The sequence below is a fragment of the Schistocerca gregaria genome, chromosome 1, assembly GCF_023897955.1.
Source record: "Schistocerca gregaria isolate iqSchGreg1 chromosome 1, iqSchGreg1.2, whole genome shotgun sequence".
In the NCBI taxonomy this organism is placed as follows: domain Eukaryota; kingdom Metazoa; phylum Arthropoda; class Insecta; order Orthoptera; family Acrididae; genus Schistocerca; species Schistocerca gregaria.
This window is the reverse complement of record NC_064920.1, coordinates 444,636,393-444,708,481: the sequence shown is the minus strand read 5'-3', so window position 1 is coordinate 444,708,481 and position 72,089 is coordinate 444,636,393.

The window sequence follows — 72,089 nt, the reverse complement described above, 5'->3', positions numbered from 1 at the left end:
CAGACATTCAAAGAGAAATGAGTTGAAGTTCCTCGAAAAACAAAATTAAGGATTGGACCTTGCATTCTGCGGGCAACTGTGTGATCGATAAGAGTGTTGCAGGCGAAGGGCTACAATATGGACTCGAATAAATGTCCGCTATACAGTTCTAACCTGTCATTATGATTTACAGTTTGGTGTAAACTAACAGGTTTAATATGATAAGGATGATCTGCTTTGGCACCCTGGCTGTCGTTTCAGCGTAGCGTCGGTGTCAGTTTGTGGTGCGGCGCTTCCCTCTGACGCTGTGTTAGGGGAGAAGTAACACCCAGTGCTGCAGTATTTTTAAAGCACACTGCGAGCTGTGGCAGCCCTGATTTTCCAGGGCAGCTCTCTTATCTGATCCTATTTGCGCCACAGCAGAGAAGCTGCGCCTCTTGCAGAAAGAACGGCTCGGCAAAGTAGGTCAGGACCGCGGAAAGCGAGAAACGGGCGGGCGTCGGAGGACCGCAGGAATCCCCCAGGCCCGCTGACAGCCGCCAGAGGAATGCAAATGCCGGCAATAAAGGCGGCGACCGCGGCGGCGTCTAGGCAGAGGCTGGCAGGGCCGCGCGGACTACTGTGCGCAGCGGGTCGCCGCTGCTCGCCGCGAAATTGGATCCCGGATGACGAACAGCCGGCGAGGCGCGCCGCTGCCGGCCTCTTCGGACCTCGGCAGCTGTGCCCAGAGTCCGGAATAGCCGTCTCGAGCCGGCCGCCACGAGATGGGGATCTCCCCACTCCTTCTGCTGCAACTGCTCTGCGTGGCAGTGGAGGTGCAATTCCGACAAGTTGTACAGACACTCTTCATCACGAGCTGTGATTTCAAATACTACAGAAATGAACGATAGCATTTTTATCAATAATGTGTATTCCAGGATACCCTTAAATATAGGTACTTTGTGACAAATTTACTGTTCGAGCACACTGACACACAGAAAAGCATTGTACCAAACGGTTTTTTCACTGGTGGTGACAGCCACGGGATAGCGACCCATACATATGTGGATAGCCGAAGTATCGAGTACACGAGGTATAAAAGGGCAGGGCATTGGCGAAGCTGTCAATTGTATTCAGGTTATTCATGTGAACTGGTTTCCGACATGATTATGGCCGCACGATGAGAACTAACAGACTTTGGATGTGAAGTGGTTGTTGGAGCTAGATGCAAAGGACATTCCATTTCGGTAATTAGGGAATTCAGTATTCTGAGATCCACAGTGTCTAGTGTGTGCGGAGAATACCAAATTTCACGCTTTATCTCTCACCACGGACAACGCAGTGGCCAAAGGCCTTTCCTTAACGACCGAGAGCAGCGGCAATCCCGTAGAGTCGTCAGGTTAACAGAGGAGCAGTACGGCATGATATAACCTCAGAAATCTAAGTGCGACGTATGACGAACGTATCCGTCAGAACAGTGTGGCGAAATCTGGCATCAGTGGGCTACAGCCGGCGACGACCCACGCGAGTGTCTTGGCTAATAGCATGACATCGCCTGCAGAGCCTCTCCCATGGTCAAGACCATTTCGGTTGTACCCTAGACAGCTGGAAGATGAGTTTCGATTTCAGTTGGTAAGAGCTGATGATATTTTCGAATGTGGCGGATGACAATGCGCCGTATCACAGGTCACATTTGTTTGACGATTGGTTTGAAGAACATTGTGGACAATTCGAGCGAATGATTTAGCCACGCAGATTATACGACATGAATCCCTCCGAACATGATTGGGACATGAAACTTCCTAACAGATAAAAACCGTGTGCCAGACCGGGAATCGAAATCGAGACCTTTGCCTTTCGCGGGCAAGTGCTCTATCGACTGAGCTACCCAAGCACGACTCACGCCCCGTCCTCACAGCTTTACTTTTGCCAGTACCTCGTTTCCTACCTTCCAAACTTTACAGAAGCTCTCCTGCGAACCTTGCAAAACTAGCACTCCTGCAAGAAAGAATATTGCGGAGACATGGCTTAGCCACACCCTTATGGATGTTTCAGAATGAGATTTTCACTCTGCAGCGGAGTGTGCGCTGATATGAAACTTCCTGGCAGATTAAAACTGTGTGCCAGACCGTGACTCGAACTCGGGACCTTGGCAGAGCACTTGCCCGCAAAAGGCAAAGGTCCGGAGTTCGAGTCCCGGTCCGGCACACAGTTTTAATCTGCCAGGTAGTTTCATTTCAGCGCACACTCTGCTGCACAGTGAAAATCTCATTCTGGCATGATTGGGACATAATCGATCATTGGCAACATGGCTCAGTATTTGTACACGGGACGTCCCACGACTTGTTGAGACGGGACTCGTCGAGTTGCTGCACTACGCCAGACAAAACGAGGTCCATTATCAGAAAATATCCCATGACGTCCGTCATCTCATTGTAGGTTATATGAACTACGAAGACAATACTACAATCTGAAAATATCCATTGCAAAACTTAAAGTTGCGACTCACTAGCTAAAACAGCCACTCAAATCAGAATTTGTTATTGAAGACAAGGCACTGGAGCAAATAGCTAGTTTAAAAATTTATGTCTGCTGAAGCAATAATATGAAAGCCTCGTATCAGTTCTTTTGGACATTTCCTAACGAAGAGACATCAGTCGTATAACTGGTTCACCTTGATGGGCAATGAATCCACCACCTTCAGTGCGCATGCACAACTACATCCGACCTCCTGCGGGAAACACAAAGTAGCGGGCGTGGAGGACGTGAATAGGACCTGCGGATAGATGCGTTGTGTTGGAATGTGGGTCGGCCGAGAAGCGTACCGAGATGGTCCACGCAATTGCGGTTAGCACCGCGTGCGTGTGGTGCAGTGGTTAACGCAATGTTGTTGTTGTTGTTGTCTTCTGTACTGAGACTGGTTTGATGCAGCTCTCCATGCTACTCTATCCTGTACAAGCTTCTTCATCTCCCAGTACCTACTGCAACCCACATCCTTCTCAATCTGCTTAGTGTATTCATCTCTTGGTCTCCCTCAACGATTTTTACCCTCCACGCTGCCCTCCAATGCTAAATTTGTGATCCCTTGATGCCTCAAAACATGTCCTACCAACCGATCCCTTCTTCTAGTCAAGTTGTGCCACAAACTTCTCTTCTCCCTAATCCTACTCAATACCTCCTCATTAGTTACGTGATCTATCCACCTTATCTTCAGCATTCTTCTGTAGCACCACATTTCGAAAGCTTCTATTCTCTTCTTGTCCAAACTAGTTATCGTCCATGTTTCACTTCCATAAATGGCTGCACTCCAAAAAAAAAAAAATACTTTCAGAAACGACTTCGTGATACATAAATCTATATTCGATGTTAACAAATTTCTCTTCTTCAGAAACATACGTTTTTCATATTAACTGCATTGTCTGCCGCCTACTTGCCATTGCCATTGCCAGTCTACAGATTAAATCCTCTCTACTTCGACCATCATCAGTTACTTTACTCCCTAAACAGTAAAACTTCTTTACTACTTTAAGTGTCTCATTTCCTAATCTAATTACCTCAGCATCACCCGATTTAATTTGACTACATTCCATTATCCTCGTTTAGCTTTTGTTGATGTTCATCTTATATCCTCCTTTCAAGACACTGTCCATTCCGTTCAACTGCCCTTCCAAGTCCTTTGCCGTCTCTGACAGAATTACAATATCATCGGCGAACGTCAAAGTTTTTACTTCTTCTCCATGAATTTTAATACCCACTCCAAATTTTTCTTTTGTTTCCTTTACTGCTTGCTCAATATACAGATTGAATAACATCGGGGAGAGGCTACAACCCTGTCTCACTCCTTTCCCAACCACTGCTACCCTTTCATGCCCCTCGATTCTTATGACTGCCATCTGGTTTCTGTACAAATTGTAAATAGCCTTTCGCTCCCTCTATTTTACCCCTGCCACCTTTAGAATTTGAAAGAGAGTATTCCAGTCAACATTGTCAAAAGCTTTCACTAAGTCTACAAATGCTAGAAACGTAGGTTTGCCCTTCCTTAATCTAGCTTCGAAGATAAGTCGGAAGGTCGGTATTGCCTCACGTGTTCCAACATTTCTACGGAATCCAAACTGATCCTCCCCGAGGTCCACATCTACCAGTTTTTCCATTCGTCTGTAAAGAATTCGCGTTAGTATTTTGCAGCTATGACTTATTAAACTGATAGTTCGGTAATTTTCACATCTGTCAGCATCTGCTTTCTTTGGGATTGGAATTATTATATTCTTCTTGAAGTCTGAGGGTATTTCGCCTGTATCATACATCTTGCTCACCAGTTGGTAGAGTTTTGTCATGACTGGCTCTCCCAAGGCCGTCAGTAGTTCTAATGGAATGTTGTCTACTCCGGGGGCCTTGTTTCGACCCAGGTCTTTCAGTGCTCTGTAAAACTCTTCACGCAGTATCGTATCTCCCATTTCGTCTTCGTCTACATCCTCTTCCATTTCCATAATATTGTCCTCAAGTACATCGCCCTTGTATAAACCTTCTATATACTCCTTCCACCTTTCTGCCTTCCCTTCTTTGCTTAGAACTGGGTTGCCATCTGAGCTCTTGATATTCATACACGTGGTTCTCTTCTCTCCAAAGGTCTCTTTAATTTTCCTGTAGGCAGTATCTATCTTACCCCTAGTGAGATAACTTCTACATCCTTACATTTGTCCTCTAGCCATCCCTGCTTAGCCATTTTGCACTTCCTGTCGATCTCATTTTTGAGACGTTTGTATTCCTTTTTGCCTGCTTCATTTACTGCATTTTTATATTTTCTCCTTTGATCAATTAAATTCAATAACGCAATAAAACGCAATAAAAAAATAATAAGCAGGAGATCCTGGTTTCGAAACCCTGTGTGGCGCACATTTTCACTCGTCGCCGCTGATTCTACATAAAGTCACGATGTAGCAGACTTGAATAGCCCCTTCCTTTTCTTTCATTTCCTCTCTCTTCGGCCTTCCTTTTACATAAAATAATGATTTACGGTGTACACAATAAAATCAATACATTTTACCACATATGTGGAATTATAAATAAAACTTTAAAGAACAATCGGTGAGAAGACACAAAATTAAACATTTACAAAAAAAAAAAGCTTTGTCTGTCTTGCTCCATTCGAATGAATCTTCAATTTATAAAAGGAAGACAAAATCTGCATACGGTTGGACGAAATAAGATTTTTAATATCTGCCAAAGGTCTCTCAACGAGGGATCTTATTAGAAATAAGAATGTGCGAGAAGAATAAGATGTACTTAAGTATAAAGTATAAGAATAAAGGAAGAACTGGACGCAACATCTTAAACATGCAGAAGAAGACTAAATTCCATTCATTTTCAAGCTCGCAGAAAAAGGAGAAGTAGTAAGACGGACAAAAAGATGGTCTGAAGAATGTAAGGTTGGAACACACATATTGCCTAACCTGTGAAGTGAAATGTATGACGGAGATAAAGTGAAACTGTAATCTAGTTGCTACTCAGGTTTGTTCCCAAACCATCTGGAGAAAACTCATCGTGAATAAACTACCCTGTATTCGGCCTGACTGTCGCGTGTAAGCGGCGGCAACTGTCCACGCGCAGAGACAAGGACTCACTTTGCAGCGACTCTCTGATAGAGCTCTCCCACAGGGCGGCCAGACGGTCCCTCTAGTGGCGGGGCGAGTGGGTGCCGCCACCACCTGACAAGCTGCTCCGGCCGCCCTCGCCTCGCCCCCACCCGGCAGGCTCGAGGGCGCGGCCGCAGGTCGACAACCGCGGCGTGTCAGCTGCCACGCGCCGCCGGATCATCCGTGTTGCGGCATTCCTCCCTCTCTCCACCCTGCAGTGTCGCATTACTCCGCACCACTACCCCCATGTTGCAGCTGAGACCTTTGGTCGTCTCAATGTGTAACGTAGAGTGTCGATTTTGCTCAGGAAAAGCACCTCTGTGTGCTTGTCCACGTCACCTATGATAAGTGTCGTGACCTAAAATTTTCAAGAGTGCTAATGTCTTACATTGTTTTTTCGTATTTCTTATTGCGTAAGTCTAGAAATTTATGCTTTACGACTTTTTCTTAGTCATTGATCAGTAATTTTTTTGGCATGCCAACAAGAGAAGCGCACCAAATTCCTCTTAGTGGTTTGATTCACGTTGACAGTGCGTGTAGGGCACGAATAGAACTGGGACTTTTGTAACAGAAGGACGCAACTCTTAATCGTTTGGTGGAAATAGAATTGAAAAAAATTATGCGCGCTTGTTTGGTCGCTAACGCTCAAAGAGTCCGCAGCTGGCGAGTAAACGCTTAGTCTCATAAACGCTCGGTCTCTCTATCAAGTCTCTCTGCCACCTATTTTTTCTTCATTTCCATGTATTTCTAATAACAGATTTCTTATGATTGTGAAAATTATTTAAGGATTCATTTATTATTTTCGTAATCTTTATCCTTAAAAGAAGAGAGCTACAAAATGTTGTCGTAATGAGACTGTAAATGAGGAAAAAAAGATATAAAACAACTAATAGTCGTGTTAGTGTAGCAATATTATTTGTATTATTGTATCTACATTTCTGACAAGAATTACGTATAACCTACGGAGCACTTCACCAATCAGTATAATCATCTTAGGAACATGGGAGGCAACAATTATTGCGGCTTACAGTGTACGTAAAGAACGCCGAATTTCTGAATATGCGTGGATTTTTCAGTGTGACTCTTCCAAAACAAACTTGGTTTACATTAATAAACCCGAGCCATTAGAAGTGACATTCTGTTGCGCTGAGCACTCAGCTGCTGGGAGCGGAAATGTAGTTTGTTGAGATCATCAGTTAGTTTTCTGCACTCTTGAACTGCTGGTGCTGAACTGCAACATGGTCTCTTCCGTAGGTGTAACCTTAAAGTAATCTATACGTGGATTCTGGGTGGCGCTAAACGAGTAACAGTGATATGGCAGCGAGACGTTTCTTGCCAGGCTATAGTGCACGTGAAAAAATTAATAGGTAAGAAAATTAAGGAAATAATTAGACACCGACACCGCCGTTTGATTGAAGATTTCATCGAAAAAGTTTAGCTCTAATACCTTTCTCTCTTCAATATTTACTGACAGTTGTAATCTTCATAACGTTTGATGAAGAACATTATTATAAATTCGTGTCTCGCAGCTTCGCTAAACGCCCCGCTCTACCTGCGTCCCCTGCTACTGTGCCGGCGGCGCCTTTGAGCAGCGGTGCAGCGGCATGCCAGCCCGCCCCAGCCACTGTGCGCCAGAAAACCCGGCGCTCGGAATGGGCTGAGGTAGGGGAGCGCCTGCCTGTGACGCGGTGACTCAGGCATTCCAGATACACTGCTCTGCGCTGCGAGGGGGAGCGGAGCAGAGTAGGCCCGCCGTCTGCAACGCTTGCCGTGGCACACGGGAGTACTAGTCTTAGCGCGGGGAGAACTGTACGGCGAGTGGGAAAGTCTACGTATTGAGAGGAAACCGATGATAGACGAGAGTAATGAGGAGAAGCAGGAAAGAGATTAGCAATAAACTGAACATCAAAATCGGGGACCACGAAATCGAAGCAATTGTGTTTGTCAGCCATGCAACATTCGATGAAGGAAGAGAGACAGAAGAAGCGGACTAGCACAGGCTAAAGGGCGTTCCTGGCCAAAGGAAGTCTACTAGCATCAGACAATGGCCTTAAGTTGAGGACGAAACTTCACAGCATTCTCTGGAAGTGAAACATGGGCTGTGGGAAAATTGCACGAAAAGAGATTCGAAGTGTGTAGGGTGTGATCCTATAGAAGAATCTTGAAAATTAGGTAGATTGATAAGGTGAGAACAGAAGAAATACACCGCAGAATCGACGAGGAAAAGAACTTGAGGAAACGTAGACGAGAAGAATGGACAGGATGATAGGACATGTGTTAAGACATTAAAAAATAACTTCCTTGTTTCTTGAGGGAAGTGTAAGGGGGAAAAACTGTAGGGGAAGCCAGAGATTGGAATATATCCTACAAATAATTGTGGATCTTCAGTAAGAGTGCTGCTCTGAAATGCAGAGACTGAGGCAGAAAAGGAATTCGTGGTGGGCCGCATCAAACCAGTCAAAAGACTCATAAGCCCAAACGAAATAAAAAATTGATAAATACAAAGGAACTAGAACATGCAGGCCGTAAACAGTATAGGGTAACCTGAATAAAACATAAGTGCTATTATAAGGTTGAGTTAAAAGGCACAAGCAATATAGGTTGAAATGGTTCAAATAGCTCTGAGCACTATGGGATTTAACATATATGGTCATCAGTCCCCTAGAACTTAGAACTACTTAAACCTAACTAACCTAAGGACATCACACAACACCCAGTCATCGCGATACAGCGTACACTTTTCGTATTATTTAGAAGAACTTTTAGTGGACACTGTAACAATATGGTTCTCTTACAATTCTGTTTCTCATATAGTAAACATTTCTCATGCTTTACATTACTACTATTAAAGAACACAAAATTACACGTACGAATAACGATTTTTTCCTTCCTATGTCATTTCTGGTGTTCTTACACACATAGGTGCTCGATTTCTAGGACATTGCACTTCGCTGACACAGGATATACCACTGTTTGCTTGTTTGCTGACACACTTGCACCCCGTGAGCGAAAAATCGAGAGTGATAATTGCAATCTAGTGCTGCTTTATAGTAATACTGTAAAACACGAGACCTCTTTTCCGATTATGACAATCAGGTTTGTAAGGAAACCAAGTTTTTCTAGTGACAACTGAAGGCGGCTTGAATTAAAGCGAAAGGCGTATGGTCTAAATAGTTCTTTTATTTCACTTTCAAAAGACGGCATATAAACCTACAATATTTGTATAACTCCTACAACGGAAAAAAGGCAAAAAAATGTAGCGAGAATTGTAAAACAGCAATCTACTACTAAATTTATGAAATAGTTTGAAATCATTGTATTAGTTCTTGTGGTCACCATTTTGTCCATCTTCATATGGCTGCGTTATATTTATAGGACGAACTATTAACCAGATATTGTGTGGTCTGTGTGCCATGGTGCCAAAGAGTGCAAAACAATTTAAATTTAGAAGTATTCGGAAAGGAAAAGAAATTCATTGATAACCTCAAATTGGACACCACTGGGCAAATAAATGGCACAAACGCATACAATGGCGGAGTGGGTGCGTCATTTGAGGCGTCATGTCACGCACTACGAGGCCCCATCCCGCCGGAGGTTCGAGTCCTCCTTCGGGCATGTGTGTGTGTGTGTGTGTGTGTGTGTGTGTGTGTGTGTGTGTGTGTGTTTTGTTCTTAGCATATGCTTAAGTTAGTTTAAGTAGTAGGGACCGATGACCTAAGCAGTTTGGTCCATTAGGAATTCACACACATTTTAACAAATATTTCGAGCTAAAATATAGAACAAATGACTGTTTAAATTTAGAACCTGAACAGGTTGATCTCACAGTAACGCCACGTGTTTTAAGATACACTGCTTTTGCACAAGGACACTAAGAGGCAAACGTCAACCGGAAGACACATGTTTACGAAGATGACAATGAAGTGGGGCCGGCCACTGTGGCCGAGCGGTTCTAGGCGCTTCAGTCCGGAACCGCGCTGCTCCTACTGTCGCAGATTCGAATCCTGCCTCGGGAATGGATGTTTGTGATGTCCTTAGGTTAGGTTAGGTTTAAGTAGTTCTAGGTCTAGGGGACTGATGACTCAGATGTTAAGTTCCATAGTGCTTAGAGCCATTTGAACCATTTGAACAAAGAAGTGAATTTTCACTGTGTAAGATGCAACGGCAGCGTTGTTCCTGTTTCATGTTTCTTTTTTCAGATTGAGACACCAAGCCGTGATCGGCTGTTTTCCTGGAATAATAGCCTGTGGAGGGAAAATGGATGATATACAGTTATTTACTCTTTCGCACATCCTGTCAAAATTGTAGTATATCCACAAACTCCTTTTTAGATATGTTTTGTATGTTGTATAATTTTCTGGTGTTTCAGTTGACTGTGATAATCTGTGTGTCTGTCTCCTAGAGTATGTCGTCTGATGCATGTTGGGGCGGGTGTCAAGGATTCCAAGTCGTTAACAACTTATGACTATCGTCTATGGATGTAGAAGTCAGAGATGTAAACGGAACTGCAAATGTAGTGTGCCATTGCTGGCTACCATTAGGAAATCCAAATCTCCCCTCTACGAAAACCAGAAGGAGCGTGGGTCTTCGACGGGCCGTGTTAGGCACTTGGGCGCTGACTGAGAAGGAGTGAACTTGGTTTTCTTTATGTGCTCTGAATTCCCTCAAGAATGTTGGCACTGTATGTGAGATTTGTAAGATAATTTAGCTACTAATCGTTTATTTCACAGGCAATACCTGCAGAAAGCAAAAGAGGAGATTTGTTTTATTATTTCATGCTAGGATTTTGAGCTGGGAAAGATTTGGTTTGTCAGGTCTTCGTCTTGATAACGGAAGTGAAATCATGCGTGAATTATTTATTGCGTGTGATAGAATGAGTCCTAGATTTAATCTGCGTGTAACATATTTTGCTCTGTAAAGCGCAGTTACTGTGTTCTACACTACAGTGAATAAACTTGTGGTTAGTTACAATATTTCCTTCAGTGTAATTTACGAAAACAGTTGCGGTGTTCTCCAACCAAAATGAATAAAATAGTACTATTACTTTGGCTCCAGTAGACCTCGTGGTCGGAATCTGGACAGACAAGGCGAAGACTGCGTGCTTGCTCCGTATTAGTATATGTTAAGATGCATAGTGTTAAGTTAAAATAATTGTATATAGAATAAATGTTGGACGGACGAGGACCGTTTCGTAGTAACTGAGCCACTGCCTCTGCCGGACCACGTGGCCATCAGCCGCGCGGTTAGTGGAAACGAAGCATGCTTACGCCGCATTCAGTGACGTTCCTTTTAGTTTTACAGCTTGCGAGTTACTTATTCCTAACTCGGACACATTGTGAGTACTTGTCATTGCTCTCACTGCCCGTACACGCGCATGGTCCGACGTAATATGTAGCGCCGTTCCTCAGACATGCAAAGAATGACGGTAGGTAGTAGGCGAGCATGGTACCCTTACGAAAAAAAAATGTGTGAACATTATTCAGCCAGAGTGGCAACAAGGTGAGTGAGATAGAGCGGAGTTAGCCTGCTCGTCGACGCTCTACAGAATGTGCGAATGCACCATCCATGACTGTGCCAGTTTTAGGATTTATAACGTGTGAAAGGTGTTATTTAATTGGGGGAAAGAATTTTTGTTGAATCTCTAAAGCTGATCATTGGAAGTACGCCAGCATCCAGTGGGGCCTCATGGACTGAAGGCTCTTTGGTTATATATAGAGTGGAATTTCATATGCTTTATTAATACTTTTGAGCTAGAAGATATTTCAATGCTTGACTCAGCGCGATAATGTGAGAATGTGTGTGAGGGTTTAGGAGAGAGTGATCAGGCACAATCTCCTAAGGATGAGGGCACGACCTGACCAGTATTTCCCTGTGCAGTCACAATATAGTTGAATATCCTGACTAACATCAGATTATTATTCTCACACATTTATAACTAATTTTGAAGCTGAGTACTCACGATGTTCATCAGAACAAAATGAGATTGGAGTCCATATTTCTTTCACCTGGTCACGATAGATTCTTTCCCGCCATTCCAGCATTGCTCACAGTCCCAGAACTCAGCTGACAACACGTAAGTGGGATGCGAACGACCTGTAGGACATATTTATTGGTTGGCTCATTGAGCGTTACCATGGCTGCTTCATTTGTTTTCCTTGTTAGCGTTATCCATTGTAAAGCTAAATTAATGCCCACTGCAAGTCAGACTGTATAATGAGATAGGGCCGGTGATGTTCTCCATAAAAGTATTTTGATGGGAGCACATCACTGAGTGGACCTCAGTAGCATTCACTGTCCACATTTGCTACCTAGGGGTTATTCTTCTAGATACCTGGAGTGGGGGGGGGGGGGGGTATATGCTCTGCGAATGAACTGACGATTCCCCAATATAAAACCAATAACTGGAAACGAGTAAAGATATCTTTCAACCAGAATGAGAACTGTAGTCATCTGCCGGCCGAAGTAGCCGAGTGGTTCTAGGCGCTACAATCTGGAACCGCGCGGCTGCTACGGTCGCACGTTCGAATCCTGCCTCGGGCATGGACGTGTGTGATGTCCTTGGGTTTGTTAGGTTTAAGTAGTTCTTAGTTCTAGGGGACTGATGACCTCAGCAGTTAAGTCCCATAGTGCTCAGAGCCGTTTGAACCATTGAACCATTTTGTAGTAATCTCTCAAAGAAAAGTTTTAAATTGTATTTACTTAATTCGTATTAATTGTTTCTGGTTAGATAGTGACTTTTTCTTCTTTTCTTTTACGCATGTTTATGACAGCAACTGCGACCGCCGTCACAATCCCACCACTCACACGGATGGTGGCAGTGACAATGGCAGGCGTCATTTGGCAAGGAGAAACAATTTTAAAACCCAACTATGAAAAACTATCATCACAATCATTACACCTGGGAAACTCAACTTAGTAACTTTTCAGGAAAGCAGCACAGCGCACTCAGGGAACACAGTGGTGGGGAGGCTCAAACAGTTTCTGGAAGCGATACCGACCCACTACGGCAGATACAAACTTGCCTGAGAGCACAAATTCACAAGTCGGGGAATAATCACATAGGGCAGGGCAGTATCAACAGAGCCTGCTAACACCTCCAAACTATATTACACAACGCGGACTGAAACAAGAAAGAGATGCCCTTGCAGACCACCAGAATCAGCAATTTATTATCAAAGTCGTTCCCGCGGCAACGTTTCCCTCAGAGCGAATCGGTCAAGACACAGACCATCGGCGCGTGATGACACACTGTTCCTCCAACCGGCTTCCTGCCTCCTCGTCCCTCGCCGACTGTTCCACACTCTTCCGGCCCGCAAACATTTCAAACCAAACAACGCAGCGCAAGAGCGCCGCCGGGCGACGACAGAGAAAACGAACCAGAGGTTCAATCTGCAAACCGAAACAGAAACGATCCGTCACCGCTCAGATGAGTTTCCTCAAGTGTCAAGAAGTGTGCTTTATGGAATCGTTATAGAACGTTTAAATTGTCGCATTACGCTGCCATGGCAGATTTATATGACAATGGCATTCAAAGCTGGTTGTAAGATACTAAAGTGCCGTAATATCGTGTGTGGGTTCAAATGGCTCTAAATGGTTCAAATGGCTCTGAGCACTATGGGACTCAACTTCTGAGGTCATTAGTCCCGTAGAACTTAGAACTACTTAAACCGAACTAACTTAAGGACATCACACACATCCATGCCAGAGGCAGGATTCGAACCTGCGACCGTAGTGATCACGCGGTTCAAGACTGAAGCTCCTAGAACCTCTCGGCCACAACGGTTGGCTGCATCGTGTGTGGAAAACCAGATTAAAGTACAGGGCTTCATTTTAAAATAAAATAGCTCAGAAAATTCTACTAGTTTTATTTTTATTTCTAAACTGTACATAAAAAACTCACCTCGGAGTGACACATATGCTGAAATTTATTGATATTATTCAGTACATCATTATGTAATTTGACATAATGTCTAAAACTGGAGACCTCTTCCATTACCTTGTACTCAATAACAATTTTCGACCTAAGTGGCTGTTTTCCATAATGAGCCAAAACTTTATTTTATTGTGGAATATTTTCAGGCTGAAATATTTTCTTCCTCATTCTATATTAACACTACTTCATATGTGTATTGCATATCGTCCAGATGAATGCTTCTGTTCAGTTGTACACCTTGATGTGGTTCATTCTTCCCTTTTCATATGATATCCGCAATTTAGATGTTAAAAGATGTCCGTGACAAAGTTACCTCTTATGGTAACGCCTTGATCTATTATTATCCCTTCTATTTTTCAGCTCCCACTGTTTATGGTCCTTTGGAAACTACTTATTGTTTTTGATTGTCTGTGTAGCATATGTCAGGTGCTCTCTTTGTTCCATCGTCGTTCAAAGTTCTAATGTCCGAGTCAAAAGCTTCCTTGAAGTCAATAAAAGAAATATGTGTTTCTGAATTGACTTGTGTGTGTGTGTGTGTGTGTGTGTGTGTGTGTGAGTGTGTGTGTGTCATCAGTCTTCAGAATGGTTTAGTGCGACTCACCACGAATGTCTCTCCTGTGACAACACCTTCACCACAGAGTGACACTTGCAACATACGTCCTCAACTATTTGCTCGATGTATTCCAGACTCTGACTTCCTCTGCAGCTTTTATACACTACAGCTCCCTATAGTAGAATGGAAGTTATTCACTAATGTCCTAACAGGTGTCCTATCATTCTTTCGCTTTTCCTTGACAGAACTTCCCACTTGTTCCTTTCCTTTCCGATCCTGTGCACAACCTACTCATTCCTTATCTTGTCAGTCCACCTAATTTTTACTATTTGCCTGTAGCACCACAACTCAAATGCTTCGATTTTTTTCTTTTCCAACTAACGCACAGCCGATATTGCACTACACTGCAATGCTGGGCTCCAAACGTACATTCTCAGTAATTTCTACCTAAAATTAAGAGCTACATTTGATACTAGTAGTCTTCTCTTGCTCAGGAATGGTCTTTTTGCCAGTGCTAGACTGCTTCTGATTTCCTCCTTGCTCCATCCATCATTTATTATTCTGCTGCCTAGCTAGTAGAATTCCTTAACTTCGTCTACGTCATGGCCATCTATTCTCATGTTAAGTTGCTCTTTGTTCTCATTTCTGTTCCTTCTCATAACTTCCGTATTTCTTCGATTTACTCTCAGTACATATTCTATACTCATTAGTCTGTTCATTTCATTCAACACATCCTATAATGTTTCTTCCCTTTCACTGAGTATAGCAATACAATCAGCGAATCGTATCACTGATATCCTTCCACCTTAAGTTTTAATTCCACTTCTGAACCCTTCCATCATTGCTTCTTCGATGTACAAATTGAATAGTAGGAGAGAAAGACTACATCCCTGTCTTACACCTTTTTCAAGACTTGGTCTTCCAGTCGTATTATTCCCTCTTGGCTCTAGTAGGTGTTGAATATTATCCGTCTCTCCCTGTAACTTACACTCGTTTACCTCAGAATTTCGAACATCTTGTACAATTTTACATTCTCCGACGCTTTTTCCAGGTCGACAAATCCTATGAACTTGTCTCGAATTTTCTTTAGTTCTGCTTCCATTATCAACCACAGCGTCAGAATTGCTCTCTGATTCCTTTACCTGTTCCAAAGCCAAACTGATCGTCATTTAATTCATTCCTGACCTGTCTTCCATTCTTCTGTGTGTTATTGTGGGCAGTAACTGGGATGGATGAGCAGTTAAGCTAATTATGTGACAATTATCGCACTTGTCAGCTCTTGCAGTCTACGGAATGGCGTGGATGACATTTTTCAGAAACTCAGACGGCATATTGCCAGACTCACTCATTCTACACAACAATGTGAATTTCCACATCTCCCAACGAACTTTGGAATTCTGACGGAATATGGTTTATCCATTCCATCCATTCTATCTTACTTGATTTTAAGTCTTCCAAAGATCTTTTAAATTCTGATTCTAACACTGGATCGGCTACTACTCCTGTTTCTTCACCTATCACATTAGACAGTTTTGCCCCTCAAACAGGCCTTCAATGTACTCTTTCCATGTATCCACTCTCTCCGCAGCAATTAACAGTGAAATTACCGCTGCACTCTTAATGTTATCACCTTTGCTTTTTATTTCACCGAAGATTCTTTTCACTTTTCTAAATAATGAGGCAGTCCATGCGACATCATTGCTTTCTCGATTTCTTCACATTTTTCATGCAGCCATTTTGTATTAGCTATTTGTTTCATTACACAGCGACTTGCATTTTCTGTATTCCTGAATTTTCCTAAACATTTTTGTACTTCCTTCTTTCATCGATCATCTGAAGTATTTCTTCTGTTATTCATGGTTTCTTCTAAGTTACCTTCCTTGTATCTTTGTTTTGCTTTCCAACTTCTCTGATTGGTCTTTTCAGAGATGTCCATTCCGTTCAACAGTACTGCCTACTGGGCCGTTCCTTATTGTAGAATCTATAGCTTTAAAGAACTTCAAGCGTATCCCTTCATTCCTTAGTACTTCTGTATCCGATTTCTTTACGTATTGATTCTTTCTGGCTAGTCTCTTAAACTTCAGTCTACTCTTCATCACTACTATAATGTGATCTGAGTCTATACCTGCACGTGGATACGCCTTACAATCCAGTATCTCATTTAGCAATCTCTGTCTTACCATGATGTAATCTAACTGAAATCTTCCTGTATCTCCCGGCCTTTCCCAAGTACACCACCATCTTGTGTGTCTCTTGATTCACTATTAGTTGCTGAGATTTATTGTAGAACCCAGTTAGTCTTTCTCCTGTCTCATTTCTAGTGCCAAGCCCATTTTCCCCTTCCTTTCTTCTACTCCTTCCCCTACAACCGCATGCCGGACCCCATGGTCAGTAGATTTTCATCTCCCTATACGTTCTGAGTTACACATTCAAAATGCTCATATCCTTCCTCTGTCTTTTCATCTTGCGAAGCTATCGTTGTCGGTGTTGGTTTGCTATTGATTCTAATGTGATAACCCTACCTTCCTGTTCATAACAAATCCTATTCGCATTATACCATGTTCTGCTGCTGTTGATATTACCCTACACTCACCTGTGTGGAAATCCTTGTCTTCTTTTATTTCACTTTACTGTCCCACACTGAATTTAGATTGAGTCACTGGATTTTCCTTTTAAGATTTTCCGGCTTCCCTACCACGTTCAAGCTTCTGACATTCCACACCACTACTCGTGGAAAGTTAACCTTTCGTTGGTTACTCAATCTCATGATCACCTACTCGTTGGTAGTCCCCTCCCGGAGATCTGAATGAGGGACTATTCCGGAATATTTTGCCAATGTAGAGATGATCATGACAGTTTTATAATTACTGGCTACATGTGCTGTGGGTACACATTACGAGTCTTTAATGCAGTGCTTTCCATTGCCTTCTGTTTTATCATGTCGTTAATGATTGCGCGTACTTCCTCCTTTAGATGCAGTTTCCCACTCCATGGACACGAGAGTGCTGTCACCCTCTGTCGGCTCCTCTGCCCTTTTTGACAAGGCCGTTGACAGAGTGAGGGTGTCTTTTTACGCCAGAAGTCTCCGGCCGCCAATGCTGATTTTTATACAAAGTTCCCAGGACCGAAACCTTTTGATTACTAATCAAAGACCTCACTTTACATAAAATGGTGGGTTATTAATTTTTATGAAAGGACGAGGCTTAAGGCTGTCAATTGCCGTTTTCGTTCTTATCAAGCACAAAAGCCGATATTATGTTAGCAAAAATGATACTTTTGGTAGCTATAAGCGAAATATGACGCCCTCTCAGCAGTCTGTACATTTATGGTGGCCCATTTTACAAGAAGACGCCGTAGTGACATAGTTATTTTAATGGAAATGCATAATTTGAAATGAAAGCTTAGATTAAAAATACTAACACAGTCAGTTTATAAATGTGAAAATGCACTGAGCTGGTGTATTAAACATATACAAACAGCGTTTAACGGTGATACTGTGGGAAGAGTTAAAGCACACATCAGCCTAAAAGTTGTTTTCACGTCGGAGTGTACTAACAGTTATGCAGACGCCGGAGACTTGAAGTGTGCTAGGTAGCTTGAATCGCGAAAGGCTGGTGCCAGGTTGGTTTCTTAAGGGGGAAACCCATTACATTCTGTGTCCCTTCAGACAGAGGTAGATACCATTTCTTTTGCAGTATAAAGTGTATTTCGACTGTGTATCTATGTGGTACAGAGTCTGTGAAACAGGTGAAACTTAGGTCTATCCCACACCTTAAATCTATCAGACAATTTCATCAAGTTATACACTCCACTCCTGAGTGGAATATTCACAACGAGCAACCACAAATATCTCAAAAAACCTCTTCATTACCACTCGACAGCAAAACCATGTAGTCAGATTACACGTAAGAGGCTAAAATGGAGCTGCAACAAACCTCAGTCTACAGATTGATGGAAAGAATCAATAAAAAAAACACGGAAAAGAAGTAGGAGAGTGATGTCGTACCGTATCTATATTCTATATTCTGTACCCAGTTCACAATAAATACGCTCTCGTTACATAGCTGATCCTGCTGATCCTCGTCCAGTGGTTAACGTTAGTTAGGTTTTTGAGCATTAAATTAACAACTTACAGCAAAACATGCATTAGCTTAACAATTTTCATTAAATTTTCCTGCAAGGGCGTGTTCAAGCACTGTAGAACTTCGCGGCACTCTGTGTGGTCTGATTCAATGGCACTCTGTTTGTGGTGTACACATGTCTCAGGAACTGTAAATCTACATGACGACTGCTGGTGTTGTTGTTGTTGTGGTCTTCAGTCCAGAGACTGGTTTCATGCAGCTCTCCGTCCTACTATGTCCTGTGTAAGCCTCTTGATTTCCCTATAACTACTGCAACCTACATTCTTCTGAATGTGCTTATGTATTCATCTCTTGGTCCCCCTCTACGATTTTTATCCTCCACTCTTGCCTCCAATACTAAATTCGAGATCCCTTGATGCCTCATAATGTGTCCTGTCAACCTACCCGTTCTTCTAGTCAAGTTGTGCCACAAATTCATCTTCTGCCCAGTTCTGTTCAGTATCTCCTCATTAGTTACGTGATTTACCCATCTAACCTACAGCATTCTTCTGCAGCACCACATTTCTAAAGCTTCTGTTCTCTTCTTGTCTAAACTAGTTATCACCCATGTTTCACTTCCATACATGGCTACACTCCATACAAATACTTTCAGAAAAGACTTCCTCGCACTTAAATCTATACTCGATGTTAACAAATTTCTCTTCTTCGGAAACGCATTCCTTGCCATTGCCAGTCTATATCTTATGTCCTCTCTACTTCTACCATCATCAGTTATTTTCCTCCCCAAATAGGAAAACTCATTTCCTACTTTCAGTGTCTAACTTCCTAATCTAATTCCTCGTCTTTCTTTTGTTGATGTTGATCTTATATCCTCCTTTAAGACACTGTCCATTCCGTTCACCTTCTTTTCCAGATTCTTTGGTGACCCTGACAGAATTACAGTGTCGTCGGGAAACCTCAAAGTTTTTATTTCTTCTGCATGGATTTTAATTCCTACACCAAATTTTACTTTTGTTTCCTTTATTGCTTGCTCAATATACAGATTCAATAACATCGGAGATAAGCTACAGTCCTGTGTCACTTCCTTCTCAACCACTGCTTTCCTTTCCTGCCCCTCTTCTCTTATAACTGCCATCTGGTTTCTGTACAAATTGTAAACAGCCTTTCGCTCCCTATATTTTACCCCTGCCACCTTCAGAATTTGAAAGAGGGTATTCCAGTCGACATTACCAAAAGCTTTCTCAGTTTATAAATGCTAGAAACGTAGGTTTGTCTTTCCGTAACCTACCTTCTAAGATGATTCGTGGGTCAATATTGCCTCGCGTGTTCCCCCATTTCTACGGAATCCAAACTGATCTTCCCCAAGGTGGCTTCCACCAATTTTACCATTCGTCTGTAAAAAATTACGACTGCTAGTACTATTCATAATTTATGTAAGACAGCTGCACTGTCTTTTTGCTGTGATGTTATTCCTTTTGGTGATGCTCTCGTGATGTTAGTGTCGACTGACTGTGTAAGCTATTCTTTTTTTTTATTCAACAATGAGTTTTTCAAACGATTATAATTAGCAAACACATCTTCTAATAACATTTGGTGAATAATGAAACAACTGAAACTCGAAGCTCTCACACACCAGTGGAACTCCATGAATGGTAAAGCTATTGAGAATTTAAGTTTAGGGGGGAAGGGGTGGGGATGAGGGGGGGGGGACAAATTTTCCTGCAGTAATCCAAGTTGCCACTGCAGGCTCACATCAGTTAAAATTTGCAGCTTTTACCGTCGAAACTTTATCAAAGAACAACCAGCTAATTAATGATTATCTCTATTGAAAACCATCTATTGCCCTTCAGTCACTACAACATGCTTCCCATTAACAGGGTTTTGCATATTTTAGGTTGTCATCATCATCCTCACAGATCACAGTTTTTGGTCTGTTCCGCCTCAGAACTGTCCAACGTCTCTCTTTCTTATTTATTTATATAGTTATCCTGCTGTTAGGTCGTGGTCTTTCCATTTTAATTTCTATTTTTCAGTTACAGTTGTCATGGCCTCAACATTTAGTTTTTGTCTAATTTCGGCGTTTCTTTTGTAGTCCTGTAATGAATATCACGCTACCAAGTGGGAGAAATTCATCCCTCGTGATTCAGTTAATCATAATTGTACAGATGATAGGATCCAGGTTCTATACAGCAGCAAAGGCAACGATATTACTTTGCAACATTTAACTAAGGTATCTTTCCGTATCGTAAATTGTAAGGTACTTTGCATGATTCCACAAAAATGTCTATAGCTGGAGAATTTTACCTCTCTGCCATATGAATTGGGATATTTAAAAATGTACCCGAGATATTTAAATTCTCTTAGTAATTTCGGTATTTGACCAATTGTGATTGTATGTGCATAAACTTTTGTATAGTTTCATACGTAACTGGATAACACAAAGATACTCATCAACTATATCTTGTAATTTGCTAAGTTCATCTTTCACAAAACAGTTGATGTGTGTCTCCAGAAGATTATTTATATTTGTGCTCAAAAATGTACATTTAATCTTCATAACTTACTTCATGCGACTGTTGTACGGATCCCTCATGAAACGATAGCTTCATGGTATAAAGTATACAATTGCCAATGTTGGCGATTAATTCATCAATAGTGATACCATTTCTTGACACTAATGATCCCTCACAAATCAGTTGAAGCGTTTACAAACGTAAATATACCACTTCATAATCAGAAAAGTTCAGCAGCAGAATGTTGTGTATATTCAGAATTGTTAGAAATAATGTGAAAAGCTTGTAAGAGTGTTCAGAGTAGACTGTGCTGAGAAACCATTGTTCAGAAAAAATTCGATGCATTACGCTGTTTCGCAATTGTTTAGCATTGACGTTCGCCAATTGGGTCGTTGGATGCACAAATTCCAGCATCTGCACGCACTAAAATGCGGTGATACACATGTATCTGTGCATCCGTGAGTTACCACTTACTCGAACGTCATTACCAATTAAAATGTGATTTCTTGGAAAGCGATAAATTTAAACTATGTTTACTCGGTTTCAGGAAACCAAACTAAGAACGCGTTTAGAGGCGCTTCCTGTTGCCGGTTGGTTGAATTCGCCAGAGCAACGACCTTGTTGGCTACATTCAACGATAAAGCAATCTAAAACGATGCTAAATATCTTTTTTTTAACAAATATTTCTCAGCAAGCCTGTCCTGCAACACCTTTACAAGCTTTCCAGTGTTTAAGGCCACTCTATACATACTTTTAACAGATTTTTTAAAAATTTGTATTAATAATCGGTGCCAAACGTTTGGTATGTATTGCTCCTCAGATAAAAAACCAGTTAAGTCATAAATATTTTGAGATAGCATAATGTTGAAATCACTGACTCACTACGACAGTTTTCTTAATGTTTTTTCGGTGTATTCTGCATCCTGTCTTAATAATGCTTCATTATATTTATGGATTAGTAAATGTCATAAAACGTGAACGTCTATTTTACGTAAAAGCCAAAAGTAACGGATAAAAGCGTAAATTATTCTAAAATAATAATTAAAAAATTACCACTTAATTTCAAGGATTCACCTCTTAGCGAAATGTGTTATCTAACTGATTCGTCACCTTTTAGTCCTGCGTGGACGGTGAAACAGATGACGCATAATGTAGAGTAAAACAGTGAAATTCATTGAATAAGAGTTAGTTGCATCACTTGTTAAAAGTCGATATCGAAAGAAATGTAAATAAAATGAGCCAAACTTTGTTCGTCGAAATTTTACATAGCCAGATTAGGTTCACTGTTAAAACGATCACTATCGCATAAATATTTAAAAGTTCACAGAAATAATTTTAATTGTAGTGATAAACTGAAGACACTTGTTAAAACAAGTGTTTAGTTCTAGCTTTAACTGTGCAAAATTGTGACTGAGTTCATCTTCACACAGCGCTTAATGGAAAACAGCTCGACAGCATGCCACTCATCACGTGACACAGGATTGTGTTCGAGCTACATGCGTCGACCATCCAAGGAACAGTATATTCATTTTAATATAACTGCCTTTCTTTTGTTTAACCCGCACGCTCATTACGGTCTTTTACCTTTTTCGCATGAACGTGATGTTAAAGCCATGATGCAGGCGTTATTTAGTCTCAATTTTTCACTAGTTCTGATAGCTACCACGATAGTAATCTGCAGCTATTGTCCTCACAGGTTCCCATGCCATCATCATACAGTAGACCGCTACCTGAGTGACTGTCCCATGTTAATTTGATTTGAGAGTTACAACCTATATTTGCTTTCTCCTTGTCCCTTCCTCTTGTAGTATTATATGATGTTCAAATCGTGAATTCTAAAAAAACTAGTTTATTCTAAAACTATTAGTTTATGGAAGTAGAATTATCCTACAGCGCCATAGCATAGTAATAAAACAGCACTGAATAAGGAGCAGTCCAAAGGGCTGTTACCAATATTGTGTTTTTTCCTCTGGCTTTTTCTCGGTAGTATGTACATGATCCAGTCACATTACTGTGATCACTGCCTACGTTAGATGTGAACATCAAATAACCACTCACAGACAGTTGGTGGCAGCACTATCAATGGAGGATATATAAAAAGTGGTGGGGAACGCTGAAAATAGTGCAGTCGTTGTAATGTGGAAACGGAGCGATTTATATGACGTCCAAATTGGCTTTCGGGCCGCTGGTCGAAACATTTCCGAAAGGGCTAAGTTTGTAAAACGTTCAAGTGCCGCCTTGGTTAAAATATATGAAGTGTGCCAAAATGGCGCTATCCAAAACCAGCGCTGAGGCAACTGCCGTGCACCCTGGGCCATAGATGATAGGGGTGAGAGACGGCTGCCGACACTGTACATTGAACAACTGACTGTCCAGATGAACCAAGAGGCTACCAACAGCTTCTTCTCGACGACCGTGTAGTGAACATTGGCACCTATGGGCCTCAGCAGCAGGACCTGGTTGATGCACCCTTGCTGACTGCTGTCCATCGCTGGCAATTGCACTCCAACACCGCAGCTGGACTTCCACTGAGATAGCCTTCTTAGATGAGTCACGTTTTATACTTGATCAGACAGATGGCTGCTGTCATGTACAGCGTGAAGCGTCTGAAAGCATACACCCTGTAACCAAGAGGGAGCATTATGGTCTGGGGTATGTGTCTGTGGCATTCCCTGGCTGACCCTTCATTCTGAAAAGCACAATCGATCAACACTAGTCTGCATCTATCCTTGGAGACGTTACGTTTTGCATACCGTTTGCTGAACTGCACGCTGGGGTTGGTTCAGAAGCTGAATGTGTGAGCATTTTCATTCTGGATGAGGACGTGTCCCACAGCAAGTGTTGAAGTGAACAGAAGCATGATGGACTTTACGTTTTATAGGCAACCACAGATAAGAATTTTCCCATATTTTGCAAAGTATAATGTGCCTGGGGACTGTGTAAATGTGGAAGTGCAGACGTCTGCAAGTCTTACGACGTTGACTCAGAATGTTTGAGACATTTTTCGACAGGCAAAAGCAAATTGAGACTTTATCGGGTCAGTATTTTGAGCGAAAAATGTATCTCGTGATTTGGTTGGAAATGTACTGAGATCACCACATCAGAGAGGTAATTATGATGAAACAGATGTGGAAATACGTAGTATTCACCAGTTAAGTTAGTGAGAAGGTATCCTCCTTGGAACTTCTTATTTTTATCAGTTTCCAAAAAAGCATGTGTGTCCCCACACTATCTCCGCCTGAGCAGGCTCTTAGAGGCAGTGTGCTGCATTAAATTTAATCATAGCAAACTAGTTAAAAACATCACACGAAATCCTAGTGAGACATATGCTGTGACACCTAAAGAAAGATGTACTGCTAGTGTGTTTGCCCACACTGTCATTTGGGATGGTGATAGCAGCGATCATCTTTATTTAAGAGGCATCGTGTGGCCTGTCTTTTTCAGCTGAGTGAATCCAGTGTTAGCACAGATCACAATTAATTGCTTCACACTACCGATTATACAGCATCAAGGTAAGTCTTAATTTGTGTCACCTAGCTGCTTATTAAACATTTTAAACATATAACATAATATCAATCACCCTGTAAGTCAACCACTATTCAACACTGACCAGTACTGATTACTGAGCACCCTTGATCACTGACCACTACTGAGCACTGACAACCACTGATCATTGCACCTCATTTATTGCTGACCATCACTGATTACTACCACTGATCACTGACCTTCACTAATCACTGACCATCACTTATCAGTGCCCACCACTGATCACCTATCATCACTGATCACTGACCAACATTGAACACTGACTGTATTAGATTAATGACCATCTTTGATTACTGATCATCTTTGATCACCTACCAAAATTGACCAGTCATCATCTGTGATTACTGATCATCATGACCCCTGACCATCATTGATCACTGATCATGTTTGTCCACTGTCAATTATTGACCAAATTGAATCCATTTTTAGGTTTGAGACTGGTTCAAAATGGACTGCAGAAGATTTGAAGATGAAAAGAGAAGCTGTTGTTGAAGGAGTGATTAGAAATGCCACTGAAAATTTCGAATATCTTTAGCACATTCTGAATCAGATTAAGGACAGGAAATGAACCAGACCCCAAAAATGTAAAATGACACATTCAAATATTCGCTTAGCCTTACTTAACAGAGATAGTAATGAGATATTATTCTCAGCTTCAGACCCATATCCAGCAGGGCCTAATGGTGAATGCAAAAAGTCGCATCAGATTTTGTCAGAGAAGAAGAATGTGCAAGCACTCTAACTTCCCGTCAGACTCAGTGAGCTAAAATGCAAAATAACATTATTTATGTAGTCTACTACCATTAGTTATCACATATTTTAATGAGACATTATTCCCCATTTCAGACTAATCAAGCTGTGTTTAAAAAGTCTCGTCCGATTTTGGCAGAGAATAAGAGGAAGATCCAATTCAAGAAGCATGCACTTCAACTACCCATTACACCTGTTTACTGGGCAGCTGTGCCGGAATAAAATACATGAAGACGTTAAATCGATGTATACGGTTATTATGATTAACGTTTCAGTTTCCAAACGCTGTAAAAAAAGGAATGACGACAAATTTGAGCGGAATATTGTCGATGAAGGGAGAAACGAGCATCATAGCGTAAATGGTTACTGCTACGAATGACAGATGAATCGTAATACGACGACTATATTGTATGTTGCAAAGGTAGCTGTGTGGTGCGGGTTGACGGTATAGTTTATCGTAGGGCCATATTTCTTCGTGAAGATGGGTCCTGAAGGTCCTTCTCCCTGTACCGTCCCTGGTAAATGTTATGAGTCTTTTGGGCGCCAACATCAGTCCAGTCCTTCAACAGCGTTGACGTCTGGATAGGCATAAGTTCTGTCTCTGTGCTGTTCATTTTTGGAACGCAACATACGACCAGCTTAGAGACAGAGTGCGCGCTGATATGAAACTTCCTTGCAGATTAAAACTGTGTGCCGGACCGAGACTCGAGCTCGGGACCTTTGCCTTTCGCGAGCAAGTGCTCTACCATCGGAGCTACCCAAACACGACTCACGCCCCGTCCTCGCAGCTTTACTTCAGTCAGTATCTCGTCTCCTACCTTCCAAACTTTGCAGAAACTCTCCGGCAAACCTTGCAGAACAAGCACTCCTGAAAGAAGTTTAATATCATCTACACTCCAAATGCCTTTCTCGAATTTAAGCCCGAAGAAGACACGCGCAATACGTGACTGACATGGATATGAGCGAATGAGAAAAATTACGCAGATCAACACCACTCTAAAGTAGATGTGAAGTGAATGTACTCTAATGACTCTCACACTTAGTGCCTGAGGAACGCGGTATCTACCTTGAGTAGACTATGGCGATAGGGTGGCTGGGGTCGGCGGATGCGTCGACGCCTTCCCTGTCGGTCTGACATTTCCACTTTGGCCTTGACTGGATATAAAGTCGTAAGCTGCCCTAATTTTTGTAAGGCGAAAAACTATGTTTTTCCCTGGCTAGATAAACGGGCTGTATCCATTCGATAAGGGTGAGCGACGTGTACACTGTTGCTCTCAAATGTTCTACAGAAGTTGACTAGCACAGCTCGTAGCTCGTAATATCCTGTACGGGGGTATTACGAAATATCAAAGCCTCGTGAACACACACAGGTGTTCACAGCAAAACTTCTTCCGGAGCCACGACGTACCGGGATGCACTCCCTCGAGAACCCAGCCCTTCTACAAGGAGAGTGCCCCATATTACTCAATCGTCATTGCATGTATTGCTGCAGCCTTCCCTCACCATATTGTGGGTTTGCTTCCTGCAACAACTAGTTCCGGCCAGTGAATGCCTTTGCTGAAACTTTCGTCGTTTCTTTTCCCAATGAGATTTCATTAACGAACTGGGCCGTACGCTAGTTCCACACAGTTCACTGAGCGTTCGCTCTTCTTTCTTTTAGTAATAAGTTAATCCCAAACAGAAGCTGTCTACGTGAACATCATGTAACGCCCTCATCAGTATCACGAGATTTTAGACTTTTTACCAAAATACTGGTGACTCACACTGTTTTCCTCCTTTCTACATCTCAAAAATGGCCTACCGCTGTGTTCCTGAGTGCTTTCTTAAGTTAAAAGGCTTTCACAGAGCAAGTATGGGTCTCACGCCCCATACATGTGAATTTCACGTGAATATAGTTTATGTCAAGTTGATGACGCACTTCCTGGGTTCTTACATTTCCGCGCAAATGGGAAGGGCTGTGTTCTTCTTCGAGACCACCCAAAAATGGAACTCCTACTCTGTTAAAATGTTTGTAGAAGAGCAGGTGGATGTCAGATGACTTGTGCAATGGTGACTCATTGTTGTGGGGTGATCTCCACTGAAAATTCCAGGTGCGGTCCGTGTCGCGTCCCTAATTGATCTCCTGCAGCGAGGGTTCGCTGGTTTATAGCTTTCCTAAGTCTTGTTCCGTGTCACTGTGCCCCAGTCGGTTGGGAAGCCTCGCTTACAGTTAAGCCCACTGCTACAGAAATGCTACTTGTCTACAAACATCCACATTAGATGGATTTTGATAGTGTGGAGATCATGTGACCCAAGCCTGAATTAATTAATCTCCGTCCACTGCTACAGGAATGTTACTTGTCTATCAACAGACAAATTAGGTGGATTTTGTTAGTGTGCCCGTACTATGCAAAAACGTGACTCTAAACAAAGTTTAGCTTGTGGCGAATCAAATTCATCGGCTTGATGAGTAGAATCGATTTCATGATAGAAAGTAATGTTAGATGGTAAAAACTATCCTGCCACCTTACAATAATACTGGCGTAAGTTTGCCTGGGAGTGGAAGGACTGGGACAAATAAGTGTTGATTTTTACTAACATTTGCCAGCAAAACAGCTTTCTTAATTAGACCAAAAGTACCTTCACATTTTAAGAAAAAACTCTTACACAAAATTAGTTAAAACAATTACTGATAGTCGACCAACAATTTATCAGATGTATCAGTGAGATTAAAAGACAAAAGGATACAATATAATGAAATAGGGACCAACCAATTGCTAAAAGAAATTTATTTACCTGTTTTAGGAATTTAGTGTCTTTTTCAGGAGGTTACGACTATGGCATTATTTGTAAGTATCAACAATAAAGTGCATACAGCAAAAGGCCATGGTCATGTAGTTCACAGTGTCAACACAAAGCACTAGGAACTACATGACAATGCCATTTTGCTGTATGCTCTTTACTGTTGAAAAATGGCTCTGAGCACTATGCGACTTAACTTCTGAGGTAATCAGTCGCCTAGAACTTAGAACTAATTAAACCTAACTAACCTAAGGACATCACACACATCCATGCCCGAGGCAGGATTCGAACCTGCGACCGTAGTGGTCGCTCGGTTCCAGACTGTAGCGCCTTGAACCGCATGGCTATTCTTGCCGACTTTACTGTTGACACTCGCAAATAATGTGATGGGTAAAACCTTCTGAAGAAGGGCACTAAGTGCCCGAAATCAGTAAAGAAATTAAATTTAGTTTATTCAACGGTTTGCTTATTATTACAACTACAATCACTAAGGATGGAAAAAATACTAAAAAGGATATAGTGTTTATTCAAATAGTTGATCTCAACTCTCTAAAAGTCATTCATGGGAACATGAAGTACGAACATTTAAATTTACACCAAATGTTGTTCTCTTTCCATAAATATTCAAATGTTGTGCACCATTGGTTACTATTGTTGATATATTTATGGAAACTTTTAATAAGAGAAGCAAGGTAATATTTTAACTATTTAAATTAAATAACAACTGCCTCAAAGGTTCTGAGAAAATAATCTTCAAATAGGTAGGCTACAAACATCTTTAGAACATCTTTAAATACAATACAACAAATAATTCAGGTTTATCTAAAAAAATTTGCTCATTAACAGAAAACAGAAACTATTGGAGATGCTCGATATGAAACCTCCACATGTCGGGTAAAGTGGTCTGGATAAACGGACACAAAATTACTTAAGGCAGGTCCAATACAATGTTCATCACACTCTTCCTTTTCTAAGTGGAACACGCCCAAAACCACAAACATACGATGATAGCCTGAAGATCAGAGAGGTCATTTTTATGTGAAACGAGCAAACTCTAAGTCATCATATGATATGCTTGCAGTGTAGGCAAACATTTGTGAAAAATCGCTAAGGATGATGGGTGACTTGCCAAGACAACCACCTCCACTTACACCTGATAGTAAAGAAGTTCAGTGGCCAAAAGAGATTCAGCTTCAAATCATGCCATGAGGGGGAAACGGTAAATGCTTAGCTGTTCCACAGAACGGATAAGGCCGCTGGAAGGAAGATGCGAACAGTTGGATGATGAACCTCATCTGTGTAAACATTAGTTGGTTGGAAAGTATAGCCCATCAAAACACAAGCAACAAGATTTGTACTGGAGGCACCCAAGTCTGTGGGCTCCAAACAAATAAAGAACAAGATTAGGATATGTAGTAATGAAGGTACTAAAATGTTTTGGAGTTCATGAGTAATGACAACGTAAAACAAATTTACAACATCCCCAATAATTGAAAACACACAATCGTATTATAACTCTATGACAACTACAAAATGAAAGCTATTATGTTCGATATGAGCGACATGCTCCTCAAATCGCCTGGCCAGACACCCAAACAGGTAACAACAACAACAGTATACTGAACGGAGTCCAATACAAAAGCACAAGGACACAAAAACTAGCAGGAAGTGAGTCAGGCACAATTTTCACATTCACAGTAGGTAGGAAGGTCAGTCTTTACGAATGCCACATGGTATTGACACCAAGCTTACAAACCTGCTGAGGGATGGCAATCAGCGGAAAATGTGGAGCATCCAGGAAACATGTGGATGACAAAGACTCATCGCCCACCTCCATACCTGTTCAGTCAAAGGAATAATGTGTCCGTTTCCAGTGCATGCTCCTCATGTCCGGAAGATGCTCAGCAAGACCAACTTGTAAGTCACACAGGCGGCAGAAAAAACAACCAGCATACTGCACTGTACACCTGCACTGGCCATCCCACAGTACTGACCACCTCTCCCGGCCTAATGGCTTCCATGGCACTCGCCACAAAAATGCCACTCTCTTCATGCCAAAGATTGCAATGGTTCAGACTCTCCCCCTCCCAAAAGCAGGGACCCCAGGGTAGGGGAAGAGCTCACAAAGGAAACTTAATTAGTACTACGTCGCTTAAACTGGCTAAGGTGCACCTGCAACTTATTTCCACTCTCTTCGTTACAAAACCTAAGCGTGACCTGAATTGTTTACCATCAACAGCTTATATGAGCCCACAAAGCAGATGACAGTTTTGTGGACACCTCACTCCCAGCATCTCTACCTATAAAATTTTTCAAGTACACTAAATATCAGACCTGAATGTTCCCCAGACATCGGCCCTGGTTGCACTACGACGATTCCCTTTTATGGCCGCTCTGAACACTTGCCCTGGATCTACGCTAATTACCATTAATTAACTCAGTCTAATATCACTGGCAAAAAATCATGTATTGACCAGACATTTGATGAGGGAGAATAAAGAGGGTAGGCAAACATTGAAGCAACACGGACAGCTCTCTGCACCACATGTTTGGTGCTATTAAAGACTGGGTTCTGCCATGGTAAGGAAAGATCCCATTTAGTTTGAGCCTCAGAGTGGAAATCAGTCAGGGATAACTTTGAGTTACGATTAACCCACTCCACGAACGAAGGTTGCAGGTAATAAGGTGTCACGGTGGAATGTTTAACCTCTGACTGGGAGCAGAAGTTGCGAATCTCGCTCGGCCGAGACTAGATACCCTAAAAAAGATATCTCACGACAAGCCAAAGTAAGTTTATATGGTTTGAGAGTGAGCCCCACTTGCCTTAGGTGATGAAATCCAGTCTCAAGTGCTCCTACTGCTAGGAGGAGAATGAAAGCATCATCGAAGTAGTCATACAAACACTTGAATTTCGTATCTCTGAGCATGGAATCGAGTAACCTGCCGTCCCAGTAGAGTGGGCAGAAGGCACTCAGTTCACTTCGTATAAGTTCCACTCCGTGCAAAAGGCAGTGGCCTCCTTGGGTTCTTTGCCAAGGGGAATTTGGTAACATGCGTGGTTAAGATCGCAAACGAGGAAATAATGGGCACTGGAAAAACCTTGAAAGACAGCCGCATAGATAGGGAAGAGGCACACACTTCAAGATTACTTTCTGATTAAGGACATGAGACTCTACAAAAGATCTGAAATCATCCCCCCACCACCACCACTTCATTATTCTTAGGCACCAGAAATATCGATTATCCGTACGGTGAGGAGGGTAGCCTCATAACACCCTCAGCGAGCATTTTACCTACCAACTCATGCAATAACTTCATCCTAGGTGGAGACAGCCAGTAGGGTGATTACCTGATGAGGAGATGGTCGGAATGTAAATCCGGTATTCAGTGCGATTAATCACACATAATTTATCTGGCAACACTGTAGGAAACCACGTAACATACGAAGGAGAGCTACAGCCTACTCAGGAGGTAAGTACTTAACGTCGAACTCCACCCCACTAACGTTAGTGTTACAGAGACCTGCCCTCCTAGAATGGTGGCATTAGCGAAGATTCCCCTCAGGCCAGAACACAAAATAAAATTTCCCAAGAACAGAATCTAAAACTAATCCCACCTTATTTATAAAATCACACCCCAAAAGAAGGTCGATGCTTAAACCCTCCAACATCAACAGCTCCATGGGCAACAAACTTCATCTACACGACAAGAAATGCATATGGATCCTACAAAGGGAGAGCCCGACCATTAACTGTTCTACAGGCCTTGTCCACCAGCTTTAAATTAGGAAACTTACAAATGATCCGGAATCGGGAGTTCCACACATGACTCGTTAAGGGAAGACTTCTGCCGGAATCTAATAGCAGACAACGGAGCTTTTGATTGATGTACACGCACACAAATGGAATAGGATTGTGGGTCACCCCTTTTGCTTATTCGATGCAGTCAGCAACACGGAGAAGGTGCCACACCGTCCCTGGCTATGGCGTCAGCTGTCGAAATGCCATTTTCCGTTGACCTCGAACTGGCGAGCAAAATGCTCCTGCCGACCACAGCGATGACATATACCTTGGGAGAACCTTATCTTACTCGCGGAAACGGCGTTTGAGGTGGGTTCGGCGTAATGTTAAGATAACGCCTTTTCACAGCTTCTCCTCTGATACACTTACCTAACCCCTTCCACAAGAGTGGCTAATTTAGCCAGGTGACAATAGGTAGTCGGCCTCTCGCCAAACAAGCCAAACAAGACCCTGAAACGAACCTCCGGTTTAATGTTTTGCAAGTTAGTGGCAACAATCTCGTGCTCACCCAGTCCTAGATCAAAAGCTATGTCTGCCATGTGTTGCGACAACGTTCATAGTAGGATATTAAAACTCGCCAGCAGAAGGTAACTGTAATTTATTTATTACCTCTTATGTCAATTAATAGCTCAGGGTATGTCATTTACTAGTGTGTAAGTCATTGTCCATTGCGTAGATTACTTTTTGAATATGACTCTTGTCAAATGATGCCCCCTTTGCACAACACATTTATCTAGGCGGCGTTGGAAGCTTTCCATAACTCGGTGTAACGTATTCGCTGGGACATTGCCGACGGCAGTTCTGATGCGATCCTTTAACTCAGGAAAGGTGACACAATGTGTTCGGAACAATCTTGCTTCAGGTAACCATTAAGGAAAACGTCTGCTCGTGAAAGGTCAGGTGAGCGAGGTGGCCAGGAAATGTCACCATAACGGAAAATTACTGTACCGGGAAGTGTCTGTCTCAAGAAATCCATGCAAATTCTGGCTGTATCCGAGGTCGCCCCATCTTGTTGAAACCATAATTGTTCAACATCCACATCTGCTACATCTAATTGGGGAAGAACGAAGTCTTACAGCATCTTTAGGAAGCGTTCACTGGAGACCGTTACAGCCACACTGCTGTCATCCTCAAAGGAGTAAGGGCCAATAATCCCAAAGGAAGCAACTCCACACCACACTGTGACACAGAAATTTGCAAGGGCTTGATGTGCAGTACATGCGGGTTTACATCCCTCCAATATCGCATATTCTGTTTAGTCACTGAACCACATAACTCGAAATGAGCTTCATCTGACATCAGGATGATGTGCAACATTTGTGGATTTTGGCGAAGGAGCTCATGCATGGTTAAGCATAATGTTTCGCATGAAACCCAATCGCGAGGCCTAATTTCCTGGACAATCTGCAGCTTACATGGGTGATAATGGAGATCTCCATGCAATATTCTACTGAATGAGCCATCGGACATATGCACAATTTGCGCATGACAACGAACAGATCTTTTTGGGCTAAGCAATAGTGCAGCACGAACATTTTCCACGGCTTCTGGTGTCCCCACAGTTCTTTCACTTCTTCCCAATTTTCCATTGCAAATAGAACCTGTTTTTCAAAATGCACGTGCCCACTTCACAATGGTGCGTCCATCTGGAACTTTCCCATAACGTCCCAAGTCCAAAAGTAGCCGAAATAGACGCTGGGTAAAAATAACAGAATCATTATTCTTGAAATAACTTTCAACAGCAAAGGCACGATACTGTGCACTCCACCGCTCCATATCACTGCTACACTCGAAATGGCAGCTCATTAGTACACGAATGCAGCACGAGCTGGCGCGCATTCTTGCAGTAAGTCATTGTAATGCACAAATGTTACACTGTAATGGCGTAAGGTCTACTTAAGAGTGGAAGGACTGGTTAAATTAGAACTGAACATCTTTCGTTTGAAGATTTTCATTGACACGAAAATAACTTTATTAGTTAGGACAACAGAGCCATGACATCTTAAGAGAAAACCGTTTAACAAAATTACTTAAAACAATGACTGATACTCGATCAACAATTTACCAACATTTCAGTAAGATTAAACAACAAAAGGGTAACCTTTTGTTGATTCAAATACTTGCTCTCATCTCTCCAAAAGTCACCCACGAGAACATAAAGTATGAAAATTTAAACTGACTCCAAATGTTATTCCCTTTCCATAAATATATAAACGTTGACTGTCACTGGTTACCACTGTTGAAATATTTATAGAAAATTTAAATAAAATAAGCAAGATAATATTTCACAAACTGAAGTTACATAACATTCTCTCCAAAAGGTTCTGAGAAAACAATCTCTTAATTGGCTGTACACAAACATTTCTTGAATGTGTCTGACTGAAATGCAACAAATAATGGAGGTTTACCTAAAAAGAAGTAGATTAAAAGGAAACAAAAAACAAGTAAAGCTGCTCGATATGCAACCACCACACTTTGGACAATGTGGTGGCAGGCACAATATACTGCTCATCACTGCACCTGCCGTAAATGTGCCACTCCTCCTTCATGCCAAAGATTTTGTTCCAGGAGCCATCTATCCTGCAATGTTTCATGATCTGTAGATAGAATTTAGGATGTTATTTGTCTATGCAGACATCGGTTGGTCACAGTGAGCAACTTTTGTGATACAGACATCTAACGTGTGGCACTTTTTTTTGCGAATACATAGAAAGAAGGATCCTTTATAGTATGATTATATGATAGCAGAAAAAACACTGGTAGCAGTTACTTCTGTAAAATATCTGGGAGTATGCGTGCGGAACGATTTGAAGTGGAATGCTCATATAAAATTAATTGTTGGTAAGGCGGGTACCAGGTTGAGATTCATTGGGAGAGCCCTTCGAAAATGTAGTCCATCAACAAAGGAGGTGGCTTACAAAACACTCATTCGACCTATACTTGAGTATTGCTCATCAGTGTGGGATTCGTACCAGATCGGGTTGACGGAGGAGATAGAGAAGATCAAAAGAAGAGCGACGCGTTTCGTCACAGGGTTATTTGGTAACCGTGATAGCGTTACGGAGATGTTTAGCAAACTCAAGTGGCAGACTCTGCAAGACAGGCGCTCTGCATCGCGGTGTAGCTTGCTGTCCAGGTTTCGAGAGGGTGCGTTTCTGGATGAGGTATCGAATATATTGCTTCCCCCTACTTATACCTCCCGAGGAGATCGGGAATGTAAAATTAGAGAGATTCGAGCGCGCACGGAGGCTTTCATCAGCCGTTCTTCCCGCGAACCATACGCGACTGGGACAGAAAAGGGAGGTAATGACAGTGGCACGTAAAGTGCCCTCCGCCACACACCGTTGGGTATAAATGTAGATGTAGATGTAGAACAGTAGACCCATATGTTGGTAACAGCAAGCAACTGGGATACAAAACAGTAGTTGAACTTATTTCGTGTTTCTAGCGTTTACAGACTAGGATTTAAGGAAAAATTCATGATCGACAGCTATGAATTCCTAATTAGTTATTTACGTTTTACAGGGAAGTGTTGATTTTTAATTATTTAAGAGAATACGCCATTTTTCTCGTTCCTTTATACCATAGTGAATGATAGATAGCTCAGAATGAAAATACCACTGTGACTTTGCACAGCTACCACTAACTGTCCAGGGTAATTTATACCGTTAATTCGATTGCTGCTTCTCTCATTCTAGCATAGACTGGGAGGGGCAATTCCATTATGCTTTCCGTTCATATCTCTTGATCTGTATAGTTTATTGTGCCTTCGAGACCCTTTCTGTGTGGGTGTGTGCCCCTCTCCTACTCGCCTCCCCACCTTCAGGCAAGCCACCCCTAGATTCTGATTCTGCACAGGGACCAGCAATATCAAGAACAACACCAACACCCGAGTCGACACAGACATACATTTAACCTTCAGCGCCACCACGATCGACACAAAAAAAGAAAAGAAAATGGGCGGATGGAAAGCCTAGAGATGATGAGCCACCGGCTGTTCCATCTCAACTACATCTACAGAATTTCATATTTCCCTCCCCTACAGTCCTGAGCCCAGCCTTCTCAAATCTAATACCATCCTCCTTGATATCAGAAAAAAATTCTCTTCCTTTCCAATCACTCAGAATACCTCCAGAAAAGACTTCGCGCAATCAAATCTCCTCATTCAGAATCCCACATGGAACTGCAGAAGATCCTCCAATCCACTTTTAGTCCCTATCCAAGCTTTGCGCCCTTTCTCACAATCACCTATTCTTCCAAATGCAAGGCTCAACCTCCACCTTCCAAACCTGAGCCAATAATTTCCATCAACCCCTTCCACCCCAACAGCTCCCTCTCTCCACCTCTCACAGATGAAGACACCATTTGTATTATGACTGTAGTTCTTCTAACCATCCACACTTTCCAGGGACCACACCACCTACACCAGATTTCCATTGCTGCCAACTCTGTCTTCCACCTCAACACACAAGCAACCAATTCCTACAACCATATCTAGTTTTTCTTCACCCATCTGAACACCCTAGTTTAAATCCACCCCAGCTGCCAATCCACACCAACCCTTCCTCCTCTCTAAATCATGGTGTAGTCGCAGTGCAATATTCTATTCCACAATATCTGCACATTATCTGCAAACAAGCACCTCTTCATGCACAACCTATCCCAACACCATACTGATGTTTTCATTTTTAATGATACATTCCTCCAAACTCATCATACTATCTGCGCTTCACTAAACATTTTTCCATGGAGCTGATGACTCACTCCCCATGGCCAGAGGTAGAATTGCTGTTGGCCACCACATGAACATCCCTGATCAGCCACATTCCTTCCACAATCCTCATGCTGAACATCTCATTCTTACTCTCTTCCTGAAAAGCATAACTGTTACCTGCGCGCAATCTGACCACATCAACCCATCCCTTACTACTTTCTCACCCTCATACACCATACATACCTTTTTGACCTTCATTGTTGCCACTGACCTTAAAATCCATAGCTGCTCCCATACTGAATGCCATTGGTGGCATTGCTTGCCAATCTTCTCCCACTGCATACCCATCCTGGAAGTGATATGAATCATAGTGTTATATTCATCTCTATTAACTTCCTAGGGCATATTACTGCAGCAGTTCTCGACTCCACCAGAAGTGACCACTTTCTCGTCCTGCCCACCAGCCTCTAAACTACACACCCCTTCCAAGAATTCACTCTTCCTGCCTTTTCTGAATATGTACACGACTACTCTTGTACCAACTAGGATGACTGCAATGATTCCATTGCTACCCAACTAGGAAGTCATCCCTTATCCTTCTAACAGCCCCTTGACATTCACCATGCTGGAATATTCCTGCAACAGATCTTGTCGAACTCCATAACTCACTATCCTGTGACGTCCGCAGCTCGTGGTCGTGCGGTAGCGTTCTCGCTTCCCGCGCCCGGGTTCCCGGGTTCGATTCCCGGCGCGGTCAGGGATTTTCTCTGCCTCGTCATGACTGGGTGTTGTGTGATGTCCTTAGGTTAATTAGGTTTAAGTAGTTCTAAGTTCTAGGGGACTGATGACCATAGGTGTTAAGTCCCACAGTGCTCAGAACCATTTGAACCACCCTGTGACGAAGCCCATATACTCACACTGCCCCTCAATTGCTTCATGTGCTCTTCCGTGAATCACACCACCTTTACTGATTCTTCCTGCAGAACCATGAGAAACACATTTACGTGCCACGAACAACTACAACACATACAAAATCTGCTGAACACAAACAAACTCTGTGTTTGGCTCATACATGCACAAACCTCACCACCACAATGCCCATAAACTCTTCCAGGTAGTGGAAGACATTTCATTATCTTAATAGCAACGTACACATCCTGCATGATAATCACCCTCTACTTCATAAGATAATCTATTAGAAAAGGTTCTTTGCCAAGATAGTAAAGAAAAACCTTTATTCTCGATAACCAGTTTCGGTGATCGAAGTTACCATCTTCAGATATGGAAAGAACTTATGTAGTGTGACTGCATACAAAACATTTGAAATGTACAACATTTGGTAAATATATTTAAAAAAACAAAACAGAAATATAACATTCCCCAACAGAAAGGTTATAACATATTTCTTGCAATAACAATAAAAGTACTCTTTCCCAAGAGGTATGTAACTGGCTAGAAGCCTGATACATCGATATGTCAAAATTAAAACCACTATACACACAATTGTCCACTACATGCATCTGTGTCATGTCACGCACAGCAGAGCACATCACTACAGCCAGGGCGCTGATAGAGTGGCAGGTGCTGACCGGTGTAGTATAGACTTTGAGGGTTGCACCGACAGCTATCGCTTGTGTAATATGTTTATTCTTTCTTAAAATAACGTATGTGATTACACGGTAGTGTCCTAGCTAAAACGTGGGCGAAAATAAATTTAGACACATGTTTATGAACTTATTGGAAATTAATTATGAGGCACTAAAAATTATTCCTATACTGTTAATTAACAAGTTACCAATGGAAAAGATGAATTTGTATTTGGTATGTTTACCGCAACTGATATACAATAGATTACTGGACATAGGATTTAATAGTTTACAAAAATTGCAGGCACAGGTACAAAGCCATTGAAATATTTAAAAATGCTTTAAAAAAATTGACGAATTTGAAAATAAGCAGTGGTAAAAATTACAATCTCGGATGCTACAGTGATATTAACGTAGAAGTGTAAGCAGTGGTTACCCGCAAAGTATCTAGAATAAACTAAAATGATGACATACTAAACAATTCTACTATAAAATACGAAAACAAAATTATCAGAAAGACTTAAACGAATGTATCAGGGTACTATGGACTTTTACCATGTCATTTAAGTAGAAGTGTAAGCAGTGGTTATTTCCAAAGTAACAACAATGTTCTCGAATAGTAACATAATAGATATGAAAATAAAAACAGGAGATTAAAATATATTTTTTCATATTTCTTAAAATATATGGAGATATAGTGATCAGCTGGGCTTGCACATGTCTTTTGGGTGACTATCATGCTGCAGAGAAACTTGAGTGAAAACAATGTGAACAAAAAGAGAATAAGACAGATGTGTGTGGGGAACTGTGTACTCCTATACAGTTGTTTGAAGTTTGACATGCCGATGCACTAGTCTTCTAGTGTATTACATATTTGCCAATCCACGAGCAATAGTACTTTTACTGCTTTCCAGATCTGAAGATGGTAACATTGATTATGCATACTGGTTATAAAGAATAAAGGTTATTGTTGGTTTTCTTGGCAAAGAAATTTAACTTCTCTAACATACTATCACAGAACGACCCTTGCGGCTCAAAATGTATAAACTACAAAGAAAAAAACCTAAGCAAAGCAAGCCACTCTGTATTCGACATCCCTGAGACCTTCACCATCCCTGACGAACCCAGCTTCGATTACTCCTTATTCCCGACAATCTGTAAGTGTACCAGTACCTTCCATTTACTCCTTACTCCTAGATTTTAGTAGCTTGACAACAACTCATAGACAGAACTCAATACTCCAATAACAAGACAAGACTTTCAGCAGATACTCCATAACAAACGTAGCTCTACCCTAGTCTTGACATCAGAATCCACAGACACCTGAAAGAATGCCACCCCTCCTTCATAGACATCCTGCCCATTAATAATATAACTCTCCACAAGGGTTTCTATCCTCAGATGCGGAAAAACCAGTCGAATCCTCCTCTCCCTCAACGTAATAAACCTGCCACTGATGCCTCCTTCTACCCCCTCTTCAGCCTCACCTCCACGTTTAGCAAGGTTTTTGAGCCTCTCCTACCCTGACATAGCCATAAACACATACAACACCTACCAATTCCTGTACATTAGTGTGGCTTCTGTCCCAATTTCTCCTCTGATCATCAACTGCTGTGTATTACTCATCTCGTCTCCCATCAAATCAACAACTGGAAATCTGTCATTTTTTCCTCCACTGATTTCGAAAAAACTTATGACCATGTATGTCAGTCTCCTCTTGAAGCTCCAGGTCTACGCATTCCCATAAATTATGTCCAACTCATTGCATCCTTTCTCTCAAACCACCTGTCTAATGTTACTATTAACAACACCAATTCCCATATCTTTGATCCCACTGCAAGTGAACCCCAAGGTTCTGTCCTCAGACTTCTCCGCTATGTCCTCTACACTGCTGATATGCTAACCCCCCCCCCCCCCCCTTGTGCTCACCTCTTCACTCTCTACCCCACTCTCCAGAAATCCCAGTGACCCCTCCAGCTCCAGCTCCATCAGTTCACGTACTTGTCCAGCCAGTAGCTCCTCAGAATCAACCGTAGCAAAACCCAGGCGCTAATTATCGGCTGAAACACCCACAGATTCCGCCCCCTTGGCTTTTACATTATCATTTACGACCATTCTATCCAGTTAAATAACTCACAAGTATTTCATCGCCGACTAACATGGAAGTACCATCTACTAACCACTCAACATAAAGCCCACAATAGACCAAAACTACTAACCAGCCAAACATAGAGCTGCACCCTTTCACAATCCTCCACATCTGTAAACCAGTGATCCAACCTATCCTCTGCTATGCAAATGTATCATGGACTTCTGCTCCATTTATTATGCCGTGGTGTCACCGCCAGACACCACACTTGCTAGGTGGTAGCCTTTAAATCGGCCGCGGTCCGTTAGTATACGTCGGACCCGCGTGTCGCCACTATAAGTGATTGCAGACCGAGCGCCGCCACAGGGCAGGTCTGGAGAGACTTCCTAGCACTCGCCCCAGTTGTACAGCCGAGTTTGCTAGCGATGGTTCACTGAATAAATACGCTCTCATTTGCCGAGACGATAGTTAGCATAGCCTTCAGCTACGTTATTTGCTACGACCTAGCAAGGAGCCATTATCAGTTACTATTGATACTGTGAATCATGTAATGTTAAAACCGACGTTCACCATTAATGGATTAAAGTTAAGTATTCCATCAGATACGTCCGTTTTTCTAAAGTCTGATTTCCTTGTCCTGTTCCATAGCTCACGCCTAGCCTGCGTGAGCTAAAACGCGTGCCTTTCGGTCTCCTCTAGTAACACGGTGTTGGCTCTCCTGCCAACCACAACACATGCATTATGCCTACCCTCCCAGATCGGTTTACCATCCCCTGCCCGCATCCTCTACCAACTTATAAAATTCCACATCGTACTCTTCCATCTTGAACACCTCTGAATATCCTGCGTTATCTGTAAACTCGACAGTACCCACACCTAGTATCACCCCCACTCACTGATCGTGGTATTCTGACGCGCCTCTGCCACCACATTGCACCAACACAACATCTCCTTACCCTCCTCGACATCTTCCAAAGAAACTTTCAACGTGTTCCTTTGCCTGACCACGAAACCCACCCTGATACCTACCGGATATAACAGAATCCATCTAACATCCCCCGATCATGGCTACCTTCCTCTCTGCTCCACCCACATCCTTAGGCTTGGTCCAGAACAGCATCCCTCTTGACTCTCCTAAACCCCTCCGCCAAACATACACCAACACAAACCCTTCTGTGTATCATAAAATTACTTCAGTGTCGTTAGATAACGAGCTACAACAACCTACAGAGGACGTTTCATTTGTTTTAACCGTCAATGGTAATATATTATTACCTTTGAGGCAGCCAGAGACGCATTTTAAACATGTTTTGGATTTGCATAGCTGCTTTAAATATTAATCTTTGTCTCAGAGGCTATGGGTAACGACTTTGACTAGTAATCAAAACGTTCTCCATTCCTAGTTCGATCCCCACCACTGTTTAAATTTGGAATAGAAATCATCAGCAACGGCGCCCGATGAATTCTGGCGCAAGACGTGACCCTCGTTTTGCCAGCCTCTTGTCAAAAAGGGTGAAGGAGTGGGCAGAGATTGAGGTCAAGAGAGTGAGCTTGGGGTGAGAAACTACACTAAGGGGTGAAGGATCACCAATGATTAACTGCATTAGGATGTAGAAGATAATGAAAACCAGTATATTACAGACACATCATGTATATCCACAGGACATTTGGCCTGTAGTTCAAAGCCGGCCGGAGTCGCCGAGCGGCTTTAGGCGCTACAGTCTAGAACCCCGTGACCGCTACGGTCGCAGGTTCGAATCCTGCTTCGGGCATGGATGTGTGTGATGTCCTTAGGTTAGTTAGTTTTAAGTAGTTCTAAGTTCTAGGGGGCTGATGACGTCAGAAGCTAAGTCCCATAGTGCTCAGAGCCATTTGAACCTGTAGTCACGACGATCTCTCAATGGTAAAGAGGATTTCGGATCTCTGGAATGAGACTGCCGAGGGGGAGGTGACTGTGAGACAAAGATTGAATAACCAACGAAAGTGTAACGAATTGAGGTATGGAATATCAGGGGTTTGAACATCATAGGGAATCTAGACAATCTAAAAAACTAAATGTTAAGAGGTTCATTGAAGTGAAATTAAGAAGACAAGAATTCTAATCAGAGTAGTATAAGGTAATATCAACAGCAGCAGAAAATGGCATAACTGGAGCAGGTTTCGTTATGAATAGGAAGGTAGGGTAGAGAATGTGTTACTGTGACCAGTTCAATGACAGGGTTGGTCTCATCATAAAAGGCAGCGAAAAGACACCAGCACCAATAGTTCAGGTATACAAGCTGACATCGCAAGCAGAGGATGAAAAAATAGAGAAAATACATGAGGATATTTATAGGGTAATCCACAAAGATGAAAACCTAACAGTCATGGGCGACTGGAACGCAATGGTAGGGGAAGGAGCAGAAAAATAGGTTACAGGAGTCTAATTGAGTTCATGGTTGGAAGTGCCAACAAAATGACCATTTATGTGTGTGTGTAGAATGTATGAAACTTGTGATATACCATGAGACATTGGTGAAAACATGACCAACACAAGTCCAAAGGTAGCAACAACTGACAAGTGAGAGAATTATTGCACAATCAGCTTAGAAGCTTATGCTTCCAACTCGGCGAAAATAATATACAGAAGAAAAGAAAAGAAAATTGAGATTCTGTTAGATGACGATCAGTTTGACTTCAGGAAACGAAAAGGCACCAGACAGGCAGTTCTAAAGTTGAGGGTGATAATGGAAGCAAGACTGGAGATGAATCGAGATATTTACATTGGACTTGTCAACATGTACAAAGCATTCGCCAATGTGAAATGATGCAAGACGTCCGAAATTCTGTGAAAAACAGAGAAAAGTTATAGGGGAAGACGGGTAATAAACAATATTTGTGCAACTGACGTAATGTGATACGAGTACAATGGTTACAATATTGAAGATCTGTACCTTTTCCTATTTTACATTGGTTTAGATGAATTTACATCCTTAATAACAACAATTTGGCATATTATTTTCATTCTGCTCATAATTAAAAATCTGTGTGAAGTGGCACAGAGGTAAGTATTCTCTACTTACGTTACGTATTGGCAAATCATACCAACGGTATATCTTGGTGATTTTTGGCGCCATCCGTGAACTCTTTAGGAAGCCACACAACTCGTCACGACGATTAAAAAAAGTGTGTGAGAAAAAATATTCAAATCGATTCCAATAGTCACATCGTACACCGTGTGTCTCCTAGCTGTTTGTAAACTTTATGGAAAAGTTTTTTGCAACTGATGATAACTATGTTTTCATACATAAACAGAATAGCTGGATCAGAAGGAGTGAATCTGGCATATTCTGTATCTTCCGATGTTAACTGTTAAATGTGGCAGTATGTCAATACAGCAATGTCAATAATTTTACTTGTATTTTGTTTTTTTTTCTCCTATGCAAATTTTAAATTTTGTTACAGACCATAATTGCTTTACTGTGAACGTTATGTACCAGTATTTCGCATTTTGTACTCAGAGTGCCACACAGCCAACCTATGTGTTCTCTGCAAAGTTTATCATCATTATGCAGTAGTCTTTAATCAACTGTGAAAGGAGCCCGAACAACTGATATAGGCGTAGGGCATAAATAACAATTTGAATCACTGGTATATAATTTAATGTGTAAGCGATATAGGTTACGACATGAATCATTATTTTTGTATACTGTGCTCTGACTATGCAGTTCTTGTATTTTTAGCATTAATCATGGCTAGTTACTAGACGAAATCTGGATTTGTTCTGATAAGACTAAAACAGATACGACGACTGTCTGCTATTCTATACCATTTTGAAGTCATATCACAGTCTTCGAAGGCATTCAGCTTTCATACTGGAAGGTACAGTAATTTGATATGTCAAGACATCAGAAAATAACTTCCATGGTATTAGAGGGAGTAGTGTATGATTAAAAACAGTAGGGGAAGACAGATCCAGCAGATAATTGTGGACGTACATTGCAACTGAGGTGAAAAGGTTGGAAAAGGGGACGAATCCGTGGCGGGCCGCATCAGATCAGTCGGAAGACAGATGACTCAGAAAAAAGAAAAAAAGTTGTACTACGTCACTATTGTTACGTTTTGGCGTTGAATGTACATCATTTATATACTAGTGACATGTTGTTTACTGAGGCAACACACAGGTTAGGCAGTGAATCGAGTGTATCTTTCTTACTATATTGCTCATGTCTGGCAGGTGGTATTATAATAGTTTTTTGTGATCCTGTTTGACGCTGACTGCAGCCTTCACTTCAGTATTGATCAGAGAAAGCGTGCGGTTTGTTAAGGAGTATGTAACGCCGGAAATGCATATCCTTCTATTTCCATCTATTCTACTATAATTTTTTTTCCTTATTTTGTTACCTGAAGATATGACGTTTCTGTGTCTTTGTATATTGTAATTGTTTTACTATTTGTATATACATGCATTTATGTCGATGTATAATTGTTTTGTTTTGTAAATACTATTTGTATTTTTACGCTGGGTCTTGCCTAGGGAAAACTATGCTATCAAACGAATACATCGATAGGTCTTGTGGAGAACCAAAGTGTTCAGGATCTTTGGTAGTTTGAACTCGGCCGTGTGGAGCGCGGGCAGAGCAGAGTCTGGCTGGAGGAGGGCAGTGGAGCAGGTGTGTTGTGTGACGCTCCCACGAGTTGCCGCGCTTTCGGGGTTTGGCAGCATGTAATTTCACTCGACTTGCTATGTTAGTTTCTGACATGGTGTCACGGACGGGAGCGTTAGCTGGCACACATCAAGAGCCCGTTTCGACTGGAGACCGTGTCGAGAAGAAGGCGTGCCAACATCCAGCTTCTGCAACAGCGACGGCCGACAATGAGTGACTGTCGCCACCTCCTCGATCGACGACTTCAAACCTTCAATCTAACAACAAGGAAGGCTGGTAGCACGTAAAGGTTTAGAACTGTATGGCAGACCTCAGCTTTTCAAGCTGTTAAATTTTTCTCACTAAATTACAGCAACGTAGCATGAACCTTTGTTGCTCATTGTCCCAATTGCATTACCAAGCAGGGTCCCTTCCTTTTCCGGAATGAACCCGAGTGTCGTTGAAATTCAAACGCCAGCATTAAAGTAATATCTTTCGATTTCACTGCTTTAATTTCAAAGTTCAGTTAAAGTATTCATAGCTAGCTACAATATTTAGATTACACAAGCACAAATGAAGAGTGCGAGTTTTGTTATCGTATTTTAGCTTACCTGTGACTGCAGCTCAGCTTGGTACGTACTAAATTTTACTATTGTTAATTGTTCAGAATCATTTAATTCAAGTTCAAAGTCACATCTCTTATTTCTAAATTGCTTAGATTCAAGTAGCTTTTGAAATGATTGTTGAGGTAGCCCAAGACTAACCGTATTTTACTGAATTTCGATGTGTTTCAGAAACAAAGCTCACTATTAATTTCAGTCACTAAATTAACTTCAATTTTCCGGTTTTATTATTTCTTTTGTTAAATTAAGTCAGAGTGTAGCGAAATTTATTACTTCTGAAAGAACTTTCAATTTTCACACTACACGTCTCAACCTTCCGTTTCCACGCTTCTTGTGCTAATTACATGTGTAATAACCTTTCTTTTTCAGTTACTATAGTAATTGTCCATAGGACAGGTGACCGTAATTTCCCCCAAATCTCAAATATATAATTACCGCAAGTTAATTGTTAACGTAACGGCCGCACATTTACTTTCTTTATTAACTTAACCCCTTTTAAAAATTAATTTCCATCGGTTTCATTTGCATTTTTCCTTTCATTTAGATGTAACCCTTTCCTCCCTCTTTACCGATAGATTAACTTCGGTGACGAATGCTATTCCCAAATTTCCATTAGGTACACGCGGATCAATTTTTCACTTTCATTAAGGTCGATAAGTGAGAAGGAGGTTACAAGTAGAGAGCACCCTTGAAGGGTTTTGTATACTGTGTTGTTGGGGCTATATTTTAGTGCTTGTTGTTACGTAAGAACAATTTCTCCACTATAAGACACAGGTAGTGGAATATCACAGACATACAATGCATTTCTGGATTAATTTCTGATTCCTACAGCACATGTATCGACTGTGAGGTACTTTGTACATGTTTGTGTTGGTTGTCTAACGTTTCCAATATAAAACATTTACTACTTTCAATAAGCAACAGACCTGTTTTAGAGCCATTCTGAATTCATCCTTTGATTTTCTGACTGGTAAGTCCTATTAAGAAAGAGACCTTTTTCGTAACCGCTTTAGATTTTTCGTTTATTTATTACAGACCCTATAAATTACGATCTATGCGTGACATTCTTCGTGTGAGTCGCCGTATTGGTTGTTAAGAAAAGATTACTTGGTAGCATTGACTGTAACATGTTTTTTTTTTTTCGATGACTGCTATTGAAAGAGAGAGAGAGAGAGAGAGAGAGTCTTCTGACTGGTTTGAAGCGATGCTCCAAGAATTCTTCTTCTGTGCCAACCTCTTCGTCTCAGGATACCATTTCCAACCTATGTCCTCAATTATTTGCTGGTTGGAGTCCAATCTCTGTCATCCTCTACAGTTTTTGCCCTCTCGTACCTTGTCAGTGTTTTCCATACATTATTTTCCTTTTCGATTCTGCCCATAACCTCCCCATTTCTTACCTTATCAGTCCATCTAATTTCAAAATTCATCTGTACCATCACTTGTCAGATGCTTCGATTTTCTTCTGTTCCGGTTTTCCCACAGTCCATTCATATTATACTCACTTACCACTTCAAGTGCTATCTAGCGGCATTTTGCAAACTGGAGAGGTCAATCAGTCCAGTACAATCTGTTTCCTGTCGGGAAATAAAGTAACTTTGTGTGTGGAGACCTGAACTTCCAGGTCCTCTGTTCATGCAGGTGCTGTCGAACATCCGTTGAGACGGAGACGGTGCAGCAAGCAGACGTACAAAAAGTTCTACAAGAAAGTGCACCCCGTTATCTGTATGAAATAAATGACGCTATTATAAATATACGTTTACATGAAAATACAAGTTATTACTAATTTCACAATTACCCAACAGTTAACACAATCGCCGCCATTATCGTTTATGGCTTGGCACCTTAAATCATCCACGTTTCCAACCTCAAAAAATCTTTTGACCCACATCGCAACGAATGTCTTTGATTTTCTAAGATATTTAGCAGCAACTCCATATGAAAGCTTTACTTACTTTGGATGATTTACAAAGAACACTTCTTCGCGACGCCTCAGATATTTTGCACACATTTTAAACTGCAAATGACAAAACCAAACTTTCAACTCTCAAACTGTTTCTTTATACACTGCGCAAGAGGGTATTGATTATACATTCGAGACCGCTAACAGATATGTCACTACGGACGTTACATTTAAAATTATGGCGTACACTTTCGTATGGAACTGACTGTACAAGTGGTCCAGCCAAGATTCGCAGCTCGCGGGCACCGTGTAAGTATTACTGAATATCGCGTTGTGCACTTGTAAAGTAATACAGAATAAAATATTTTCACACAAAGATTGTGTTTCGACTCATCATTGTGGACTAGAAACAAGGGGACAACCGTAAGTCGTCTCATACTACATACTCCAACCTTAAATGTACGAATTCAGGTCCAGAGGCCTGTATGTGAATTGCGCGCAAAGTAATAAGTCATAAGGATTATCGACCACATATGCAGACGTGTCCAATCCGTTGGGATGGCGCCTTATTGCTTCATATGAACCCCTTTAGCCAGTAGGTGAAATTTTCAGTATTCTTATAAAGAAACTTGAGATCCCCATAATTAGTTTTAGCACATTTGTAATGAAACTGGTCCATGTGGTTTTTGGTTAAGTCTAATTTACACATACCGACATGTACAGGTTTTATGAAAACTACCAAAACCTTAGCCAGATTCAGAGAAACAAATCCTTTATTGAAGTTAGTGGCTCATTTAAAATTTGGCCTCGGAACAGAGTCCCTTGCACTGTAACGCCGCTTCCTGCGTAAAATTTGTAAATTTCGCGGTTTTTTTATAAATTCACTAGTGTCTTTCTTTCTTTATTCATTAACATAGAAACATCTTTCGGAAAGTCACATGTCGCGAGAGCTCTCTGTTCAGTATTTACACCATACGCCCCTCCAACTAGTGTTACTGCTTGAGGTAAATAGCTTAGGCGACTCTAGTCACTGTCATTCCCAAGTATGGCCACAGAGTAAGGGGACGACAGGTTTGTGATTAAATCTATCTGCTTGTAATCACTAGGTCAAATGGAGCAGATTAGAGTTACAAGATTTACGTTGTTTTTCGTGGATATTGAAGTAATAGGTCACCTTGTACCCATCTGAAAGATATCGAAAGATCATTAGAGTGGTTCATAATGGTTTCACATGAGGTGAAAGAATATACTCATCTGAAATAATAGCCAGAAACGCGAATAACAGAGCCACATATTCTCATTCTTAATTATAAAAGAAGAAGGTCGTGGGTGTCTTATACCTGTCCTGCACTCCTGATTGAACAAAATTTTACTTTGGCTAAGCTACAGCATCTGGTTATGAGATTTGGTGGTCGTCATTGTAAAATGTGCTGGGACAAGTTGGAGTTTCTTCCTTTACGGACAATAAATTACGACAGGCCATTAACTGAAGTTTTAAGGCCACTTAATTGGCGTGAGAGAACAATGGACCACTCGTCTTCGGGAAAGATGCTGACCTTGAAGGAGGACAGATATCTGAGGGCTTCGATCAAGGAAGATTTTGACCCATGAGCTTGAAGGACAACTTTCTCAGGTGACTCCTTGGGGAGATCTGGCAACATTGTAAGCTCGACCATTGACATTTAGGATATCTGAAAATGGCTTACTTATTAGATTATGTGAAAAATTTGATGTCAGTCAATCAATAATGTTTAGATATTTTTGCTAATAAGGTTTGCCCTTCATTTAAAACTGGCAGAGAAAACGCTGTGCTGTGAAAATCTGCAGTTTCGTTTTCTTTCTCCCACTGACTTTTAACTAGGACAACTTAAACTGAATGGGTAATTCGTTTGAGACAGTGACTTCAGTGACATTATTTCGTGTAGCTTCTAAAATATGAATCGGTAAGAATGCATGGTAGGACGATTCAGATTATGTAGTAGTGTTCTAATCATAAGCAGTTAAGCTTTAAATAGAACTTTCTTACAACACAGCTTTTCTGCTAAACCGTCTGCGAGGAAGAAGAACAAGAACATGCTTGCGTATAAAATTTTTGTCTAAAATTATGTATATGATGTTCCAAGAGGAATTGTGAGTAATTAGGGATATGACAGGAACGATCATTCGAAGCCAAACATTCCAGCAAACATGAGCCCTAAAATGCAACTGTACGATCTATGAGCACTTCTACATCTCCAGTGCTGTGAAATACTCTCTATTGTCCATATTATGGGAGGATGTACTACAAAGAAAAACAAGAGAAAATGATCTGGTATACGTGGGTTCTGAAATGCATAGCTCACGAGCAATGACCACTTGTTCAGTAGAAGGGAAGTGTTTCACTGTAGCAAAAATGAACAAATGCTGTTTCGTAGCTCTTAGAGTACGCCCTTTAGAGCCCACATTTACTGGACAAATTTTTCTTGTTTTGGTCCATAGTATCTCCCCAAAATATGGGGAGCTAGGGGTGCAGTAGAATAGATGTGTTTCACAGGGTCGAAGATGTGTTCACAGCTCTTAAGGAATGCTTTGTAGAGCCAATGCTTACTAGGTTTTTTTGTTTCGAATGATTGCTCCTTACATATCCCTGAATACTGACTATTCCTAAGACACTATGTACTGGGGAAATAATATGTACGGAAGAAATAATTTGTCTACTGGTTACCGCAATTAAAACCGACTGTGAAAAACAAACGAAGCAGCACATTTTCACTGCACAATATGGCGTAGTCGTTTTTAACAGAACATCTGTATATTAATGACTAAAATGACACCATCAGATTCAAATTTTTCTATCAGGAGTATGCGTATGTAGCAATAGTGAGGAATCTGTGGGTAGTATTATACGAAAGTTCCGCTGTGGACGGTTTGCATTTGCAGACGTTAGCAGGACTGATTTATGCAACAATGTTTGCAGAGTAAGTGAAACTTTGTACAGACAGATTAGAGAAGTATATTTTCGATCGATATTTTCTCCAGCTAGTGTGTGCACCTATATAGATTTCTAAAAGTTCAGGTGGAGTTTAGATTCATAATTCACCATAAAACTTATACATTCTCCTTTCTGAATGTGAAAAGAAAGTTTAACATTTGACACACAGCGTGACATGCAGGCGAGAAAACGAAATGTTACGTGATATCGACATTCATGTAGCGGGTGACATGTTTTCTAAGGCTGCGACCGCCGCCTCCATTAAGCCCTGCGTGTCGCTACGCTGCATTGTGCTGGCTATTGGACCGGAAGGGTTTCTTCAGTGGCGAAAGGGCGTGGCTGCCGGGCAGCATGGCAGGCGGAAGCCGCCCACGCAAACATCCGTGGCCTCAGGCAGTGACAGGGCGCAGCCGATGCTGACGGCGACGGCGACGAGGTCACTGAAACCTGCGCGAGAGACCAGGTCACCAAACTGACTCCTGCGGCTTCTTAGAGGACAAGGAGTCTGTAAATGGGTGATCCTGAGCATGCTGAGTTTCTTATTTATTTGGAGCATGTGGGGGAACAGTGGGGTTATCATTACGGGTGGTGTCATTAGTTTTCGACTAGTTCGATTCGGCCCGCCACGACTTACTGTGCAATTCTCTTCATCTTACAGTATCACTTGCACCCAATGTCGTCGATTATTTGTTTCCCCACTCAATAAATAACAAAATACAAATTCTCAATACCCGAACGTACACTGCAAATAGTAACAAACTTTACCTGGGCAGTGCCATGTTCCCTGGAGCCGCAAAGCCAAGGACTGGCTGCTCATCCAGTCCAGCACTGATTCCCTGTGTTGAGAGCGTGCTCCGAAACCAGAGACGACCAGGCTACCTTGCCGCTTTGGTGCACCAACTTCTTGCTTTGCCTCGTCCTGGTGGCTACCTTCTTGCAAGTTGCTAGGTGTGGTGTCTTCTTGCGGGTTGTCTTGACCCTGCCATATCCCTGCTGCGGCTCGTTCTCCTGGAAACAGTGGCCGCCCTGTTCTCCTGTTCCACGGAGCAATCATCATGGTCCAACTCTCTGGACCAGCTACATTGAGCCGCCCTCTCAAAAGTTTCTTGCTGGTTGCCTTGAACTGCCATGTCTTTGCTGCAGCCCCCTCTCATAACGACAGTAGCTCTCCTATTCTCCATTGCCAGGGGGAGCTGCAGCAGAGACATGGCAGATCAAGACAACTAGAGGAAAGGCACCACACCAAGCAACTTCTGAGACGGTGGCCCATTGCGGTTGGCCCAGAGAGTTGGCCGGTGATAATGACTCTGTGTAAGTAATCACACCGGCCACTGTCGTAATGAGAGAAGTTGCATCAGGGACTTGTAGGGACGGTACCACACCTAGCATCTAAGAGGACAGTTAAGTGTGGCTGGCCCAGAGATTTGACTTCTGTGTAAGCGAAGAACATGGCGGCCCTCTTATATGTTGCTAGGAGTAGTGCCTTTTTGCTGGTTATCTTGACAGTGCTAATTCCCTGCTGCGGTCCCATGCAAGACGACAACCGACCTCTTCTCCATTTAGAAGGAGCTCTTACCATCGACCAACTCCCTGGGGCAGACACACTAAAAGATATACCAGACTAGCTGGCACATCATTAATAGCCCAGCGCCGTAAGCAGTCTTCAGACTGAGATTTTCATTCTGCAGCGGAATTTGCTCTGATATGAAACTTCCTGGCAGATTAAAACTATGTGCCAGACCGAGACTCGAAGTAGGGACCTTTTCCTTCAGCTGGCAACTGCTCAACCATCTGAGCTACCCAAGCACAGTTTTAACGTGCCAGGAAGTTTCATATCAGCGCTCACTCAGCTGCAGAGTGAAAATCTCATTCTGGAAACTTCCCCCCAGGCTGTGGCTTAGCCGTGTCTCCGCAGTATAGTTTTGTAAGCTTTGCAGAAGAGCTTCTGTGAAGCTTGGTAACTAGGAGACGAGGTACTGGCAGAACTGAAGCTGCGAGCACGGGTCATGAGTCGTGCGTGGATAGCTCAGCTGGTGGCGTACTTGCCCGCGAAAGGCAAAGGTCCCGAGTTCGAGTCTCGGTCCGGCACACAGTTTTCATTGCCAGGAAGTTTCATGCGCAGTCTTGTCCGCCAAGCCGCCCCCTCCCCCTCCCACACAGATGCTGCTTCCTTCACTCAGCTGTGTCTCGCTTTCCTCTGTCACACCGAACCATGGCAAAGTAGCAGACAGGTGCGCCGTCTGTCATGGCAGGAAAGCATTATCAACGCTGGCGCTAACCGCTAGGCAGGACAGGAATTCAGCAATGCCGTGCCTTCGTAACTCGGCAGCACACCACAGTCAATGATTGGCTTCAGTACCATTCTGTCTTCCATATATATATTCTCAGAAACTTCTTTCCCATTAACGCCTACGCTTGATACCGTTAGACCTCTTTTGACCATTAATGCTGTCTTGGCCTGTTCTAGACCACTTTTTATGCCCTTGCTTCGTTCATGATGTGTTATTTTATGCCCAAGGCAGCACAACTCTTTCGATTTCTCTAGTTCGTAGTCTCCAATTTTGAACTTAAATTTATCACTGATCTGGTTTCTGCTACTTCTCGTTACTTTGGACTTTTTATCGTTATTCTCAATCCATAGTGCGTGGTCCTTGGACTGTTCGTTCCTTACCTTCACTGAGGATAGTGACTGTATCAGTGAATCTTGTTGACATCCTCCCACCAAAATTTCATAATCCCATTTATTTTATTAGTTGCTTCTTCGATATGTATATATTTATCGGTAGAGGAGACAACCCATATCCATATCTTATACTCTTTGTAATCCGAATACCTTCTAAACTAGTAATTGAATGTTACAGAGAGTGAAATATCATCACTTTCTTATTCAGTTATACAGTTCATTCTAATTCATGATATTCTGCAACATTACACGAAGTGTAGCGTACAAGAACTGTATTCTTGACATGGTTTTATAGATACTTCTTTACACTGAGAGGGAAGCTGAAACTTTCTTGGTCTATCACGGAAGCGGTGTATATATAAAATTTTGTTGGTAAATCTTGTGTGCGAATTTAAACTGAACAGCTGAATAGTTTTAGATGTGTGGATTTTCGAACAACTGTGCAAGTTGCATTTAGTGAGAATTGATTACAATGAATTTACTGCACTTTTACTTCAAAACTTGTATCATCACTTGAAATTCAATCACGAGTTGGTAAGTACAGCGTTTCCATAATTACAATTCTCGTTTCAAAACTTCAACGACACGTTGTATCGTTACGTTTGGAAGATACGTACTGCAAACAGTTTTATGTGTGGCATTCTGAGTGTAGTGTGGGTAAAATACAGGGAATGAAATCTTATCTGCAACTTGTGCAGAAGGCAAACGACAGTTATAAGAGATGAACGAAATAAAATAGAGGTAATGATTGAGAAGTGAGTAAGATAAGTTTGCAACTTATTCCCTATGCTATTTCATTCCCTATGCTATTTAAACAGTACTTTGAGGAAGCTTTGAAGGAAAACAAGCTGGATTTTTGAAGTAGTTGTGTTATACTGAATGGAGGTCAAGACATGTTTTATCAGCCATAAACAAGAACTTTTCTGTTCCTAGCTTAAAACTTTTAAAATAAGTTGCCACTATTTACGATAACACCATTGCAGTTTTGACTTGGCACTGGCGACTGAGGCTGGATGAGACTATGTCAAAAAGTAGAAGGTGAGGTTTTCGATCGTCCATCGTCCGTCAGTTTTCAACGTTTACTGGTTAGCGAATTAATGCAGAGGCAGATGTAATGCAGGGATGACGTGGCACGCCCGGCAGGTGTCAGCTTATTCCAGACAGCGCCCACTGCCCGGAGGCCGTCGCGTCCGAGGCCAGTGGCGGAATTGCGCCGACGCTGATGGCTCACTAATTTCCGGACGGGCCTAATGTACTGCCTAATGCAGAGCCACATTTCATTATCCACGCACTCTGGCGCCCGGCCTGTTTTTAGACCTCCCCCATCCGACACAGATAAATATCATTGTGACTGACGGAAGCCGGAATATTTCATGCTTAAATTCTGTGCTATAGTCCCTCTTTCACGTGCTTACAGCTGAGGTTGTTTCTCAGTAAACTTGATTCGAAACTATGTATGGCACGTAGATAGAAAAAAATATCTTTCAGTTCAAAATAAATAGGGAGAATAAATCTGATTGTCAAATGTATCATCTTAGAGTATGTAATTCTTACGTGACCATAATTTACCATCGGAGAATCTAGAATATCTGCCAGCAAGGGAAGAGTTAGCAAACTACAGAGTTGAGAAGGAAAAAATTTTAGTATACCATTTAGAAATGTTGTTGTTGTTGTCTTCAGTCCTGAGACTGGTTTGATGCAGCTCTCCATGCTACTCTATCCTGTGCAAGCTGCTTCATCTCCCAGTACCTACTGCAACCTACATCCTTCTGAATCTGCTTAGTGTACTCATCTCTCGGTCTCCCTCTACGATTCCTACCCTCCACGCTGCCCTCCAATGCTAAATTTGTGATCCCTTGATGCCTCAAAACATGTCCTACCAACCGATCCCTTCTTCTAGTCAAGTTGTGCCACAAACTTCTCTTCTCCCCAATCCTATTCAATACCTCCTCATTAGTTACGTGATCTATCCACCTTATCTTCAGTATTCTTCTGTAGCACCACATTTCGAAAGCTTCTATTCTCTTCTTGTCCAAACTAGTTATCGTCCATGTTTCACTTCCATACATGGCTACACTCCAAACAAATACTTTCAGAAACGACTTCCTGATACATAAATCTATATTCGATGTTAACAAATTTCTCTTCTTCAGAAACGCTTTCCTTGCCATTGCCAGTCTACATTTTATATCCTCTCTACTTCGACCATCATCAGTTATTTTACTTCCTAAATAGCAAAACTCCTTTACTACTTTAAGTGTCTCATTTCCTAATCTAATTCCCTCAGCATCACCCGATTTAATTTGACTACATTCCATTATCCTCGTTTTGCTTTTGTTAATGTTCATCTTATATCCTTCTTTCAAGACACTGTCCATTCTGTTCAACTGCTCTTCCAGGTCCTTTGCTGTCTCTGACAGAATTACAATGTCATCGGCGAACCTCAAAGTTTTTACTTCTTCTCCATGAATTTTAATACCTACTCCGAATTTTTCTTTTGTTTCCTTTACTGCTTGCTCAATATACAGATTGAATAACATCGGGGAGAGGCTACAACCCTGTCTCACTCCTTTCCCAACCACTGCTTCCCTTTCATGCCCCACGACTCTTATTACTGCCATCTGGTTTCTGTACAAATTATAAATAGCCTTTCGCTCCCTGTATTTTACCCCTGCCACCTTTAGAATTTGAAAGAGAGTATTCCAGTCAACATTGTCAAAAGCTTTCTCTAAGTCTACAAATGCTAGAAACGTAGGTTTGCCTTTTCTTAATCTTTCTTCTAAGATAAGTCGTAAGGTCAGTATTGCCTCACGTGTTCCAACATTTCGACGGAATCCAAACTGATCCTCCCCGAGGTCTGCATCTACCAGTTTTTCCATTCGTCTGTAAAGAATTCGCGTTAGTATTTTGCAGCCGTGGCTTATTAAACTGATAGTACGGTAATTTTCACATCTGTCAGCACCTGCTTTCTTTGGGATTGGAATTATTATATTCTTCTTGAAGTCTGAGGGTATTTCGCCTGTCTCATACATCTTGCTCACCAGCTGGTAGAGTTTTGTCATGACTGGCTCTCCCAAGGCCGTCAGTAGTTCTAATGGAATGTTGTCTACTCCGGGGGCCTTGTTTCGACTCAGGTCTTTCAGTGCTCTGTCAAACTCTTCACGCAGTATCGTATCTCCCATTTCATCTTCATCTACATCCTCTTCTATTTCCATAATATTGTCCTCAAGTACATCGCCCTTGTATAAACCTTCTATATACTCCTTCCACCTTTCTGCCTTCCCTTCTTTGCTTAGAACTGGGCTGCCATCTGAGCTCTTGATATTCATACACGTGGTTCTCTTCTCTCCAAAGGTCTCTTTAATTTTCCTGTAGGCAGTATCTATTTTACCCCTAGTGAGATAAGCTTCTACATCCTTACATTTGTCCTGTAGCCATCCCTGTTTAGCCATTTTGCACTTCCTGTCGATCTCATTTTTGAGACGTTTGTATTCCTTTTTGCCTGCTTCATTTACTGCATTTTTATATTTTCTCCTTTCATCAATTAAATTCAATATTTCTTCTGTTACCCAAGGATTTCTAGCAGCCCTCGTCTTTGTACCTACTTTATCCTCTGCTGCCTTCACTACTACATCCCTCAGAGCTACCCATTCTTCTTCTACTGTATTTCTTTCCCCTATTCCTGTCAATTGTTCCCTTATGCTCTCTCTGAAACTCTGTACAACCTCTGGTTCTTTCAGTTTATCCAGGTCCCATCTCCTTAATTTCCCACATTTTTGCAGTTTCTTCAGTTTTAATCTACAGGTCATAACCAATAGATTGTGGTCAGAGTTCACATCTGCCCCTGGAAATGTCTTACAACTTAAAACCTGGTTCCTAAATCTCTGTCTTACCATTATATAATCTATCTGATACCTTTTAGTATCTCCAGGGTTCTTCCACGTATACAACCTTCTTTCATGATTCTTAAACCAAGTGTTAGCTATGATTAAGTTGTGCTCTGTGCAAAATTCTACTAGGCGGCTTCCTCTTTTATTTCTTAGCCCCAATCCATATTCACCTACTATGTTTCCTTCTCTCCCTTTTCCTACACTCGAATTCCAGTCACCCATTACTATTAAATTTTCGTCTCCCTTCACTATCTGAATAATTTCTTTTATTTCATCGTACATTTCTTCAATTTCTTCATCATCTGCAGAGCTAGTTGGCATATAAACTTGTACTACTGTAGTAGGTGTGGGCTTTGTATCTATCTTGGCCACAATAATGCGTTCACTATGCTGTTTGTAGTAGCTTACCCGCATTCCTATTTTCCTATTCATTATTAAACCTGCTCCTGCATTACCCCTATTTGATTTTGTGTTTATAACCCTGTAGTCACCTGACCAGAAGTCTTGTTCCTCCTGCCAACGAACTTCACTAATTCCCACTATATCTAACTTTAATCTATCCATTTCCCTTTTTAAATTTTCTAACCTACCTGCCCGATTAAGGGATCTGACATTCCACGCTCCGATCCGTAGAACGCCAGTTTTCTTTCTCCTGATAACGAAATACATCTCTAAAACTCTGTTCATGATTCAATGTGTAACGTATTTCGGATAGGTACTATCGTCCCCAGAACGATAAATTACTCACATGACGTTTGACTTCAGTAACGACTACATCTGCATCTACATGATTAAAATTAATTGTCTGGCAGAGGGTTCCTCGAACCACCTTAAAGCTACTTCTCGAACAGCATTCTGGAAAAACGAGCACATAAATCTTTTAGTGATAGATCTGCTTTCTCTTATTTTACTATGATGATTATTTTCCCATATGCGAGCCTCCTTTGCTGAGCGGTCAGCATGGCTGTGTGCCATATAGGGAGCCAGTGTTCGATTCCGAGAGGGGTCGGAGATGATATCCGCACGGGGAGTAAGTCTTGTCTTGTCCTCATCATCATTTCTTCATCATCGACACGCAAGTCGCAAAAATGGAATCAAACAAAAGTTCCTTCAGAAATGAACACAAAAAGGAGTAAAAACAGTCTCGTCCGCAAAGAACATTTATTTTGTGGTGACCTGTTTCGGTCAGTTGACTATTTCGTTGAGTTATAACAGCAGCTCCAGTCAAAGCGACCGCCTATACTCATGGTATGAGGTCTGAAGGTGGTCAAAAAGTGGTTGAAACCAGTTACCACAAAATAAATGTTTTTTGCTATAGAGACTGTTCGTGCTCATTTTTAAAGCACTTTTTGTCGGACAGCTAATTTCCATGAGTAATGTTCTTAAAAATTAGTCAAATAAAAAGACTTTCTCCAGGCGGCCGAACAGCCCCAGATGGGGTCTAAAACGGCTCTGAGCACTATGGGACTTAACATCGGAGGTCATCAGTCCCCTAGAACTTAGAACTACTTAAACCTAAATAACCTAAGGACATCACACACATCCATGCCCGAGGCAGTATTCGAACCTACGACCGTAGCGGTCACGCGGTTGCAGACTGAAGCGTCTAGAACCGCTCGGCCACTTCAGCCGTCCAGATGGGGTCTCCCGTCCAATAATGTCATACGCACATTTCGTTGTTTTTACTTCTCATTACATCTGCTGCGGCGTGTGCCAAATATTTTTGAGGATAGTACCAGATGTCGCATAAAACTACAATCAAATGAGTGTAGCGAATGCGGTTTTATAACGTAGTATCACACACACACACACACACACACACACAAGCGCATGCAGACGGGTGTAGCATTTGTGTAATGCGTATGAGTTTATTGACATTCATGCAATAAGCCCACAGTAGCGACATCTAGGTAGGATGCAGGCAAACAGACTTCTGGTAGCTACTGTACTTCAGTTGCCAGTAGCAATAATGACTGTGCGGACGATGTGGCCTACTCTACACCTTATTTTAGATATATGTGACGATGCTGTGCTGACTATATTTATATGTTTTGAAGATGCCATTATGGCCTTATCAGTTTAGGACATGGTGTAGAAAAGGTACGTTTTACTATATTTTATCTGTACATTTCCCTGGTTGTATGAAAGTATATTGGGATACGCGTTGCTGTATTGTGTTGAAAGACACACTCACTAGGTGTATAATTATATTTGTATACTGTATCTCTGATGATGGTCATTACGGACTGAAACCGGTCATCGTCAAAAGAATTGATATTGTGATCAAAGACCGGAATAAAAAACATTCATGCAAACAACAAAGCATTAACATTTCGACAATGGGTTCCTTTAGCTCCAAGTGTCTACCAATAACTGAAATTACTTGCACTAAAACTCGTTTAAAATCGCCTTGACCTGTCCTTAAAATCATAAGATGTATAGTGTCCGTATAACTTTGTCTGTTCTATGAACTTATGTTGCTACTTTCAGTGATCACTAAGACCCACATAAGACTTACCTTAAAAAATAAGAAAAATAAAAAAAACAAAAACAGAATGAACCCTGAAAAAATAGTATTACGCAGTCTGACTGTTCTCAGGGATGGTTCATCCCAGACATATGCACTTAAACACAATGAAACCTTTTTTTGCAGGTGAAGTGCTCTCCTATTGGTCACTGATTAATTTTCTCTTTATTAAACCCAAGTCTGAATCCCGGAGCCGGCCAGAGTGGCCTAGCAGTTCTAGGCGCTTCAGCACGGAACCGCGCGACAACTACGGTCACAGGTTGGAATTTGCCTCGGGCATGGATGTGCGTGATGTCATTAGGTTAGTTAGGTTTAAGTAGTTCTAAGTTCTAGGGGACTGATGACCGCAGTCCCATAGCGCTCAGAGCCATTTGAACCATTTTTGAATCCCGGAAACAACACTTTGTCTTGACCTGACCAGCAGGAAATTCATTCATTTACAAATTTCTCGTGTTTCTTTGTTGTGATCTTATAAAGCTATGCTATTACAAAACACTGTATCATAATAGCAAACTATATGCTCTCCTAAAGAACTCGAGGCAAACTTACTTTCTATGATATGAAAATAATTCACCAATGAAAAAGAATCCTTGCTCTCTGAACAATTACTGTGACCTGAAGTGGTTATGACTGAACTCTCTATTGAATTAAAGTCACGAGATTATATATTTAGTTACTTCTGCACGAGGCATTGGTGCCAGGCCTCACGGCTATTCACTACCATCATCTTCAAAAAAGTTATAGTACTTCCTATAATTAAACTGATGAGAGAAATGAATTCTGTAATAAAGATATACACACATCACAAAACGTTTTGCATCATCTCTGTTCCGAGGGTTCCGGGACCCGTACAGTAAATTGGAATAGAGATCAACGTAAACATCATTTCCGTCATTTTTATTGCTCATGAAAACCACACATTGCATGTTGTACCACCATACAGCGAGACCTTCAGAGGTGGTGGTACAGATTGCTGTCCACACCAGTAACTCTAATACCCAGTAGCACGTCCTCTTGCACTGATGCATGCCTGTACTCGTTGTGACTTACTATCCACAAGTTCTTCAAGGCACTGTTGGTCCAGATTGTCCCACTCCTCAACAGCGATTCGCCGTAGATCCCTCAGAGTTGTTGGTGGGTCACGTCGTTCATAAACAGCCCTTTTCAATCTACCCTAGTCATGTTCGATAGCGTTCATGTCCGAAGAACATGCCGGCCTCTCTAGTCGAGCGATGTCGTTATCCTGAAGGAAGTCATTCACAAGATGTGCACGATGGGGGTTGAATTGTTGTCCATGAAGACGAATGCCTCGTCAGTATGTTGCCGATATGGTTGCACTATCGGTCATAGGATGGCATTCACTGATCGTACAGCCGTTACGGCGCCTTCCATGACCACCGGCGGCGTACGCCGGCCCCACGTAATGCCATCCCAAGACAGCAGGGAACCTCCACCATGCTGCAATCGCTGGACAGTGGGTCTAAGGCATTCAGCCTGACCGGGTTGCCTCCAAACACGTCTGCGACGATTGCCTGGTTGAAGGCATATGCGACACTCATTGGTGTAGAGAACGTGATGCCAATCCTGAGCAGTCCATTCGGCAAGTTGCTGGGCCTACCTGTCCCGCGCTACATGGTGTCGTGGTTGCAAAGATGGACATCGCCAGTGACGTCGGGAGTTAAGTTGCGCATTATGCAGCTTAGTGCGCACAGTTTGAGACGAAACACAACGTCCTGTGTCTGCACGAAAAGCATTATTCAACATCGTGGCATTGCTTTCAGTCTGCCTCCTAGCCATAATCCGTAGTTACTGGTCATTTACTGGAGTAGTGCAGTAGTAGCCCTTGGCAGCCTGAGTGAGGCATGTCATGTACAGTTCCTGTCTCTCCGTGTCTCCTCCATGTCCGAACAACATCGCTTTGGTTCTCATCGACACGCCTGGACACTTCCCTTGTTGAGAGCCCTTCCTGGGACAAAGAAGCAATGCGGATGCGATCGAACCCCGTATTGACCGTCTAGGCATGGTTGAACTGTAGACAATACGAGCCGTCTACTTCATTCCTGGGGGAGTGACTGGAACTGATCGGCTGTCGGACCCCGTCCGTCTAACAGGCGCTGCTCATGCATGGTTGTTTACATATTTGGACAGGTTTAGTGACATCTCTGAACAGTCCAAGGGACTGTGTCTGTGATACAGTATCCACAGTCAACGTCTATCTGCAGGAGTTCTGGGAACCAGGGTGATGCAAAACGTTTTTTGATGTGTGTATTATTTGATTTAACTTCATGACTTTTTTTTCTCTCAAGGAAAAGGATCTGCTACACAGGGCAAAGCGAGTTGTATGAGAAGCGTGGTTCTTCCAGCACAGTCACATAAAAACCTGTTCGATAACGAACCTCTGAAGAAGCATATTAGATGCAGGACCTAAACGGTGAACGAAATACCGCCTTACTAAATCGAATCACAAGTCAAATGCAGCTCATAAACAAAATTGGTTCAGAGTGGGATCTAGCAAGTGTTTTGTTGTCCACAAACCATTGCCCCACAGATGCTGATTTATGATAGAGCGCGTTGTCATGCTGATCCAGTTACCGTCACCAGACTGTTGCTCCACTGTACGCAGTACGCAATGCTTTAAAATATGTTCATGTTCTTTCGCATTTAGCGTTTTTTCAGGCATAGTATGGGGACCAAACACTAACAAAAGATAAACGCCGCTGTACCGTAATACCACCTCCCCGTTCTTCACTGTTGACACTATGCACGCTGGAAAGTAAGCTTCTCCATGCATTCGTCAAACGGAAACCCTTCCACTGGACTGCCACACAGTTGTGAGATGAGTAGTGTCTACTAAGAGCAGCTTGCATTGGCACTGCTTTGTGGGCGATGAGAATTGGTGAGTAAAAGTACAATTGCTTTATGCCAGCGATCGTTCATGTGGAGTTGAGATTAAGATAGACACAGGAGCTTTTTCTAACACCAGTACTTTGCACATTTTTCCTTTTCATTGTTTTCTTTTTGGGAACACACAACACAGTCTGGTACAAACCTCCGTGCTTGGTTGCGCCGAGAAATGCTTTATAGATGACAGGAAGTCAAACGGAGTACATCATTGGTGGAGAATAGAGTTTAATTTTAAGAGGATATGTATCCTTCACTGACACCTTTTCGCCACATCACATAATTTGTTTCTCCGTGTATCTGCATACGAAAAGAGAGGAGCGGTCATGGTACAACTCTATTGAAATATGCAGAACTGTGTTGGTAATTCGAAATAGCCTTGTGCTAGCAGCACATACTGGTTGCTCTTGTAAGACAAAACGTCTAGGTATGTACCATGAACGAAAAATGGTGGCTACAGTAGGTCCTATATAGAAAGCGTACAACAAATTATTAATGTTAATGAGATTTATATGAATCCGTAAAGCAAGACTTCGCTCTAAGGAATAGAATACTGTTAAAACAGAAGCAGAAAAGGGCCACTTCCAGGCAAGCACATTCGGCAAGTTATATCTCCGTGAAAGGCAAGAGATCATGTTCGGACGCCGACCCACAACACACCAATGACTTCTTAGGTTTCACAAAGACTATAAAAATCTGAAACTATTCTACCTACAAAATTATGGATGGAGTTCAGTCCCGGGGTAACGCTTAATTTACGTGTCGGGTGACAAAATCAAATAGAATTAGACATCCTTACGAAGGAGCAGTACTATAATTGAGGTGCAAACCTGTGCGAGATAACTTGAAGACTGTTTTTGTTTGTTTAATGTAGTTTATCAAATGTTTTAACAAAGTGGTGCTCCACAGCTGTTATACGTTTCATGAAAGAAAAATCTTTGTAGTTAAACCATCCGTTGGTGCCAAGAACATTATTAATTTGCTAGTAGTTCGTGTCATATTACGAAAACCATCGTCTGGCAAAGGTCAAAAAATTAATTGCAGTATTAGTCTTTCTACTGACTTGTACACGGTCCACACACATTAATATGACCACCGGCCATCTTCTACGTCAACTTACAATAACCATGCACAGACCTCATATGGCAGGACTAGCACTGGAAGGTATATACGAGGTGCATTCAAATTCTAAGGCCTCCGATTTTTTTTCTCCGGACTGGAAAGAGATAGAAACATGCGCATTGTTTTAAAATGAGGCCGCATTCATTGTCCATACGTCCCAGAGAGGGCAGCACCGTACGGCAGATGGAATTTTATCGCCAGCGGCGAGAATGAGAACTGTTTTAAATACTTAAAATGGCGACGTTTTCCTTACTTGAACAGCGTGCAGTCATTCGTTTTCTGAATTTGCGTGGTGTGAAACCAATTCAAATTCATCGACAGTTGAAGGAGACATGTGGTGATGGAGTTATGGATGTGTCGAAAGTGCGTTCGTGGGTGCGATAGTTTAATGAATGCAGAACATCGTGTGACAGCAAACCGAAACAACCTCGGCCGCGCACAAGCCGGGATGACGACATGATCGGGAAAGTGGAGAGAATTGTTTTGGGGCATCGACGAATGACTGTTGAACAGATCGCCTCCTTAGTTGGCATTTCTGTGGGTTCTGTGCACACAATCCTGCATGACGTCCTGAAAATGCGAAAAGTGTCATCCAGGTGGATGCCACGAATGCTGACGGACGACCACATGGCTGCCCGTGTGGCATGTTACCAAGCAATGTTGACGCGCAACAACAGCATGAATAGGACTTTCTTTTCGTCGGTTGTGACAATGGATGAGACGTGGATGCCATTTTTCAATCAAGAAACAAAGCGCCAGTCAGCTGAATGGAAGCACACAGATTCACCGCCACCAAAAAAATTTCAGGTAACCGCGAGTGCTGAAAAAATGATGGCGTCCGTGTTCTGGGACAGCGAGGGCGTAATCCTTACCCATTGCGTTCTAAAGGGCACTACGGTAACAGGTGCATCCTACGAAAATGTTTTGAAGAACAAATTCCTTCCTGCACTGCAACAAAAACGTCCGGGAAGGGCTGCGCGTGTGCTGTTTCACCAAGACAACGCACCCGCACATCGAGCTAACGTCACGCAACAGTTTCTTCGTGATAGCAACTTTGAAGTGATTCCTCATGCTCCCTACTCACCTGACCTGGCTCCTAGTGACTTTTGGCTTTTTCCAACAATGAAAGGCACTCTCCGTGGCCGCACATTCACCAGCCGTGCTGCTATTGCCTCATCGATTTTCCAGTGGTCAAAACAGACTCCTAAAGAAGCCTGCGCCGCTGCCATGGAATCATGGCGTCAGCGTTGTGAAAAATGTGTACGTCTGCAGAGCGATTACGCCAGTTTCATCGATTTCGGGTGAGTAGTTAATTACCAAAAAAAAAAAAAAAAAATCGGAGGCCTTAGAACTTGAATGCACCTCGTATAGCTGATTCGGCTGACGCGGGAAACAGTGCAGTCGTTTTCGTAACGAGGAAACGGACCGAATTATCTCACGTCCGAAAGTCTCTGATCATTGGCTCTGGGGCTAATGGTGGAAGCATTTCAGCTACGGCTAAGTTGTAAACTGTTGGCGTGCCGCCATGGCGCATGGCGCATGGAGAAATGGCGCAATACTAAACCTGCGCAGAGGCGGCTGTGGATAACCACGTGTCATAGATGACAGGGGGGAACGACGAGTGCGTAAGTGTGTACAGGCGAATAGACGTCGAACTGTTGAACGGGTGACCGCCCAGATGAACCAAGGGGCTATCAACAGCGTCTCCTCAACGATCGCACTGCGGACGTTGCTGTGAATGGGCCTCCGCAGTAGGCGCCTGATTGATGCACCCATGCTGACAGCAGTTCATTACTGACGAAGGCTGCAATTTACAAGCCACGGTCACAACTGGATGTCCGCTGAGTGGCGCCAGATGACCTTTTCAGATGGATCATGCTTTTTGCTCCATTGGACAGATGGCCCTCGGCTTGTACGGAGTGAAACATCTGGAAAACTATCCGCAACAATCGCCGAAAGCGTCTGGGCCGCATGCATCCACTGGGTGATCTCGTCGTTCTGCAAGACACAGTGACTCAACAAAAGTATACTTCTATCCTTGGGAACCATGTCCGCTCCTACATCCAGTTTGTTTTTCCTCAGTATGATGGAATCTACCAGCACGAGAGGCAACGTGTCACACGGCTTGCAGTGTACGTGTGTGGTTCCAAGAGCACCGGGATAAGTCTACCGTACTGCACTGGACACCAAATTCCCTGCATTAAAATACAGTCGACAGTCTGTGGGACCACCTCGATATGGCTGTTAGCACCGTGGATCCACAACCGAGAAACCTAGCGCAGCTTGCACGATTCTTGAGTCTGCGCAACACCACTTCCTTGTCAGTACCTTCCAGAACCTGACTGCCTTCCTGCATGTCTCGCAGCATTCCGTGCTGAAAACATGGTCATTCAGCCTTTTCACAAGTAGTCACATTAATGTTACTAGACATTGTATATTGTTGCTTTAATATTAAGTTAGTTTCATTTCGTCTCAAACCTATTTAACTTAACATTAAGGTAATAATCTGTAACGTATCACGAAGCAAAATACTTTAATGACAGTTCACCAGGTCCAGCAGATGGTCAGTAAACGACGCTTGACAAAAATGTTAAGCAACCAGAAAGGGAGAAGCAATCTAAATGAAACTTCATGCGTTCAGAGACTCTGACGTTATTTCAGAGCTTACAAAATCGAGTCAAAATTACAAAGAACTTTGAATTACAAGTTCACTTAACTGCATGAGGTTGCATCCCATCAAGTTTGGATGAAAGCAGAGTCAGTTGGGAAGAGTCTCATAAAGCCGTTGCACCCTTCCCTGAAGCAAACTGGCCCACAGTTGGTTCATGGTATCATGGTCACTAAAAGGCACCACGATATCCTCGATTGACAGGTAAAACACAAGGGCACAAAATATCCATGATATACTGTTATGCCATCAGAGTTGCGTCAGTTACTACAACCTGTGACCTGAAATCGTACCTAAAGGATCCCCACCTCATGACGCCAAGAATAATATCGCTGTGCCTCTCCAAAAAATTGTAAGAAAGATTCCTCTAGCCAGTTCACCGCCCATTCTTGACGAGGATGATCATCTGTGGTAGTGTGGTCTAGTGGCTAGCGTAGCTGCCTCCGGATCACGGGGTCCCGGATTCGATTCCGGGTTGGGGTTGGGGTTTTTCTCTGCCCGAGTTTGGAGTGTTGTCCCCATCATTTCTCACCATCATAATTCGTGGTAGTGGCTAGAATGGACGGTGTAATAAATTGGACTGTGAAAAAATTGGCCTTTGTGTGGGCGCTGCTGTTGGCACAATTGAGCGCCCCACAAACCAAACATCATCATCATCATTATCGTCATCATCGTCATCCGCGGTAGTGCCGAATCGCAATTCATTGCTGACCACATTGCAACGCCTTTCATCAAACGCAACCATTTGTGCTGTAGTGTTAACGGTATTGTATGCACAGGGCCTAATATCCTGGTCTAGCTGCTGCTAGTCCGCGACCGATGGTGCGGATTGGTAGAACTTGTTGAAGGGATTTCATTACTTGTTCTCTAATGGTAGGAGAAGACGTTAAAGATTACAATGCTCTTGGTGCACAATACGGTGATCCTCTCATCTGGTGGACAGACTTGTTCGAGCGGTACATTGATGATGAGTATGCTTGCCATTGCGTTCCCAGGCTGTCCAAAATCAGATCACTGTCACGTCTGACTGCACCAACAATTTGGATACTGTACGGTTCGGACAGACGACCAAACGGAGACCCACAATGAGAGCCCTTTCAAACTGTTCCAGGTGCTGATAACGCGGTCTCGTACGTGTACGCGGCATTCCGTTTTCGTCTACAGTGGTCACTCATTATCTGACGCCGTTCACGGCTCCTTCATTCCACATCAGGTATGGTAACACTCAACACGATCAAGAGTAACACAGTCTAGTGACCTGTTCTACCTGTCACAGAGAATAGCAACTGTAATATTTTAAGTAACAGCCGATGACTGGTTCACAAACTTTACGCCAGATACACGAAAGGTGTGTATGAAAGTAATACTTCGTATATTATCCTCTATCACCTACGCGTTCGAGGGGGCTCTGTGACTAATTCTGTGTTGTTTTGCCGAGGCTTTATAGCTTACGTGAGTATGGATCTGGCGATAGGTAATCATGTTATTCCAGGGGACAATGTTGCACATCTCCAGCGCTAAAACACTATCTGTAATAGGACCAGGGATTAGATTAGAAAGTGATAAACTGATTGTGTCACGGTGCGGAATACTCAGAGAAATAGGTGCCAATACATATTTTTGAGATCGTTATGATCAGAAACATGTACCAGCCAAAGAAAAAAATAGTTGTTATATTCTGGGTCACATTTAAAGTTGACATCGGCACCAGCAAGCAAACTTTACTGTCGTATCTTAGCTTCGTGGAGGTGACGAAGGGGAACCGACGAAATATTCAAGCTGGAGACATCGTATTTGCCTAACAGATATCGCCAAGCAAGGATACGGAACCAGAATTAGTTTGTGTTGATTCCCATCGAAAGAAAGTGGATCCGTATTCAGCTGTAATTTAAATCTCATACGGAAAATACTCAGCAAAAACTGTTCATTGCTATGTGTTCTAGGGACCAGTACACCACATGAGATAGCTGTTCGAAGCATCCACTGTAAAAGAACCTGTTGCCATCGGTAACGATATTCTAGCAGCAGAGTATAAGGACTACAACGAATTTAAAGGTGTCTAAGTAATTTTGGAAAGCTGTCTAGAGAAAGCAAATAATTTCTCTTGGCTATGAGAAATGATGTATAACTTTTCGTATTTATGCCAGGACAAAAAAATTAGACATTGGATTCACCTTACGGAGGACGACGGTGTCTAGAGGGTAGTAAATAATCTCTGTTAGTTGTGTAAAATGATGTACAAATTTGCGAATTTTTGTCAGAGCAAAAGAGAGTTAGTTGGATTCGACTTCGTGAGGATGACGGTTCTGATCCGCGTCCGACCATACAGATTTATATTTTCCGCGATTCACCTAAATCTCTCCAGGCTGATGCCATAGTGGTTCCTTCGAAAGGAAACGGCTGTTCTTCTTCTCCATCCTTGAAACAATTCGAGGCTTTTGCTCCGTCTCTATCTCTTTCTGACCGGAACGTTAAACCCTAATTTCCCTTCCTTTCCTGTGTCTTAACCCTCAATTAGATGGTCTTATCAGATGTGCTATTCATGACGAATGGTGCACGGAGATTCGGAGGCATACAGCGTACAGGTGACAAGTTTAAAGCGGCCAGTGCGCTGACTAGTTTAAGAGAACAGTGGAATGATCGCGGCATTTAGCGTTTCGCTGGATTAGTATCTACATAGGCATCTACTTCTGCATAAGTACAGTGTAAAACATTCCTAAGGGCATGGCAGGGAGTACTTCCCATTCCATTATGTATTAGAGCTTCGTCCCGTTCCGTTCATGTATGGCTCGCAGGAAGAAGCATTGTTTACACGATTCTGTGCGTACTGCAATCGTGTAATCTTTTCTTCCCCGTCGCCACCGTGGTGACCTGTAATATATTCTTCACTTAGTATTTGTTCCTGATAGATTGTAAATAGCAAGTGTTTTTTCTAAAGCTAAGGATCGCGGATACCTCCCTACTGACAAATTGTAAGTACTGATGATTGACGGCTCTCTACTGCTCAATGGTAAACTAACTTCAAAATTGCCGAGTAGCACCGTGGTTCGGGAGCCAAGCTAAACTGTTTAGTCCCCCTGCAACTGGCTACATAAGTCAGTTAAGAGGTCAGAGGATACCAAGTGCTTGCCATCTACAATGAGACTATGCCTGACAAGTAATTGTCGTGTTCAAACCAATCTTTGGATTGATGACAACATTGGTTCCTTTTTATTATAGACTTTAAGATGCCACTGGGGTTTATGCTCTACTGATTCTAATTTGCCAATGGCATGCATCGAGTATCCCCAGTCAACGTTGGAGTCCCCTACTACAGCCCTGTTGTATATGGAGGGTATTCCACTTATATGATGATCGCCTGCTCAGGGTATTCCACTTATATGATGATCGCCTGCTCAGGGTATTCCACTTATATGATGATCGCCTGCTCAGGGTATTCCACTTATATGATGATCGCCTGCTCAGGGTATTCCACTTATATGATGATCGCCTGCTCAGGGTATTCCACTTATATGATGATCGCCTGCTCAGGGTATTGCACGTCGGCCACGGAAGCCGCGCCTGCCGGTCGAGTGGGTCCCGGGGGACCGCACTATGCCACGCCCCCTTTTTCGTGGGATTTAGCGTGTACAGACATACCGCCTTGTGGGGAAGTGTCATTTGAGCAGTGAAACAGGCATCACGAATGTAACAGTAAAGTTTGGGAACGCAACAATGGCAAGAGCGAATTACTGAATTCCACAATGAGTGTTTATTTATGATTCGTATGTGTTACAGAGTCCGCTCTTATTGTTCGGAGATTATTTGAACAGAAGTTTCCAGGTGTGAGAGTTCCGAGTCGTGAAGCAGTTCACAAATTAGTGAATAACTTTCGTGAAACAGGAAATGTACAAGATAAGAAGTGTAAACTACGACGTGCAGTGCTCACAGAAGCTCGTCACGATGACATTGCATACCAGCTGGAAAATTCCCCAAAAAAATCACTTAGACGTTTCTTAGACGTTTCTCGCAGCAAACACAAAAATTGTGTACCGCTGTACAGAGAGGTGCCAAGCTGCTTGTGCTAAGCACCAGTAAAGAATCAATAATACAAGAACTTCGACCTGGTGATCTTGTGCACAGGGTTATGTTTTACGAATGAGCTTTAAAAATTGGTTCAGATGGCTCTAAGCACTATGGAACTTAACATCTAAGGTCATCAGAACTACTTAAACCTAACTACCCTAAGGGCATCACACACATCCATGCCCGAGGCAGGATTCGAATCAGCGACCGTGGCAGCAGGGCGGTTCCGGACTGAACCGCCTAGAACCGCTCGTCCACAACGGACGGTTGAGTTGTAAAACAAGTGCATGACGATGAAATGGATCCTTACCTCATTCTGTTTCCAGGCAAGGCTTAGTTTCATTTACACGGGTATGTTAATTCCCAAAACTGTCGACACTGGAGCCTAGATAGACCTATTGTGCTTCAAGAGGAACCCCTTCATGATCAGAAAATAGGGGAGTGGTGCGCAGTTAGTGGTGATAGAGTAATAAGCACAATTTTTTATGACATTTACAAGCGAAAGGTATGTGCAAAACATTTTGAGAGCGTTCTTTGATGTACTGAGTGAAAGAGAACGAAGCTTCGTAGTTTTCTCAGCAGGATTAAGCAAGGGCTCATACTGCCAATGATTCTTTGCACGCAATTTACGATGTGTTCGGCGAAAGAGTGATTATTAACAATATCTGACCCGCTAGAAGTCGTGATTTAACGCTGTGCGATTTGTATTTGTGGGGTGCACTGAAGGACAAAGAATGCACAACAAATCCTCACAGGATAGAGGAAACCAAGGATCATCTCCGTGGATCAAGTAATTCCATATCTCAGAAAGTATCACATCGTGTGGAAAATCACGGCAGTCAGTTCCAGCATCTCCTTGCGTCACACGGATGAGCATAAAATTTATTTGCTTATACAGTATTTTAAATATAGTCATGTCGTACCGCAGCAGTAGACGGGAGAGCATAAAATTTATTTGCTTATACAGTATTTTAAATATAGTCATGTCGTACCGCAGCAGTAGACGGGAGATACGCCGGGCAACGGAGGGCTCGCTGGCTGATATGTCCTGCACCGCCCATGCGCTCATCAGATACGTGGAACACCTTATACACCAATTCTGTGCAAGCAAACGGAAAGATGGGTTGGCCTTACCACGTGGATCTTAGTTGTGTGCCCTGATAAACATAAATAATTACTTAGTGATAATGAGGACTATCAGCTGACGTAAGGAAACAGGGATTACAGATCACTTATTTCTTGTGTTTGAGAATTCAAATGTCAGTGCTCACAACAAATATTGAGTCAAATAACTCATTACGAGAGAATGAGTGCAGAGGCGCATATAAATATGTTAGACTTACGGATCACCAGGGAGGAAGGGACCAGAGATGTGCTAACAGAGTGAACAGAATGCGTACGAAAATCGTCCGCCCTGACAATCGCGAAGTTAAATTGGTGGTGATGACTGCATTGGAAAGATAGTGAGTAAAAGAATGAGAACCACAAAGATCAAAATCATGGCCTAGAGGTCTCCTTAAAAGTGACTAAGCGATCCATATGCGTTAATGTTCCTACAAACCTATGCGACTTTCGTAAGCCAGTTTGCTGTGAAACTCACATCAATTGCTTGAGTCGAGGTGCGCCGATGTTGCCAGGGGGGGATCGATTCTGGCATCACATGGCATATTTCCTTTTTTAGACAACTGCTTACTGTCCTCTGAATTGCTAAAACAGAATCGGCTTTTCATATCCAGTTACAGACGACCCCCTCTCTCGAACTCCCAACATCTAACCCTTCTGTAAGCTTGTGCTTCCTGCTCCTTCACGGCGTGAGACCATCAAGACTGCAGTTTAAGCCCGTTTGAGACAGCGCGACCTTATTCTCACAGTCAGGGAATTTTTAACCATTTCATTCTCGAAGGATGAGCAGCACTTCTTAGAAAATTGCAAGAGCTGACCTGTGACAACTCCCTTTTCCAAAAAGTGGCGACAGCCGACAAATAAAGCTCACTGAATTTTCCCGTGTTGAGAAATGAGAAGAACGTTCTGTTTTAATTGCTGAAAAGCTTTCTGTAGCCAAGATCGCATAAATAATTATTTAGTTTCAACAATCAATTTAGACATGTTTTGCTATCATCTTCTGGTCTTTAAAAATATTTGTTAAGAAAATGTGTTCATTGTCAGGTGGAACCTCGAG